The 71,587-nt window shown below is 46.0% G+C and overlaps 2 protein-coding genes and 1 pseudogene across 4 annotated transcripts; all 3 read left to right on the top strand.

The window, feature by feature from the left end:
• The first annotated feature begins 21,680 nt into the window (after nucleotides 1–21,680).
• On the top strand, nucleotides 21,681–21,861 carry LOC138787675 (U2 spliceosomal RNA; annotated as a pseudogene).
• A 248-nt stretch (nucleotides 21,862–22,109) lies between these two features.
• AP1B1 (adaptor related protein complex 1 subunit beta 1) lies at nucleotides 22,110–49,308 on the top strand. Of its 2 annotated transcripts, none has more exons than XM_069961447.1 (22): nucleotides 22,110–22,359; nucleotides 26,306–26,367; nucleotides 26,457–26,562; nucleotides 27,102–27,237; nucleotides 30,418–30,663; nucleotides 31,241–31,431; nucleotides 31,518–31,739; nucleotides 31,824–31,944; nucleotides 32,717–32,812; nucleotides 32,908–33,023; nucleotides 33,290–33,455; nucleotides 34,305–34,403; nucleotides 34,590–34,849; nucleotides 36,045–36,249; nucleotides 37,744–37,773; nucleotides 37,879–38,013; nucleotides 39,455–39,600; nucleotides 39,687–39,816; nucleotides 39,955–40,039; nucleotides 40,188–40,274; nucleotides 47,231–47,385; nucleotides 48,859–49,308. In XM_069961447.1, exons 2-22 carry the CDS (start codon nucleotides 26,331–26,333, stop codon nucleotides 48,931–48,933), a joined length of 2,844 nt encoding a protein of 947 aa, XP_069817548.1. In that variant the 5' UTR covers nucleotides 22,110–22,359; nucleotides 26,306–26,330; the 3' UTR covers nucleotides 48,934–49,308. The 2 variants fall into 2 exon arrangements, with proteins under 2 accessions (XP_069817548.1, XP_069817547.1); XM_069961446.1 differs by having other exon boundaries at nucleotides 22,111–22,266.
• A 9,452-nt stretch (nucleotides 49,309–58,760) lies between these two features.
• Nucleotides 58,761–68,318, top strand: RASL10A (RAS like family 10 member A). Of its 2 annotated transcripts, none has more exons than XM_069964127.1 (4): nucleotides 58,761–58,906; nucleotides 60,265–60,595; nucleotides 65,712–65,833; nucleotides 67,866–68,318. In XM_069964127.1, the coding sequence occupies exons 2-4, from the start codon at nucleotides 60,380–60,382 to the stop codon at nucleotides 68,125–68,127; spliced, it is 600 nt and encodes a 199-aa protein (XP_069820228.1). In that variant the 5' UTR covers nucleotides 58,761–58,906; nucleotides 60,265–60,379; the 3' UTR covers nucleotides 68,128–68,318. The 2 variants fall into 2 exon arrangements, with proteins under 2 accessions (XP_069820228.1, XP_069820229.1); XM_069964128.1 differs by lacking the exon at nucleotides 58,761–58,906 and adding an exon at nucleotides 60,109–60,174.
• Nucleotides 68,319–71,587: the final 3,269 nt, after the last annotated feature.

Here is a 71,587-nt window from a genome sequence, read left to right as displayed (position 1 = left end):
GGGCGGGGCTGTAAGCAGGGGAGGCACTGAGGACTCCAGCCAGCTGTCAGCAGCCATGCGGCCCTGACAACTGGGGGAAGACCGGCCCGGGGGGCATATGCCCCCCTGCCCCCCGGCCCAGCCCGCCCCTGCCTGACGTATATAGATCCTCAGCAGCAACAGGATTGGATAAGAGAAGTTGGATATCTGGAAGAATCTCAACATTATAGATTTTTCTTTGCTATCCAGAGATCTACAGAGTAAGGGCCCTATTCCACAGGGCGATTATCGTTTGCATAATCGTTAACGGTAACCGATCTCAAACGACCGCTATTGCAAACGGACTAAAATCGGTCACCCATTGACACGGAACGATGATCGTTATCTATGATCGTTCTTGCGGTCGTCATGTCGTCACTATTGCGTTCATCGCTACTGCGATCGACCGAACGACATCTTATTCCATGCGAACAATTTGCGAACGATCAACGATAAAAATAGGTCCAGGTCTTATTAAGCGATCAACGATTTCTCGTTTGTCTATTCAACCGAACAATTATAGCTTAGTTCCAAACGATTTAACGATTATCTGAATGAAAATTGTCCCATGGAATAAGGCCCTAACTGAGAAATTGATATAAAGTGATATAACGCTAAGACATCAAATCTAGCAGAGCACATTTCAGTCACTCATTTGTGGGTTCTGTTGCAAATTCTCTAATATTGCATAGTAAGAACGCAGCACAATTCTTTCTGCCATAACGACTGACGCTATGGATCCTATATTACGTGAATGGGGTCTGACAGGTGCCTGTGGTGTCTATCATGCACCTGTTCATACAATCCATCATTTTTATTTTTCTGTTTCTATGTCAGATCAGAAAAACCTAATTTAAAATGCAGATGTGAACTATGCTTATACTGTGCAAACCCCCCTCACTCCCCTACGCACAACACAAAGCACTGTATAGTGATGTGGCCAAAAAATTAAATCACAAAAGTGACTGGCAGAGCAGAGAGCCAATGGGTGCTTGCTTTGTCAGTCCACTGTATTTAACTGTAAGGGCCCATTAGGAGTCCTTATGGTTATATACAAAGGTGCAGGAGCAGACTACCTTCTACTTAACCCCTTATGTACTGCAGTGTGAAATGACACAAACCTCACTTTTTAAAAAAAAAACTCGTTTTATTGTAGTTTGTATATCAAATGTATAAACAAAAGCATTGTATCAGGATATGCAACATGATAATAAAGATATACAAACAGCAAGCAAAAACAGTCTGCTGGTTTCAGTGAAAAATCAATGTAAACATTTACAATGTATATGGTGTACATAGTAAGAACACATCAAACTTCAATTTTGTTGGTTGGGTACAGGGTGTCCCTTAACATAAAGCTTCACAAGAATAAAGTTTAAGTACATATTAAGCAAATTGTCTCAGTTCTTCTCTTGTTCGGATATACTGATTTGGAGTATTGTCAGTGGCGTAGCTACAGGGGTCGCAACGGTCGCAGTTGCGACCCGGCCCGCCAGCCAGGGGGGCCCCCGAAGCTGCTTGCAGTGGCGTAGCTACCACGGTCGCGGCGGTCGCCGCCGCGACCGGGCCGCTACCAAGGGGGGGCCCGCGAGGCCCCCCCTTGCCACTGCACTGCTCCCCTCCCACTCCCTCTTGTGACCGCAAGCAATGTTTTGCCTGCGATCACAAGAGGCGGCTGGGACGGAGCAGGCTGACGTGCGGGGCTGGGAGCATCAGGTAGGCAAAAAGACAGGTCCCGCGAAGCTCCGCCCCCTCCGCGGGAAGCCCCGCCCCCGCCGCGAGAAGCCCGCCAGCGCGCGTGACTAGAAGACTAGAGGAACCATTCAGGTGAGTAAAGATTTTTTTGTTTTAAAGGACATGATGAGGGGTGTAGTGGTATGATGATGAAGGAACAAGAGGATGATGGGGGTGTAGTGGTATGATGATGATGGAACAAGAGGATGATGAGGGTGTAGTGGTATGATGATGAAGGAACAAGAGGATGATGGGGGTGTAGTGGTATGATGATGAAGGAACAAGAGGATGATGGGGGTGTAGTGGTATGATGATGAAGGAACAAGAGGATGATGGGGGTGTAGTGGTATGGTGATGAAGGAACAAGAGGATGATGGGGGGTGTAGTGGTATGATGATGATGGAACAAGAGGATGATGGGGGTGTAGTGGTATGAGGATGGAACAAGAGGATGATGGGGGTGTAGTGGTATGAGGATGGAACAAGAGGATGATGGGGGGTGTAGTGGTATGATGATGGAACAAGAGGATGATGAGGGGTGTAGTGGTATGATGAAGGAACAAGAGGATGATGAGGGGTGTAGTGGTATGATGATGATGGAACAAGAGGATGATGAGGGGTGTAGTGGTATGATGATGATGGAACAAGAGGATGATGGGGGTGTAGTGGTATGATGAGGATGGAACAAGAGGATGATGGGGGGTGTAGTGGTATGATGATGGAGGGCAGGAGGATGATGGGGGGTGTAGTGGTATGATGATGATGGAACAAGAGGATGATGAGGGGTGTAGTGGTATGATGATGGAACAAGAGGATGATGGGGGGTGTACTGGTATGATGATTATGGAACAAGAGGATGATGGGGGTGTAGTGGTATGATGAAGGAACAAGAGGATGATGGGGGTGTAGTGGTATGATGATGGAACAAGAGGATGATGGGGGTGTAGTGGTATGAGGATGGAACAAGAGGATGATGGGGTGTAGTGGTATGATGATGATGATGAAGGAACAAGAGGATGATGAGGGGTGTAGTGGTATGATGATGAAGGAACAAGAGGATGATGAGGGGTGAAGTGGTATGATGAAGGAACAAGAGGATGATGGGGGTGTAGTGGTATGATGAAGGAACAAGAGGATGATGGGGGGTATAGTGGTATGATGAAGGAACAAGAGGATGATGGGGGGTGTAGTGGTATGATGATGAGGATGGAACAAGAGGATGATGAGGATGTAGTGGTATGATGAGGATGGAACAAGAGGATGATGGGGGGTGTAGTGGTATGATGAGGATGGAACAAGAGGATGATGGGGGTGTAGTGGTATGAGGATGGAACAAAAGGAGGATGGGGGGTGTAGTGGTATGATGATGAAGGAAGAGGATGATGGGGGTGTAGTTGTATGATGATGAAACAAGAGGATGATGGGGGGTGTAGTGGTATGATGATGGAACAAGAGGATGATGGAGGGTGTAGTGGTATGATGATGATGGAACAAGAGGATGATGGGGGGTGTAGTGGTATGATGCTGAAGGAACAAGAGGATGATGGAGGGTGTAGTGGTATGATGATGATGGAACAAGAGGATGATGGGGGGTGTAGTGGTATGATGATGATGGAACAAGAGGATGATGGGGGGTGTAGTGGTATGATGATGAAGGAACAAGAGGATGATGAAGGGTATAGTGGTATGATGATGGAGGGCAGGAGGATGAAAGGGGTAGTAGTATGGTGATGAAGGGGCAGGAGGAGGGGACAACATGGGGGGCATCTGTAAGGGTGATAAAATGGGGGGCCATCTATATGGGGGATAACATGGGGGGCATCTATATGGGGGATAACATGGGGGGGGGCATCTATAAGGGGGAAACATTGGGGGGCCATCTATAAGGTGGACTACATGGGGGGTGTATACAATAGGGCATGCACAGAGGGGGATATGTACTATAAGGGGATCACATAGTGTCAGGGCTAGCTACTAAATGAGGGTGTAAAGGGGACAATACAGATGTGCAGTGTGTATAGAGATGAGGATGGTGTCAGTGTGAGGAGACTAATATGTCTGTCTGGCAGATTCTGTGGATTCGTGGCTCAGACGTTCTCATAATGGCCCAGGACGGATGGAGAAGAAGATGAAAAGGGAAGAACTCCGATCAGAGAAGACGTCCCCTGTGAGTCACTTGATATAACTGCACTGTAATGTATATGGTGTATAGAGCCTGTGTGGAGCTGCATCCACCTCTATATAGTTACAGTTACATAGTTACATAGTTACATAGTTAATACGGTTGAAAAAAGACACATGTCCATCAAGTTCAACCAAGGAGGGGATGGATACAGGGAAGGGATGAGGTGATATTGAGGATGATATGACTGGATGAGGTGATATTGGTCTATGTACAGAGGATTATATTCAGTAGCAGTGGTGGTGTTAGTCAGTATGTGGTGGCATTAGTCAGTAGCAGCAGTGGTGTTAGTCAGTATGTGGTGGTATTAGTCAGTAGCAGCAGTGGTGTTAGTCAGTATGTGGTGGTATTATTTGTTGTTATCTGGTACTGTGTTTTATTGGATTTAGTATACTGGATTTGGTCAGTAACAATATGGTGGTGATGTTTGTGGTGTGGCAGTAATATTTCCCCTTGTGTACTGGTAATATTGGTCTCAGTAAACAGGATTTGTTTAGTAACAGTATGGCGGTAATATGTACGGTGATAATATTTCCTGTATACTGGTATTATTGGTAATATCAGTCTTGAGATATATATCTACCAATAGCATCGAGAAAGGGGGGGGGGGGGCCCAAGTTGACCTCTTGCACCAGGGCCCAAGAGACATTAGCTACGCCCCTGAGTATAGTTATGGGTGAAGCACACCGCTGGCCCCATACTTTATCAAATTTCCTAACACACCCTCTATTCATGCAAGTAATATATTCATATGGTAGCATTGCATTAACCAGAGCTTTCCATTTTCTTAGTGTGGGTGGGCAGCTATCCATCCATCTGATAGCTATAGTCTTTCTAGCCATAAATAGAACCTCCTTGAGAAAATATCCTCAGATGATGCGACCATATAGATGACAGTACATCTAGTACCTCACTCCAGAAGTCTTAAACCGGACGGCATCCCCAAATCATGTGCCAAAAATCTGACACCGCTATGCTACACCAATATCATTCAGTATTAGAGAGTCTGCCCATTCTATGTTAACGTACCGGAGTTAGGTAACTCTGGTAATGTTAGGAACTCACCTGCCAGCGCTCCTGCGGCGTCCTCCTCGGTCCCGGCTGCTTCTGTCGGCGCTAGGATCCTGCGCCGAGGCAGCCGGCCGAGCCGGGTGACGTCACGGAGACCCGACGGCGTCCCTGGTAACCAGGGACGCTGCGGCTCCGCGTCACTCCTGCCGGCCGTCCAGCCTCTGCAGCTGAACTGCATCAGGCTCAGGCTGAGGGGCGGATTGCTCCGCCACTCGGTCTGGAGCAGACCAGCTGCTAAGTATCAGGAATCAGGGGGTCGGACCAATGGTGTACTGGTCCGGCCTCCTGACCCAGTATAAAGTGTCATCACTACCAGCTCTCTTTGCTGGTTATTAGTTGTCCTGATCCCAGCTCTCCAGTTCCCTGTTCCCTGCGTTGTTCTACTATTCTGTCTTGCCTGGATTCTGACCTTTTGCCTGTTCCCTGACTATCCTCTTCTCCCTGATTTTGGTACTGCGTTTGCTCGTCTGGTTCTGACTCGGCTAGTTGACTTTTCTGCATTGTGTTTGTCTGTCTGTCTGCGTTTGATGTTTTGCACGTATTTAGCGTAGGGATTGTCTTCGTGGTTGTCCGCGACCGCCTAGGGTCGGCCGAGGCAAGTAGGCAGGTGACAGCGGGTGGGGTCTAATTCAGGGCCCACTGTCTTGTGTCTGCTGTCTCAACCATAGCCCGTGACAGAATAACCAGCCCTAAAAATTATATATATACATCTCCCGAGAGTTGTCATGGATCCCATTAAGGCGTTAGTTGAGCAGATGCAAAGCCTGAACACGTTGGTCCAAGGACTTGCGGAACGTGTTCAGGAACAGGAGGCTGCTCCCCGTCAAGTGACTATGACGACTCCTTCCCCGCCCGAACCACCTGTACAGCTCCCGGAGAAGTTTAAAGGGGATAGAAAGGAGTTTCGGACCTTCAGGGAGGGATGTAAATTATTTTTTCGGTTACGTCCACGCTCCTCTGGGGACGAGAATCAAAGGGTGGGAATTATCATGTCCCTTCTGCAAGGACCACCACAGGAATGGGCTTTTTCTCTACCTCCCAACGCCATTGAGCTAAGTTCTGTTGATTATTTTTTTTCAGCTCTTGGCTTGCTATATGACGACCCTGACAGGACCGCAGTGGCCGAGCGCTAATTAACCTCACTACAACAGGGAAAAAGACCAGTGGAGGACTATTGTGCAGAATTTTGCCAGTGGTGTATTCCCTCCGGTTGGAATGACTCTGCACTACGGTACCAATTTCGTGTAGGTCTCTCTGACCAATTAAAAGATTTATTAGTGGCTTATCCGCCTCCTGAGTCTTTAGAAGAGACCATGACCTTAGCTATAAGGGTAGATAGGCGCATGCGAGAGAGACGTAGAGAGAAATTAACCACTGGTCCCTGTAAATCCTCTTCCTCTGTCTTTTCTCCCCCTAAACCTACTCCTTCTCTGTCCTTGTCCCAAGAAGAACCCATGCAGATTGGAGCCACGGATGCTAGAACAAGGCGAGCCTATCGTTTACAGCACAATCTGTGCCTATACTGTGGCAAAGCTGGACACCGTGTTCGGGAGTGTACCACCGCCGGAAAACTCCAGCGCCTGAATGACTATCGAGGGGGTCATTCAGGCGCACAGGTACCGCTCGATAGTAAAAATAAGTTGATGGTGCTTATTACTCTTTCCTTAGGGGAAAAGAGTATTTCAGGATCGGCTCATATCGATTCTGGGGCATCTGCTAATTTTATTAATTCTGGTTTTTGGTCCAGTCTGGGGGTATGTCCTCTTCAGCTTAAGTGCCCGCTGAGTATTACTGGAGCAGATTTTACACCACTGGCGCAGGGTAAGGTGAGATATATCACCCCCCATCTGGAGGTAAAAGTAGGGTCTATCCATTCGGAGTTCCTTGATTTTTTGGTTATGGATAATTTGTCCTCAGATATTATTTTGGGGTTACCCTGGTTGAGCATAACCCGGTGTTTGACTGGTCAAGCCGGGAACTCATTCAATGGGGTCCGGGATGTGCTTCCCATTGTATTTCTTTGCATCAAACGGAATGTTCTTTGTTGGAAGGGGAGATCCCCGAATTCTTATCTGATTTTGTTGATGTGTTTGATGAAAAATCAGTGGACGAATTGCCGCCGCACCGTCCATATGATTGTGCCATTGATCTGATTCCTGAGTCTAGATATCCTAAAGGTCGAATGTTTAATTTATCTAGGACAGAAAGGGAGGCTATGCGTGAATATATCAAGGATAGTTTACGCAAAGGTCACATCCGTCCTTCCTGCTCTCCACTAGGAGCAGGATTTTTCTTTGTTGGTAAAAAAGATGGCGGTCTACGTCCCTGCATTGATTATAGGGAACTGAATAAAATTACCATTAAAAACCAACATCCTCTTCCATTGATTCCAGAGTTGTTCAATCAGATTGTAGGGGCTCAATGGTTTTCTAAGATTGATCTGTGTGGAGCCTATAATCTGATTAGGATAAAGGAAGGGGATGAGTGGAAAACCGCATTTAATACCCCTGAGGGCCACTTCGAATATCTAGTGATGCTCTTTGGGTTATGCAATGCCCCGGCCGTGTTCCAACACTTTGTAAATGACGTGTTTCGTGAGTACTTAGGTCGTTTCTTGGTGGTGTATTTAGACGATATACTTATTTACTCTCCTGATTGGTCGTCCCACATATATCATGTGCGTAAAGTTATGGAGCTACTGAGACTAAACAATTTGTTCGCTAAGTTGTCGAAGTGCCAATTCGGTGTTCAGGAGATATCATTTTTGGGATATAAAATCAACCCCAGTTCTTTTGAAATGGACCCCCTTAAAATAGATGCTATCAAGAGGTGGGAGCGTCCCAACAGTCTCAAGGCGTTACAGAGATTTTTGGGGTTCGCTAACTATTATAGGAAATTCATCCAGGATTTTTCCATAATTGCTAAACCTTTAACTGATATGACTAGGAAGGGAGCGGATTTGGAAAACTGGACTCCTGAAGCTGTTTTGGCATTCGACAAACTTAAAGAGTGTTTTTCTGTGGCTCCAGTATTGATTCAACCAGACTTCGAGCAACCCTTCATTGTTGAAGTAGATGCCTCAGAGGTAGGGGTGGGAGCTGTGCTCTCACAAGGTTCTCACACGCTCACCAATCTCAAACCCATAGCGTATTTCTCTAGAAAGTTCTCTAGCGCAGAAACCAATTATGATATAGGCAATAGAGAACTTCTTGCCATAAAATGGGCCTTCGAGGAATGGAGGCATTTTTTAGAAGGGGCTAAACATAAGATTAAGGTATTGACTGATCACAAGAATCTTGTTTATTTAGATAAAGCCAAACGTCTTACCCCTCGACAGGCCAGATGGGCACTTTTTTTCACACAATTTGATTTTGAGGTAACTTTCAGACCCGGCTCCAAAAATGTAAAGGCTGACGCCTTATCACGTAGTTTTGAGATCAGTAATGCTCCCACAGAGAATCCGGCAACTATTTTGTCTCCTGGAGTGGTAGTGGCCATTTTACAGCCCGATCTGGCTGCCCAAGTGATAGACTCACAAGCCATGGCCCCTAGGAACACTCCAGAAGATAAACTTTTCGTTCCCCCTAATCTCCGTCTCAGAGTCCTTGAAGAGATTCACTGCTCTGTACTAGCAGGTCATCCAGGCATTGCCGGAACGAAATATCTCTTAGCTCGTCATTATTGGTGGCCATCTTGGGCCAGAGATACGAAATTGTTTGTAGAGGCATGTGAGATCTGTGCTAGGTCAAAAGTATCTCGTAGGTTGCCAGAGGGACTTCTTCAACCTTTACCTGTACCTACCAAACCCTGGACACACATCTCTATGGACTTCATAACTGATCTACCAATCTCCAAGGGTAAAACGGTGATTTGGGTGGTCATTGATAGATTTTCGAAGATGTGTCATCTCATTCCTCTTAGTAAACTCCCTACTGCTCGTAGTTTGGCCTCTCTATTTATTAATCATATTCTCCGCCTACATGGGGTTCCCGAAAACATTGTCTCGGATAGGGGGGTACAATTTGTATCCAAGTTCTGGAGAGAGTTCTGTGGGCGTCTGGGTATATCCTTGTCCTTTTCCTCAGCGTTCCATCCTCAATCTAATGGTCAAACGGAGAGAGTAAACCAGTCATTAGAGCAGTTTTTAAGATGTTTTGTTGCTAGTTCTCAGGACAAATGGAAGGAATACTTACCCTTGGCTGAGTTTGCACTAAATAACCGTGAAAATCAGTCTCTCAAAATGTCACCTTTCTTTTGCAATTTTGGGTTTAATCCCAGGTACTCTTCCGTTCATGCTGCTGAGTCGGTCAACCCATCCGCTGAAAAGATCTATAAAAGACTGTGCACAGTCTGGGCCCAGGCTCTGCAGAACCTGGTTAAAGCCCAAGAAAGTTCTAAAAGACAATCTGATAAAAGACGCATATCTGGTCCAGAGTACAAGGTGGGAGATAAGGTATGGCTCTCGACCAGAAATTTGAAATTAAGAACGCCATCCAGTAAACTATCACCCAAATTTATCGGTCCCTATGTTATTCTTAAGGTCATCAATCCTGTTTCTTTTAAGCTGCAATTGCCTAAAAGTATGAAGATCTATGATGTATTCCACAAATCACTGTTGAAGAAATATGTTAACCCGGTGTTGCCTTCGGTCCTCCCTGCTCCCTTGGTTGTTCAAGGAGAGCTGGAATACGAAGTAGAGAGAATTCTGGATTCTCGTTGGGTCCAGAGTTCTTTGCAGTACCTGGTTCATTGGAGGGGATTTGGTCCTGAAGAGCGCACTTGGGTCGCAAGTAGGGACATGCATGCGCCGCGTCTGGTTCGACAATTTCATTTATGTAACCCTCTCAAGCCTGGTCCTTTGATTAAGGGTCCTGAGGCCCCTCATAAAAGGGGGGGTAATGTTAGGAACTCACCTGCCAGCGCTCCTACGGCGTCCTCCTCGGTCCCGGCTGCTTCTGTCGGCGCTAGGATCCTGCGCCGAGGCAGCCGGCCGAGCCGGGTGACGTCACGGAGACCCGACGGCGTCCCTGGTAACCAGGGACGCTGCGGCTCCGCGTCACTCCTGCCGGCCGTCCAGCCTCTGCAGCTGAACTGCATCAGGCTCAGGCTGAGGGGCGGATTGCTCCGCCACTCGGTCTGGAGCAGACCAGCTGCTAAGTATCAGGAATCAGGGGGTCGGACCAATGGTGTACTGGTCCGGCCTCCTGACCCAGTATAAAGTGTCATCACTACCAGCTCTCTTTGCTGGTTATTAGTTGTCCTTATCCCAGCTCTCCAGTTCCCTGTTCCCTGCGTTGTTCTACTATTCTGTCTTGCCTGGATTCTGACCTTTTGCCTGTTCCCTGACTATCCTCTTCTCCCTGATTTTGGTACTGCGTTTGCTCGTCTGGTTCTGACTCGGCTAGTTGACTTTTCTGCATTGTGTTTGTCTGTCTGTCTGCGTTTGATGTTTTGCACGTATTTAGCGTAGGGATTGTCTTCGTGGTTGTCCGCGACCGCCTAGGGTCGGCCGAGGCAAGTAGGCAGGTGACAGCGGGTGGGGTCTAATTCAGGGCCCACTGTCTTGTGTCTCCTGTCTCAACCATAGCCCGTGACAGGTAAGTAATGTATAATTGTCTCATCATTAGCTGCCGGTGATACATTTATATGAGAGGATAACATGTCTTGCCATATCTCTTATCAGTTATTCCAGGTATGGTAGCTTCCAATTTTGCCCTGACTGGAAGGGATTCTAAATCTAGTTTAGATCAGAGGAGGTAGGAATAAATAGCAGATATGAGGCCTCTTGGACCCTAAGACCTGATAATCCCTATCGGGGGGTATTTGGAAAGAGGTGAGCCAGTAGTAGGGAACTGGCATTGAAAAGCGTGCCTTAGTTGCAAGTATCTATAAAAGGAGACCCTGGAGAGACCAAACTTGGTTTGGAAGTGTTTAAAATTGTGAAAGCAGTTATCTCCATACACATCCTTAATGAAACTAACGCCACTATTAATCCAAAAAGTAGGCTCTAGGTTATCTGACAAGTAAATAAGTTGTGGATTATACCACAGAAGCATGTCTACCATAATATCTGAAAAACAAAGACGTTTTTTAGTTTCAGTCCATACTTGTGCTGCTAATTTATGCATGGGTAGTAGTTTTCTATCCCTGGGCATGCACCCCCCCCCCCTCCAGCTCAGGCCACAATTGTCGGAGCCCTAATACATGTGCAAGGTGATGTTCACGGTTGGGAAGTGTGCCCGCCTCTACCTATTTAGCAAGGTATCTCAACTGCCCAGCTAAGTAATATATGAAAATATCGGGAAGGGCCATATCTCCCAAGTCCTTGGGACATTGTAAGGTAGTTTTTTTTATTTAGATCTATTGGATTCCCACACGAAAGGATGAAACAGAGAGTGAAGTTGTTTAAAGAAATATGATAAGATAGGGACAGCTGCATGTTCTACAATATATAGACACTTAGGCATTATAATTATTTTGATTAATTTCACCCGTCGGGTAACGGCCAGTGGCAATGTTGCCCAGTTGTGGAACTTGCTCTTTAGTCCAGAAGAGGCAGTATATCAGTTTTCATATCCTCAGAGTGATCTTTGTTGATTATCATGCCCAAGTATTTAAAGCTGGTAACCACTTTTAAATCACAGGCCTGGGTACCCCCCACCCCCCTGCAGTGGCATAAAAAGGATTTAGTCCAGTTTATTTGTAATCCAGAAAAGGAGCTAAATTGTTCTATAAATTGTATGGTTATTAGCAAGGTGTCTTTCGGTTCTGACATAAAAAGAACCATGTTATCAGCATAGAGGCCTATGAGATCTTCTCGTATTCCATTAATCACTTCTTTATATAGCCGTGACTGATGAATTAGAAGAGCTAATGGTTCTTATGCCACCGCAAACAAGAGAGTCAAGAGGGGGCACCGTGACAACCCAAAAAACAGAGAAAGAATCCCATTCACTAGTATATTTGCCCGAGGGGAATGGTATAAAATAGAAATCCATTTCATAAATATGGGACCAAACCTAAATCTTTTTAGGACCTCTAATAAGTACGTCCATTCGACTGAGTCGAATGCTTTAGCGGTGTCAAGGGATGCCTTTCTCTCACAACTTTATTAAGTCTGTTAGCCAGTACTTTGGTCAGTATTTTGTAATCTAAATTTAAGAGTTGGGACGATATGAGGAGCATTCTTCGGGGTTCTTAGTTTTTAGGTTTTAGTAATACTACAGTCATGGCCAAAAGTTTTGAGAATGATACAAATATTAATTTTTACAAAGTCTACTGCTTCAGTTTTTAAAATGGCAATTTGCATATACTGCAGAATGTTATAAAGAGTGATTAGCTTAAGAGCAATTACTTGCAAAGTCAATATTTGCCTAGAAAATGAACTTTATCCCCCAAAACACATTTCAACATCATTGCCGCCCTGCCTTAAAAGGACCAGCTAACATCGTTTCAGTGATTGCTTCATTAACACAGGTGTGGGTGTTGATGAGGACAGGGCTGGAGATTAAGATTGGATTAAGTAAAAATTACACCACTGGACACTTTAAAAGGAGGCTGGTGCTTGGCATCATTGTTTCTCCAATGTTAACCATGGTTATCTCTAAAGAAACACGTGCAGTCATCATTGCACTGCACAAAAATGGCCTAACAGGGAAGAGTATCGCAGCTAGAAAGATTGCACCTCAGTCAACAATCTATCGCATTATCAAGAACTTCAAGGAGAGAGGTTCCATTGTTGCCAAAAAGGCTCCAGGGCGCCCAAGAAAGACCAGCAAGCGCCAGGACCGTCTCTTCAAAGTGTTTCAGCTGCGGGATCGGTCTACCAGCAGTGCAGAGCTTGCTCAAGAATGGCAGCAGGCAGGTGTGAGTGCATCTGCACGCACTGTGAGGCGGAGACTCTTGGAGCAAGGCCTGGTCTCAAGGAGGGCAGCAATGAAGCCACTTCTCTCCAGAAAAAAACATTAGGGACAGACTGATATTCTGCAAAAGGTATAGGGAGTGGACTGCTGAGGACTGGGGTAAAGTAATTTTCTCTGATGAATCCCCTTTCCGATTGTTTGGGACGTCTGGAAAACAGACGAGGTGAGCATATGTATGTGTGTATGTATGTATGTGATAAAAACATCTGACAAACACACATAAAAACCAGAGGGCAGCAGGTTATGTGAAAATATATATATTTGTGTCATTCTCAAAACTTTTGGCCATGACTGTACATTAGTGGCAACACATACCTCAATTACAGGCTGCAACACAAAAAAGGTTAAAATGTAGAAGACAAGGAGATTTCTGCTTCACTGCTGTGCACTGATAACCCCTGACCAAGCTTGCAGCCAGAGGTCAGAGGTTATCAGCACAGTAAAGCAGCAAACATTGGGTCACTTCCACACTGCAGTACATAAGCGGTTAAGCAGAAGGATACATGATGGCTCTTACCTTCCCTGTACATCCCTGGGTCCCCCTGCAGCACGGGCCCATAGCAGCTGCTTGACCTGCCTCTATTGTAGCTACGCCACTGTCATCTACCATTTAAAATAATGATGTCTGCTTATATGGCACAGGGGGGTGACTGCCACCCCAACTTTCCCTATAGTTATACCACTGTTATACACCCTTTTCTTGAACCAGTTTTATATAATGAGTACAACCCCAATTATCCAATTTTCTGTGTACTGTTTAATCACTTTTGCCCAGTTTTATATATTGCAGGCCCTGCTAATGGGCTGGAGGTGCAGCAAGGTGGAAATATAGCTGGAGGTGCTGCAAGTTCACAGCTTCACTGTCACTTATAGATTGGGGCCCAAAATGCACTACAAATTATTGTATGAGATCAGAAATCTTTTTCCACAGCAGAAGGGAAGGGGGGTTTTGTTCTGCCTGGCGATGACACCTTTCACATAAGTCAGCTTTGTGTCCCCAAAAGTAGACTGTGAAAAATAGTTGCAACAATATTATGGGACTGACAATAAAACTGCATTACGTAATATGAGAAATTCTTTCATACACTCAGTGCCAATACTGTGGATACAGAAATCCATAATGCAAGTGATAGTTTGATGGATTTACTTAGAGATAGATGATAAAGCATTATATCTGAAATCCTCTCCGCATGTTATCATTTGTCCATTCTTCTTTATAAATTCTAGTCTGGTGGTTTTTGATAGATGTGCGGAAAGAGGTGAACAATGATATCTCCATCCCTTATTCCGCAGTTGTGTAATCTGGGTTGCCTTTGCTGACTTTAATTTACCTTCTACATGTTGATTCTGAGAGTACAAGTATTGAATGTGATTCGTTAAACCAGATTGTATTGCCCTAATGGATGTGGAACTACTGTGTCACTTAAAAGCCAGAATAAGACTATAAACAGAGATCAGGTCATAAAGGAAAGCCTGAGATTTTTCCTCTTTTCGAATCCATTCCTGGCTTTGGCTTCAAATCTTTGGCAGATAATCTTTCTGTGTAAATGGATCCTATTGCTGGGTTTACACGGAACGATTATCGTTCGAATTTGCACGATAACGATCGAATTCGAACGATAATCGTACGTGTAAACGCAGCGAACGATCGAACGACGAGCGAGAAATCATTCATTTTGATCTTATATCTTGTTCTTAAATCGTCGTTCGTCGTTCGCTAAAAAATTAGCCGATCGTTCCGTGTAAACAGTCGTTGCGCGAAAGTCCGGCCGCCCGGAGCCCGGCCCCCCGCTCGCAGCTCGGCCCCCCGCTCATCCACAGCCCCCTGCGCCTGGTCGAGCGCCACCCCCGCCGCCCCGATCACCACCCCTGCCGCCGCCCCGATCGCCACCCCCGCCGCCCCAATCGCCACCCCCGCCGCCGCCCCGATCGCCACCCCCGTTCTGATCGCCACCCCTGCCGCCGCCTCTCCGATCGCCCCGACCACGAGCATACGTTACCTGCTCCGCGTAGCAGGTCTTCGAAATCCCCGGCTCCCCACTTCAGCGCATTGATTGGCTGAAGAGGTAAGCCAAGAATTTCAAACGGCTCCTCTTCAGCCAATCAGTGCTGCTGTGCATTGATTGGCTGAGGAGGGGAGTCGGGAATTTCAAACGGCTCCTCTTCAGCAATTGGAGTGGCGGCGGCGGGGGGGGGGGGGGGGCGATGGGGGCGGCGGCGGGGGGGGGGGGGGGGGGGGCGGCGGCGGGGGGGGCGATCAGGGCGGTGGCAGGGGGGCGATCGGAGCTGCAGCGGGGGGCGATCGGAGCGGCGGGGGTGGCGATCGGAGCGGCGGTGGTGCCGATCGGAGCGGTGGGGGTGGCGATCGGAGCGGCGGGGGTGTCGGTCGGGGCGGCGCAGGGGGCTGCGAGCGGGTAGCCGGGCTGTGGCCGGGCCGGGCTGCTGGCGCGCGATCGAAAAACAATCGCAAAACTATTTTTCCGTACGATATATCGTATCGTCTAAACGCTGATCGTTATGAAAAAAAAAAAACGGTACTCCGACACCGTTAATCGTACAATCGGGCCCATTATCGTTTCGTGTAAACCCAGCATTAAACAACACAATATAAGTCCAAGTCAATTGCACCTTTATGAAATCAGCATGTCCAGTTATGAAGCAACACTGATGGGGAATCAATTTCTCCTGCTTTTGTGCAAATGGAACAATTTACAGGTAGAAATAATAGGCAAATAGCAGGACAACCTCTATAAAGGAGAGATTCTGCAGCTGGTGACCACAGGCCATTTCTCTGTTCTCATCCCTTCTGGCTGTTTTTTTTTTTGGTCACTTTTGCATTTTGTCATTGCTCTCACCCATAGAGGTCACATGAGACAGGCTCTACAATCCACAGAAGGTGCTCAGGTAGTGCAGCTCATCCAGGATGGCACATCAATACAAGCTATGGCAAGGTTTTCTGTGTTTCCCAGCAGTGTCCACAGCATGGAGCAGATACCAGGAGACAAGCCAGTACACCAGGAGACATTGAGGGGGCTGTAGGAAGGCAAAAACCCAGCAGCGGGACCGCTACCTCCTCCGCAAAGAGAAGTGCCAGAACCCTGTAAAATGACCTCCAGTGGGCCACTGATATCCATGTGTCTGCTCAAACTATCAGAAACCGACTCCATGAGGGTGGAATGAGTGCCCAACTTTCCCAAGTTGGTGTTGTGCCTACAGCCAGAGAACACAAGGATTTGCAAATTTGCCACTGGCGCCCCTTGTTCTTCACAGATGAAAGCAGGTTTACTCTGAGCACATTTGACAGACATAACAGTTTGGAGACGGGGTGAAGAAGGTTCTGCTACCTGCAATCCTTCAGCATGACCGGTTTGGCAGTGGGTCAGTAATAGTGTGGGGTGGCATTTCTTTGGAGGGCCGCAAAGCCCTCCATGTGCTCGCCAGGGGTACCCTGACTACCATTGGGTACTGAGATAAGATCCTCAGACTTCTTGTGAGACCATATGCTGGTGCGGTTGGCCCTGGGTTCCTACTAATGCTGGACAATGCTAGACCTCTTGTGGCTGGAGTGTGTCTGCAAGATGAAGGCATTGAAGCTTTGGACTGGCCTGCCCGTTCCCCAGTTCTGAATCCGATTAAGCACATCTGGGACATGATGTCTTGCTCCATCCACCGTCATGTTGCACCACAGACTGTCCAGGAGTTGGCGGATGCTTTAGTCCAGGTCTGGGAGGAGATCCCTCAGGAGACCATCCGCCACCTCATCAGGAGCAGGTCCAGGCATTGTAGGGAGGTCATACAGGCACGTGGATGCCACACACACAATACTGAGCCTCATTTTGACTTGTTTTAAGGACATTACATCCAAGTTGGATCAGCCTGTAGTGTGTTTTTCCACTGTAATTTTGTGTGTGACTCCAAATCCAGGCCTCCATTGGTTAATAAATTTGATTTCCATTGATTTTGTTGTCAGCACTTTTAACCTTGTACAGAACAAAGTATTTCATGAGAATATTTTATTCATTCAGATCTAGGATGTGTTATTTAAGTGCTCCCTTTTATCCTTGATACTGCTCCAGGATATGGATGCTGGGCTTCTGCTGCTAGAGGACACCAGGTCATTGCCCCAGAAATGGGCTTGGGATAGGTAACGGCTGGCCAAGCAGGCCAGAAAGTCTGAATGCCAGCACTGGAGATACAGGCCGAGGTGGGACTAGTACAACAGGGCAGCAGCCTGGTGGCAATAGCAGAAGCCACAGCACAGTTTAGTCACAGTGTGGGTTAAAGTGAATCTGTCAGCTGCAATTCATGTTCCAAACTGCTGACACTATTACATACCTGTTAGATATTCATATAGCCATCTTTGAAGCCAGAGCAGAGCATCCTTAAAGGGGTACTCAAGAGCTAAAAAGTAGATTCCAAAAAAACTATTACAGAAAGTTATAGTTATACAGGAGAGTGCCCACATCAGATAGTTCAGAGCAGACAGAGGTGGGGTGGAGTAGAGAACGCGGCTCAGTGGCAGAGTGAATGGACAAGTTGTGCGCTGCCAAGTGCCAACGGCCGGCATTACAGTATCCTGCCCCCTCTTCTTGGATCTGAAACATGAGAAGAATTTCAAATGGGCAGGAGCATTTATATTGTCCTCTGGTTCCTATAATCTTTCTTCAGGACAATAGTTTTTCCAGTCCACTAGTAAATTACTCTTACCTCCAAATCTTTTGTAATCGTGGACTATTCAGACTATCATACACTGCCTTATGATCCCATGTACTGCTATTTGCAGTCAGCACTTTAATGTTTACTATCAATTTAAGTGCAATATATGTATTTATAAATGAATTTTAAATTATATTGACACTCCCCTCCTGCTATATCTGAGTAATTGGCCTCCTCATCTCCATGTGTGTACTATTCTTATAATCATGTATATGTATTTTTATCAGGATTTTCTCATCTGAATCAGCGTAGCCCCCCCTGGAATCTACAGGGATACTCTGGTACGTCCAGTAGGGGTGGATGCTAAACATTGGGGATGTGTTTGCAGGTTCAGGGGTGGGGGACGCTCATCCAGTAGCGGTCTTTGGCACCAAGCACCCCAAGCAATCGCTTAGGGCCCGCAACATCCAGGGGGCCCCCACGCCCCGCTCTTCTCTTGTGCTCAAGACCGCTAGACAGGGCCACTGCCCCGCTCGCTGCTGTGATCTGAACTGTAACTATGAGCACTGGTAATGAGCGCTCACAGTTACATGCAGCAGCAGCACTGACAGGGCGGGAGCCACTGGCTCCCTTCCTGTCAATCACTCTTGTGGCCACAGGAAGTGTGGCCGCTCTGTCCTTGTGGTGTCGGTGCTCCAGTGACATCACTGGAGCATCGGCGCCAGGACAAGGGGAGCGCGGCCACAACAGTGAAGAGGAGACGCCCAGACCCAGGTGAGTATAAGTGTTTGTTTTATTGTGTTATATACTATATGGGAGGGGGAGCACACAGGGGCCTGTGTAACTGGGGGAGCGCACAGCGGGGGTCTGTATAAATGGGGGGAGCACACAGTGGGGCTATATAACGGGGAAGACACAGGGGGGCTATATATAACTGGGGGAGCACACAGGGGGGCTATAGACTACTGGGGCTTTACAAAGGGGTCTATATACTACTTGGGTCAGCACACAGGGGGTCTATATACTACTTGGGGCAGCAGAATGGGGTCTATATACAACTGGGGGAGCACACAGGAGGTCTATATCCAAGTGGGGGAGCACACGGGGGGGGCTATATACTACTGGGGGAGCACACAGGGGGTCTATATACTACTGGGGTAGCACACAGGGGGTCTATATACTACTGGGGTAGCACACAGGGGTCTATATACTACTGGTGGGGCACACAGGGGGTCTATATACTACTGGGAGAACACACAGGGGTCTATATACTACTGGTGGAGCACACAGGGGGTCTATATACTACTGGGGGAACACACAGGAGTCTATATACTACTGGTGGGGCACACAGTGGGTCTATATACTGCTGAGGCAGCACACAGGGGGTCTATATATAACTAGGGCAGCACACAGGGGGTCTATATACTACTGGAGGAGCACACAGAGGTCTATATACTACTGGCGGGGCACACAGGGGGTCTATATACTACTGGGGGAAAACACAGAGGGTCTATATACTACTGGTGGGGCACACAGGGGGTCTATATACTACTGGGGGCAGTACACAGGGGGTCTATATATAACGGGGAGCACACAGGGGGTCTATATATAACTGGGGGAGCACACAGGGTGTCTATATATAACTGGGGCAGCACACAAGGGGTCTATATACTGCTGGAGGAGCACACAGTGGTCTATATACTACTGGGGGAGCACACAGGGATCTATATAATATTGGTGGAGCACACAGGGGGTCTATATACTACTGGGGGAACCACACAGGGGGTTTATATACTACTGGAGGAGCACACATGGGTCTATATCAAAGTGGGGAGCACACAGGAGGTCTATATCCAAGTGGGGGAGCACACAGGGGGGCTATATACCACTGAGAGAGCACACAGGGGAGCTATATACAAGTGAAGGAGCACACAGGGGGCCTATATACTAGTGGGGGAGCACACAGGGGGTATATGCAACTGGGGGCAGCACACGGGGTATATACGACTGGGGGCAGCACACAGGGGGTTTATATACAACTGGGACAGCACACAGGGGATCTATATACTTTTGGGGGAGCACACGGGGGGGCTATATATAACTAGGGGAACACACAGGCGTCTATACACTACTGGGGGAAGCACACAAAGGGTATATACTACTGAGGGGAAGCACACAAGGGGTATAGACTACTGGCGGTTGCGCACAAGGGGTATATACTACTGGGGGCAGCCCACAGCGGTCTATTGTTGTGGAGTGCGTGTCGAGGGGGGGGGGGGCCAGACATAACTTCGCTTGGGGCCCCAGAAATGCCAAGACCGCCCCTGCGCTCATCTATGGGTATGCTTTGGCAGGTTGGGTGGGGGGGCATCTGTGGGGATGGAGGTGACAGCTCGCAAGTGAAATGACAGATCTGGCAGGCCTCTTTTTCACAGATTCCACTGATGTGGCATTCGTGGAAAAACATGGATCCTACTGGGCAGTCCTTTCCGCAATCTGCCTCCTGTTCAGGTGTGGTTTGCAATTAAAGAGGATGTACCATCAGGTACACCCTATTTAATATGACCCACCGATAGAACGGCACCGTCACGGGGAAGCCAATGCCGTGGTTTGTTTCCGATGCCGTACACGGGAACCGGGCCACGGAACGAAAAATGGACCGCAGCACCGGCTTCCCCGTGATGGCGCCGTTCTATCGTACCTGAAGGTACATCCTCTTTCAGCGCCATTCACTTCAATGGACTGAATTACAAAGCCCCACCCAAACTGGAGACAAAAGTGGTGTAGTCTCTGGAAGAAAGTGCTCATGTTTTTTGTAGCTTGGATAACCCCTTTAACTTGTGATATTTAGCCTTTAACCTCTGCTTAGAGCTGCATCTGAGTACACAGGTCCTGTGAAGTAACAGGATACACGCAGAGCTGGAAAATAGAGGGGGGGGATATATTAATAATGAAAACTGCAGCACAAAAGAGATGAAATGGGAAGCAAGTAGTAACTGTGTGTACTGTGTAGTAGTAGGTAATAGTTCAGAGAGAACACCCACTAAAGCACATTGCATGGAGAAAACTAAAGGTGTTTTTTGAATTTTTACAGTATTATTAGCACATAATATGCCATCTAGACAATCTATTGTACATTTACAAACCATCGGTGTGTAGGGGAAAAAATCAAACAAATCAAAATCAAAACATAAAAATATACTTCCCATAATAAAAATAATGGGGGAGATTTATCAAACATGGTGTAAAGTAAAACTCTCAGTTGCCCCTAGCAACCAATCAGATTCCACCTTTTATCCCTCACAGACTCTTAAGGGGACAAACACACTTGCAGGATCCGCAGCGAGTCCTCTCACTGCGTATTTGCAGCGAGACTCGCTTTGGATCCCGGTCCTATTCTTTGAATGTTAGACAAAATCCCCTGCTGCGAGTTTGTCCCCAGCCCACCCCGTTAACCCCCCGGCCGCCGGAGCATATACTTTACCTGATCCCGGCTCCGGCTTGCTTCGGCGGTTCCCGGACTCTTCAGCAAGCCGGAGCCGGGATCAGGTACAGTATATGCTTGCTCCAGTGCCCGCCCGCAGCCACGGCCGTCTGATCACCCCCCCGGCCTTCTGATCACCCCCCCCCCCCCCCCCCGCAGCCCCGATCGCTCCCCTGCAGACCCGGCCACCTGCAGAGGGGGGGGCGTCCGGGGCTGCGGGGGGGGGTGGTCAGGCGGCCGGGGCTGCGGGTGGGCACTGGAGCGAGCATATACTTTACCTGATCCCAGCTCCGGCTTGCTGAAGACTCCGGGAACCGCCGAAGCAAGCCGGAGCCAGCGGCCGGGGGGTTAACGGGGCGGGCTGGGGACAAACTCGCAGCAGGGATGTACATCCCTGCTGCGATTTTGTCTAACATTTAAAGAATAGGGCTGGGATCCACAGTGAGTGTCATTGCAAATACGCAGCGAGAGGACTCGCTGCGGATCCAGCAAGTGTGTTTGTCCCCTTAAAATGAAAGGCGGAATCTGATTGGTTGCCGGGGGCAACTGAGTTTCACTTTACATCATGTTTGATAAATCTCCCTCATTGTTTTTATTATGGGAAGTATATTTTGATATTTTGATAGATCTATATCTCATCATTTGCTGTATCTGTTCTCATCAGAGTAATATCTGATACGTCCCCTATCTGGGGACCATATATTAAATGGATTTTTAGAACATGGAGATGGAAAAAGAGCTTGCTCTGTCCTCTCCAGGCATTGACCTGGTATTACAAGATTCAGTGAAGAACCCCTTCAATATAGAGCCATACACTTTGCCTTGCTGTCCTATAGACACTTTCAGAGTCTGTATGACTATAATGGCGTATGCTGCGCCAGATGAGGTAATACAGAGACATTTGTACCGCGTCTCCATCACTCTACACACACACATCCTCAGTAGTATACACGGCCATAGTATACCACCGGCAGCCACGCACTCCCCTCATTCATCTCCTCCCCCTCCTCCTTCGTTTCCAGGTTGCCATAGGAACTGCAGCTCCTAGACGTGGATACCGGATGTCCCAGTAGTCGTCACTTCCGGGATCAGGTGACAGCCATATTTGCAGAGATCAGCCGGGAGGAGGAGGAAGATCCGCAGACGTCTGACATCTGATCAGCCCGCAGCCCAGGACCGGTCCCCGCGTCCTTCATCCAGGTCAGACGCTCCGCATCCTCCTCGTTCCCCGATCAGGGCGGCGGGGCCGGAAGTGGGCGAGCAGCTGGTGACCGGGTGTGATTACAGCTTCCGGTGGGTGAGGAGAGTGACAGCTCAGTGCGGGGGCTGCGGGCGGCCTGGCTCCATTCATTCCTTATACACATATGTCAGCTGCTGCATGCTGGGAGTTGTAGTGCCAAAAGAGTGGATTCCTCTGTCGCTCTTCAGGTTGATCAGTGGATTTAGGTCAGGATTCTGGTAGAAATACATTGTAAGTTCCAGTATTCAGTAATGGAGCTCCTGGGACACGGCTCTATGACTAATAAAGTGGAGGCAGATGAGGCTACTATCCTATAGCTGCCCCCTGTGGGGGACTGGCCCAGGCTGCTTGTGGAGAAGCAAGGCCCTGTAATACTATGGATGTCATGTGACCTTCTAGATTGGGGCACGTCATGTGACCTAACCCCTGTGTCCCTCATTCACTAAGGTCTATGGGAAGACATGGGGGAACCCACATAACCTGGGAAGAGCGTTCAGACAGATGATAGGTATCTGATTGATGGAGTCCGAACTCGGATTCCCACCAATCATGAGAACACGCGTCCCCTGGTGTACAGATCAGCAATGCCATGCTCTACTCTCACTTCATTCATACACTATGAGGCTGATGAGCGCTGTAGTGAGGTCTCAGCTTTTAAAGGGGGGACATCAAAGGGGTTATGTGGCGCTTGCAAACTTTAACTTTAAACATAAACGCTTTGTTAGCGCTCCACGCTCCCCTGGTGTTTCGATGCTGTCGCGGGTGTCCTCTGCCATCTGTAGCCGCTGTTACTTCCAAGGCGAACTCTTCTTGGGAGTGACAGCCCGCTCAGCCAATCACTGGTTGCGGCACTGTCCTGTGTCAGTCAGCGATTGGCTGAGCAGGCTGTCACTCCCGAGACAATCTCATCTCGGATGAAACTGCGGCTACAGACGGAGGGGGCACCTGGGGAGCGTGGAGAGGTAAGCATAAAGTGTTTATGTTTTCTTATATGGCAGCAAGATGTAAAAGTGCAAGCGCTGGATAACCCCTTTAACAGTGTACCCCAAACCAGTGTCCAGCCATAGTGGGAGTTGTAGCTTTGGAACAGCTGGAAAAGCGCAGGTTGGGGACCACTGGTTTAGACTTCTGGACACAATAACGGATTTTGAGCTGGATCAGTGACTTACTGTATGCCATCTGGATAATCTGACGCAAATTCTGTTGCTCGTGGCCGCGTGCATTTCCGCCAGTGCCATAGACTCCATTCTATGCACAGGTGGATTTCGGCAAAAGAATTGACCTGTCAGTTCTTTTGACAGACGGCAGAATTCACCTGACCTTAGAATGGAGTCTGTGGGACGGGCAGAAATGCGTGTGGGTGACTTATCCGCCCTTATCCCATAGTTTAAACCCATCCTTAGGGTACAGGATCTGCTTCAGATCTGATGCTATGTTCCATCATTTAGTTACACTGGTATCTGCAGCAGATCTTATATGTGAATGTAATTTCTTATCTTATATTATATGTGTAATGTAATTTAAAAACACAAAAAAAACACACTGGTGTACCATTGCATGTGATGGCTGCAGCTAATTTCAGTTGTCCAGCAGAATTACAAATGCAGCTGTGAAGTATAATACCAGCTTTAATGAATGGTTGCAATGTATTTTCATAATTACTTAGTCTTTAAAGTGACTGTACCACCAGGCCCAGGCTGAAGCACTGGAGGCAGGCCGACCCACCCTTAGTGGGAGGAAACCCTAGCCCCTCTATCATAGGGTTCCATTGATTCTAATGGAGTCACGTCATGGAGGGGCTGGAGTTTCCTCCCACTAAGGGTGGGTCGGCCCGCCTCCAGTGCTTCAGCCTGGGCCTGGTGGTACAGCCACTTTAAAGATGAATTCACACATACAGCATCTGCAGAAGATTCGATGCTGCAGATATCAATGTAACTAAATGATTAAATACAGAGTGAAATCTGCTGCAGATCCTATGTATGTGAATGGACACAAAATGAGTTTTTGAGCTAATATGGCAGCTGCTTTTGTTGGATAAGAAATAGGTGAATCCTCACAGTTCCAGTGCTGGTGGTCTCATGGCTCCCCTGTAGTCTTTGTATTGATGTGCTGGCCCCAGGGAGCACGTGTAACACTGGTGATGTAGACTCAGGATTGTTGTAATCCATGCAGTCCTGTAAGGAGAGACTAGTGATAAGACCACTGCTCTGTCAGTGGGGGGATTTAGAAGCGTGACTATGGGTGAATTTCTCATTTTCTCAGAAACTGCTTTTAAATGTTGTTTTTAAAGCCACTCTGTACCCACAATCTGATCCCACCCAACTGCTTGTATCGTCGAATAGCTGATTTTAATCCCAGATCTGTCCTGGGGACCATTCAGCAGGTGATACAGCTATTGTCATAAAAAGCAACTTTTAGGCCGCATTCACACGTTCCGTGTTCATATCTGTACAGTTCCCATGTTCCCAGCAGCATATCAGAGATGCTGCCTTCCATGTCCACGTGTGATTGCGGCCTTAAATTTGCAGCCCTCAAATTGACACTGCCTTGAGTGTCTGTGCCCTTGCAGAGGCGGTGCGGGCCTAGGACATGGGTACTCTAGGCCACACCAATTTGACAAAGGGCTGCAAGTTTAAAAGTTGTTTTTTAGGACCATAACTGCATCACCTGCCGAACGGACCCCAGGACAGACCTTGGATTAAAAGCAGCTATCCGAAGGTACAAGTTGTTTGGGGGGGGGGGGGGCAGATTGTGGTACAGAGTCACTTTAAACTGAAAAATTCCTGTAAGCTGACCAGCCGGTTTGCTGCCTGTTGTGTAAATCCCATTTCTGTCAGGCCTTGATAACTATACTCCATGTATTGTTCCGAAGCCAGTGAGATTGGTGTCATGTGACAGATGTCTGAACTGTTGCAAGTAACTGGGAGGAAAACCTGTAAGACAGGTCTGGTCACTATGTAGGCACTTACTAGGGTGAGTTATGGGGTCAGTCCTAAGCCACCTTATGCTTTGTCATCACTAAATATCTGGGGTCTCTATGTCTGATGCATGCTGTATTTCTCATTTTATACCTGTGTACTGAAGTGTGAGCATTGGAGAATTAGCCACAGAGTAAAGAAGACCGCAAGGAACAGTACCCAAATATATGTCCATTGTAAGCTGTAACAAGTCACTGTAGTGCTATGAGACTGACGGGCACTGTTTTAGCTCATGGAAATCTACAGCAGGTTACAGTACCAGTCTTTGGATTTTAGATATACGTTTTGCCTATCCTGTTAATGGGTGTTCTTACCTCTTCACACTCCTCCAGTCTCCTATGTCATCCTTGGTCCCTCGCTGAACGATCTCGCTACCACTTCCGAGATGGAATTGTATGGCGTTGACAGTCTTCTCAGCCAATCACTAGCCTCAGCACTTTCCTGTCACAGTCAGTGATTGGCTGAGCAGGCTGTCACTGCCAGACAAGTCTGTTTCTGACCGGGGACCGAAGGTGACGTAGGACGACACCGGGGAAAGTTATATGTATGTTATGTTTTGGATCTGGGTAGCAACATATCTAAAGTTAATTCTAAGTGGAAATGCTCTTTAATATGCTCTTGTGTACAGCGATCATGCTAAAGGCACTGTTCCTTCCACCTATTGCTAGAAATATAGGGATTTTAATATGACTTCTAACATTTGAATTGACCATATAACTTATTTTCCATGTGTACTATATTCAACGGCTCTATAGTCATTATTTGTCCCTAGTGGGGCTCCCAATCTGATATCAGCATACATATTATATTGTGTCAGCTTGTTTGGTAAGGACATACATATTCTCCAACCTGGAATTCAAGTGTGATCCCTTTGGCGTTGCTTCATTCCTCCCCTCTGACCTTCTCCTTGTTTTCTTTCCTGTTGGAGGGGGGGTGGTGCGGCTCTGTTCCTTCCTGCCGATAGCTCTCTAGAAGGGCTCCCTACTTGTGCTCTGACCTACTCTATCTCTTCTCTTCACAGCTAAGAGTGAAATCCCTCTGCAAATATGACAGACTCAAAGTATTTCACCACCACCAAGAAAGGTATGGCGTGGAGATCCGGGCGACCTGTAAGTAACAGCTGCCTTGGAAGTCATCAGTGCTGGAGCTATTCTTGTGTTTCCCACCTACAGGTGAGATCTTTGAGCTAAAAGCAGAGCTGAACAGCGACAAGAAGGAGAAGAAGAAGGAAGCTGTGAAGAAAGTCATTGCATCCATGACCGTAGGGAAGGATGTCAGGTGAGCGGGGGGATTCCATGATATCTGATGGGGTGTGTTATTCTGAGGGAAAGTATAGTAAAGTATAGACTGGATGAGTGGAAAACTGGAAGTCTATCATACAACAAATGATCAGTCAACTCGCTAATTTAGTGTTTTCTGACAACCCCAGTAATCCTCAGGTCTCATATTTTGCTCAATTTTATTAATTCCATTAAAGGCGAACTATCAGTAGGTAAGATGGATCTAACCTGCTGATAGACCCCTATTGCGCACGGGGTGCTGAGGATGAAGGTATGTCTCTTACCTTCATCCTCGGCTCCATTCCCATGCAGTTTTAAAACAATCGTGTGTCCGGTAAGGGTGTTTGGAGCACTGCCCTGCCCCCAGAGCGCCAGTGCTCCAAACAATCTTACCAGACACAGGATTGCATTAACAACTGCACAGAAATGTCAGTACCAGTAATAGAAGGCAAGCTTGTGTAATACTGGACTTAGAGTCTGTGTGTATGTAGAGGATTCTATGTCACTGTGTAATTGTATCTCTCCTATTTGTTACAGTGCCCTGTTCCCCGATGTGGTGAACTGTATGCAGACTGATAACCTGGAACTGAAGAAACTTGTGTATTTGTACCTGATGAACTATGCCAAGAGCCAGCCAGATATGGCCATCATGGCTGTAAACACCTTTGTTAAGGTGGGTGATCATGAACAAGCAACTCCAAACATGGATGTATGAAATGGGATGGATAAAAGAAGCTTTCACCTGCTACATATCAGCACGCCGGTATTTAGTAAAAAGTAGAGATGAGTGAACTTTGAGCACATTCAGGGTCGCCCGAACCCAAACTCGCAGCATATGATTACTGGTGGCTCAAGAAGTTAAATGCAGTCCTAAGGCTGTCTGGAAAACATAGATACAGCCATAGGCTGGGTGCATGTTTTTCAGGACTCTCTAGGGCTGCATCCAGCTTCTTCATTCATGGGTAATCAAAGCAGTGTGTTCCGGTTCGGATGAACCCAAACCTGCTCGCAAACCTGCTCGAAGTTCTTTCATCACTACTAAAAAGCATTTGTCCTCATGCTTTTTTCTTGATTTGACCCGATTTCTGGCTTAAAAAGGGCTTTGTCAAAATGAGAAAAACATACCACCTATCTTCCAAAAACAGCACCACAGCTGTCTTCAGGTTGTGTTTGGTATTACAACTCTGCATTGAGCTGAACTGCAATACCAGACACAAATTGAGGACAAGAGTGGCAGTGTTTTTGGGGGAAAAAAAGCTGCTATGTTTTTCTAACCCTGTAAGACCCCTTTATTTGTGGTTACGGGGCTTAGCACTAAAGTACATAGTGTTGTGCTCGGCGTTTTTCTTCCTTACAGTCCAGATCCACAGGATCTGCTTCAGATTTGTTGCTGCAGATCTGCTGCAGATCCTGTACATGTGAATAGACTTTTATAAATATTCTGTATGTCTGCTTTCTTACACCACCACTATAGCAACAGTGAACAATAAGCCTCAGCAATGGCGATCTCTTTGAGAAATTGCCATGCTGATAATTTCTTTTAATAGAGTTATTCTAACACCCCCCTCCCCACTACATATTTTACCAGCACAGGTAAAAGATTTGTTGCTGGTGTGTGTAAGTGGTGCATAGGTTTCAATGTTCACAGTGGTTTCATGTCACAGATTTCCAGGCTGTGTTCATTAGTCTACTTCACCTACTGGTGTGTACTGTGTTGGGGATGTATGGTGTGTAGTACTGGAGTTTTATATCACAGTATGCAATTCATATTAAAAGGCCAGTATCCCAGCTTAGCTCAGCAGCAGTGAACAAGCAGCCTCGGTAGTTGGGTCTGTAATGTACACATAGTTTTACAAGAGGGCATTACATACTAAGGCTATGTTCACATGCTGTGAACGAACGGCCGTTCCCTGACCCCGTCCGGGTCACGGAACGGCTGGTCTCTGGCCGCATCATCCCAGCCGGCACTTAATTACAGGCCGGATAATCTTTCCGGCCGCAGGGCTCGCCCGCATCAGAACCGGAGCCGTTCGCTTCATTGTGTGAACTGACAGGGTTTCCTACGGCCTCAATTCATTGAATTGCGGCTGCAGAAAACTGATATGTCAGTTCTTTGCGGCGCCGCACGGGATCCCGTCCGGAGTGTAAACAATGTGTATACGCTCTGGCCGGGATACCATTGAAGTAGAGGCATTGTTCCACCCCGCACAAAGTATGGCCGTTGTTGCCGATGAGAACAACGACCGTACTTTTACGTAGTGTGAACATAGCCTAAAAATGTTAGGTTAACTACTAGAATCATTATATTTTCTTTTTTTAATTTTAAGGTAATTAAATAGCGTTTTCTTTCCATATGGAAAAAAGTGAAAGCAATGTCCCTTTCAAAAAGAATAAAATTTTATTAAATTTTTTAATAAATGTACATATGTAGTATATGCCAAATGGGGAAAGCACGGCCTGAGGACTGCCAAGTTAGAAATAGTAACTGTTCCCAGTGTGGTTGTTCTCTGTCGTCATGTAAGATGCCAGTTTGTGATAGGACAAGAGTCGTGGCATCTGCTTCATATCATCTCACATCTGCTTCTTTTTTGCCGCATGTAAAGCTAATCGATATAAAACACACCATATCACTATGAAACATGGCATAAAGACTACATATATTGGCACTATATTGCACAGACCCTGAAATACTGATAACAATTGCCCCTTTAGACCTAATGGATGTTTTAGATATCACTGTGGTTATATTACACTTGTATATTAAACTGCAACCACTTCACAGGCTCAGCTCTTTGCTACCGAAGAACACACAGAAGAATTATAAAAAGTAGATCTGTGTCTAAGTTACTTTTAAAGTGTCAGTGTAATTTTTTAGTTTTTTGCCGAAATCAATTCTTTGTAATTTGGTTTATTGGGCAAATATGCCATTATCTGCATTCAAAAAGACTTTCCCTAGGTGCCCCCCCCCCCCCCCCCCCCCCTCCTCTCTCTCATCCACTGCTCATTATCACGAAATTTCGACTCTTTTACATCATTTGAGTCCTGTCTAACCTATTGAGAGGGGAGTAGGGAGATTAGTCGCGAGCAGAGAACAAAGGATTACACGGTGGGAGCTGTATAAAAGCCAGTATTCAGAGGTCAAAGAGGTCAGTGCTGACTTCAGAGGAGAGAGCCCGGTGATGTAGCTGTAAATTAACTCTTTGTTGTCCTGTTTTGGCGCCTCATCTCCCTCCACCCCTCCCCTCTCCATAGAGAACAATGAAGACAGGGGGGAGAGCTTCAAACTGCTTTTTCATGATAAAAATGCATTTTTTGGCTATTAAAGCCAATTACAAAAGTTTCTTAACATCGCTTGTACTATTGATTTCTGCAAAAACATCCCTGCTGAATACAGCATGCTTGCCACAGCTCCATTCATGTTCTGCCTAATGCAGTCATCAAAATGAGCCCACGTGTTAGCACAGTGCATGACTGTCACATTATAGACAGTGAAATTATTTATATAGAACCCACAGCAATTGATATATTTGTATTTTATAGAATCTTCCAATTCTTCTGTTTAGAAGTAAATAGAACTATTTGAAGTCCCCTTAGTCACCACTATAGGGAGGTATCTGAATACAGATTTATACAGGTCTTGTTAAACGTATCCTCTCATTCATGTGCGCAGGGTATTCAGGCCTCTTATACCAGGTATTCCAACGTATTCTGGTTTATGAACTGAAATAATAAAATATAGGCTTTTTATTCAGCGGTCATGTTATACTACCTAGTATGCTCAATACCTGTAACTCTGTATTCTGTAGTCATTGCTGATGGATATACTTTTTGACTTATCCTTCTTGCCCTTCAGGACTGTGAAGACCCAAACCCGCTGATCCGTGCCCTCGCTGTGCGCACCATGGGCTGTATCCGCGTAGACAAAATCACAGAATATCTTTGTGAGCCGCTGCGCAAGTGCCTGAAGGATGAGGACCCTTATGTGCGCAAGACGGCGGCTGTGTGTGTAGCCAAACTGCATGACATTAATGCTCAGTTAGTTGAAGATCAGGGATTCCTTGATACCTTGAAAGATCTTATATCTGACTCCAATCCTATGGTAAGGAAACCACCACTGTAAGGTGTGTTTTTTTTATTTTTTTTGGTGGCTGCTGATGATGGGTAGTGTAAAACTTGCAGCATGTTAAGTTCATCACATTCAGGTGATAGCAATATTGTAAGCTGGCCCTTTAACACACACCAATATCATGAACAGTACCCTTTAATTGGCCTATGTAAAAGGGCCATAAAGGGGTTATCCAGACGTAGACCACTTTCTTGCAGAAATCGCACCACTCCTGTTCTCAGTCTGGACGTGGTTTTGCAGCTTAGTTTTACTGAAATGAGTGAAGCTGAAATGCTTTTTCTAATCCTGGATAACCCCTTTAATTCCATGAGTGAAAGGAATACCTGGGGGAATGGGTTTACAGAATTGTTACTGAGTTTCAGATTCTCTTATCACCTATAATATTCAAAGCATTTTTGATCCTTTCCATGTTCCTTACTATGTACTATTATTGTAAAGGAACATTTTATGGTAAAATGAGTAAAAACAATGCGAATCGTGGATACTGTGTTGTCGTAGCAAGTAACATACTTACCTCATTGTGACTGTGCATTCTGACTTCTCATTCTAGGTTGTGGCTAATGCTGTAGCCGCTCTGTCAGAGATCGCTGAGTCCCATCCGAGTAGTAACCTCCTGGATCTGAACCCACAGTCAATCAATAAACTACTAACTGCTCTCAATGAGTGCACAGAGTGGGGTCAGATCTTCATCCTGGACTGTTTGGCCAATTATGTTCCCAAAGATGACCGGGAAGCTCAGAGGTAAGTATGAAATTACGTAGATGGACATAAGTTATGAGTACACACACACACGCACACACTTAATTTGATACATTTGTTCTTCGCAGTGTATGTGAACGTGTTACGCCTCGTCTTTCACATGCTAATTCAGCAGTGGTCCTCTCTGCGGTGAAGGTTCTCATGAAACTCATGGAACTCCTATCAAAAGACTTGGATTATTATGGCACTTTGTTAAAGAAGCTGGCACCCCCTCTTGTCACTTTGCTCTCGGCTGAGCCTGAACTGCAGTATGTGGCACTGCGCAACATCAACTTAATAGTGCAGAAAAGGTTAGCTCTCCATACTGAGAACTGTCACCAATACTCTACTCATAGTAGGAGTATATTGCTTAGTCTACATGTCTTGTCTTCCAGGCCAGAGATCTTGAAGCATGAGATGAAAGTATTCTTTGTTAAGTATAATGACCCAATCTATGTTAAACTTGAAAAACTTGACATCATGATCAGACTGGCATCACCTGCAAATATTGCCCAGGTTAGTGGCTTTATTATACATGCTACATGTATTAAGTTAAAGGGGTTATCCAGTGCTACAAAAACATGGCCCCTTTTCCCCCACTTTTGTCTCCAAATTGGGTGTAGTTTGAAACTCAGCTCCATTGAAGTAAATGGAGCTTAATTGCAAACCACACCTGACCTGGAGACAAGAGTGGGGGAGAAGGGGCCATGTTTTTGTAGCGCTGGATAACCCCTTTAAAGTGTTACTGTTATTTGAATAAACTTTTGACATGTCACATACATGTTAAAAGTTTATATCTGTTTCAGTCCCAGTGCTGAGACCTTCTAATCATTAGATATAGCTGGGTGAAGTGCAACGCAACGTGCTTCACTCCCTGGCTCAGCCCTTAATTCGACTAACTGCAGGACGCTGGTTCCACTGTAAGTCTATAGCCAGGGAGATGGCTGTATGTAATGATTGGAGAAGGTCTCAATACCGAGTCTGTGCAACATTTATTTAAATGACACAAGTGCTTTAAAGGGGTTACCCAGCATTAGAAAAATATGGCCACTTTCTTCCAGAGACAGCACTACTGTTGTCTCCAGTTTGGGTGGTGTTTTGCAACTCAGTTCCATTGAAGTGAATGGAGCTTAATTGCAAACCATACCTGAACTAGAGACAAGAGCGGTGCTGTCTCTGGAAGAAAGTGGCCATCCACGCTGGACTAACCCTTAAAGGAAAAACACCTTCTAGTCAATATACCACTACTTGGCTAATTTTTTTTATTTTTTTTTTGGTGTGAATTTAGGTTCTGGCTGAACTTAAAGAATATGCTACAGAGGTGGATGTAGATTTTGTACGGAAAGCTGTTAGAGCCATTGGACGTTGCGCCATTAAAGTGGAGGTATAACCTTACCTTTTTGTTAAGCACATTGACAGGCTTAGTATTGTGAAGACAATGATTCTGAATTGTAATTTTATAATTTGCCTCCCTTTCAGCAATCTGCAGAGCGCTGTGTCAGCACCCTACTGGATCTTATTCAGACAAAGGTGAATTACGTGGTCCAAGAAGCTATCGTGGTGATAAAGGACATTTTCAGAAAGTACCCAAACAAGTAGGTTTCACTGGTCCCCCAAAACTATAGTTTGTGTGTCCCAGGGTGTCTTTTATTGGTGGAAGCGCTTATTATCATATGGGGGATACTTCCATAGAGAAGTGTATTGTTTGCTGGTGATGAGTAATGGCTTTGAAGGAAAGGCAGATTATAGTCAGTATTAATCCATGTGTAATAGATTTGATGCATGTATAATAACCTTCCACTGTTTCACAGTCTGGCAGCAGAAACAATGTGACGCTTTATATTCACCAATCTTTCATTAGATATGAGAGCGTCATCTCCACACTTTGTGAGAACCTGGACTCTCTTGATGAACCAGAGGCAAGGGCGGCCATGATTTGGATAGTTGGAGAGTATGCTGAGCGCATTGACAATGCTGATGAGCTGCTGGAAAGCTTCTTAGAGGGATTCCATGATGAGAGTACACAGGTCAGTTGTGAAACATCATCTCTGCTTTGCCTTTGTTGGTCACAGGACATGTCATTCATGCTTCGAGCATTGTTACTCATGGTGTCTCTGTGGACCATTTATTGGTTAAAAGTAGTGAAACACAACAAGAACTTCATATGATTAGTATCCCTGTAATTATGCTGACCTGTACAGTTAAAGGGCCTTTTATAGGGGCCAATTATTGGCTAGGAGCCTGTGTAAAAGTGACAGCAATCAGCTGAGGACAGGAAAATGCAGGCTTTGTTATCAGCCACACATCTTCCTATGTGAACAGGAGACGTGTGGCCGATAGCAAAGGGAAAATGACAGCATGGATATGTAGTTTCCAGATCACAAGCCGTTCATACTTATTGAGCAGCTTGTGATTCGGCATTTGGCTCTCCTGCTCTCCCGTCCTCTGCGGCTGCTGTGTCGTCAGTTTGCCAGATCCTCCAGAATGATTGACAGCAGGGGGAGGTGGGGCCTGAAGATACAGGAGTCAGTAGAGCAGGGATGCGGGATCACAAGTAGTGCAGAAGGTGATTACACACTGCTTGGATGTATACATATCCGTACATCAGTTTTCTTGGCTGCATGAACAATACAAGGATTGTCCGTGCAGCCCGGCCACTCGATTTGTTGTACCATGTAAAGGCACTGCAATCGAGCGCAAGTCTCACTGATCTGCACTTGTTTGTGTCATTGCACGGCTCCAAGGACCCTAACTTATCACAGAGTAAGTGTTAAAAGGTACCATTAAATACTACAAGTGATCTGAAAAAGACCAGCTAGATTTGGGTTGAACGTCTGTAATAGCTATCTGTGTTAAACTATCTACTTTTGTTTTAGGTCCAACTTCAGCTTCTTACAGCTATTGTGAAGCTGTTCTTAAAGAAGCCTACAGAGACGCAGGAGCTGGTGCAGCAGGTGCTTAGCTTGGCAACTCAGGTGAGTGTAACACAGAATGTATGAGAAGTCCATATGGTGCACTCATAACACCTGTAAACAGACATTTTATATCCGCTCATAATTATTACATAGATGGAGCTATATGGAGAGTCCGTCTCTGTTATGCACCGCTATTTACTATTTCTGCACAGGTTTCTTATATCTTATTCATACACTTTATCATAGGATTCAGATAACCCAGATCTCAGAGATCGTGGCTATATATACTGGCGACTGCTTTCCACGGATCCTGTTGCTGCCAAAGAAGTGGTGCTGGCAGAAAAACCTTTGATCTCAGAAGAAACTGACCTCATTGAGCCCACTTTGCTGGAAGAACTGATCTGTTACATTGGTACACTAGCCTCCGTCTACCACAAGCCTCCAAATGCTTTTGTAGAGGGAAGTCGTGGAGTTGTTCCTAAAAGGTTACCACCTCGGGCTGGCTCGTGAGTATTGGATGACGGGTTGTTTTATGGGTTTCATGTATGATGCAGAGAATGGCTTGTGTGTTGGACTCGCTTTGTCCCGCTAAATAGAAATGGGATATAAAAACTTATTTAAAGGAGAAGTGCCTTGAAAAAAAAAATCCAAGATGGGGGTGAGGGAACATAAAGAAAGTATACTTACCTGTCCCAGTGCCCCTGTTACGCCATTCTCACTGCTTTCGGACAGCCACCTCATGAAATTTTTGTTTGCCTTCCTGGTACATCATAATCCAGGCTCTTGCTGCGCAACATCACAGCCCCGCTAATGGATTGACCAGTTAGCCAGTCAGTAAGTGCAGTGGTGCCCTGCCCCAGTCATTGATAGGCTGAGTGGGAAATCCATCTGCCAGGTACGTGACTTTGCTGGAGGAGGCCGGCGGTTATCAGAGATCAGTAAGGCAGCACTGCGAGGGCATGGGGATATGGGGATGGGTAAGTATACTTCCTTTATACACTTAGCTAAGGGGAGACTGCACAACCCACCAGGGTGCTGCTTAGGGCATACTAAATGTAAAACCACAACTACAAAACCCAGAAAAGGAGTAAGCCCATAACAATGCAAGCGCACACCCGGATAGAAAAAATAAACAAATCTTTATTAGAAATACATAATCAATTATTACACAACAGCAATTAGACTAGGATCCCTATACATGATTAAAAACAATTAAAATCAGAAACAACATGGGAGAACCAGACAATATAAGGAAACCCCCAGGTCTACAACCCAATTAAATGTATACAACAACCTTCCCTAATAAATAGACACACATATACACAAAGTATTACCAATAAATATAATATAAAGTGCTGTGTCTGAAAGTGCTAATCAAAAATATTTTTCCCTATAATGTACAGAAGCACAAATCCAAATACTACATAGTGTGAAAAAAACTAATCCACAAAATTAAATATATGAGCTATATAAACAAACAAGTCATATCACCATGTGCATGGGAAGCGGAAGCAAATTGGGGTGACCCATGATGCCCTACGCGTTACGTCCACCAGGAATCCCCCCCCCCTCCCCCCGCCTGCCTGTGATTGATTGAATTTTTTACATTTTTTATGGGACTTTTTCTTTTAAGCCTATAGTGGTTGTAGAACTAGATTTCAGGCAGACTAATACTAGTTTACTTACTTTTTTTGCTTACAGCAGTGAGAGTGCAGAGAGCCCCGATGCAGTTACCGCAGTGCAACCCCAAGTGGAAACACTCCCTTCAGTCATCCCATCTCAGGGTGATCTGTTGGGTGACCTCCTAAACCTTGACTTAGCCCCACCAGTCAGTGGACCTCCACTGACTACCAGCACTGTACCATTGGGCGGAGTGGATCTCCTGAGTGGTGGACTCGACACTCTGGTATGTAAACAACATTTAGCCCCTCTATTCCCTGCATAAAATACTTGAATTTGTGTAATTAGTATACATATATATATATATATATATATATATATATATATATATATGGAAATGTTTCCTTTTATATTTTTTTGAAAGATATTCCTATTAAAGGACAGAATGTACACAGTATGATGATGTGTTTATGGTCTGGACTGTGCATCGCTACGTGTAATAGTGATGCCTAGCCAATGGCTGATGACAGTGTAAAGTAAAATAATAAACATTATACTTTTTGACTCTCCCTTGGTGTCCTTCTGCCTGTTCGCTGCTTACCGTAGTCGCCCTTTAAGCTTCTTAAGTGACAGGCCGCTCAGCCAATCACTGGTCGTGGCCCTGTCCCGTTTCACCCAGTGTTTGGCTCAGCAGCCTGTCACTGCTCAGAACTTCAACAGTGGCTGCGGGGAACAGGGAGCAGGAAACCAGGGAGCTTGGACAGGTAAGTATCATTTTTATTACGAGGTATGTGAAACAAGGGCTGCACGGACATCGCTAACAATGCCCATGCAGGCCTTACTGCAGGATTATCAAGCAATTTACTAGGCTCTATAAGCGAGCGTCGATCTCGCTCCTTTACTGTGTTAATTGGTCCGTGTATTACGGCCTTGAGCAACAGGCTGCACTGTGGAAGTGGAATGAATCCATGGCCTAAAACACTGACTGTCATAGAGCTGGTCTGAAATGGGGAAACATCCTGTACTGAGCACATACTACACGGAGTGTATCCAGGGACCTGATTTGTAGCTTGATTTTCAGGGACTGAAGTGGGGCACATTATGTAATGAGCACATACTATAGTAAATAGCGTGTATCCTGGGAGCAAGCTGTTGACTATCACAGAGCAGGGAGTGAAGTGGGACACATCATATATTGAGCACATACTATGGTTAATCTATAATATAGAGTATATCCAGGGAATAAATCACTGACAACACAGGACATACCATGTACTGAGCACATACACATAAAAGTGTCAGTAGTCCCTTTATATCTCTCATGCTTTGCTTGGTGGTTAAAATGTAAAAAAAAAAAAATCATCTCTTCCATAGTGTATTGGGCTGATCTTGTATTTCATTTTTTTTTCTCTTTCTGTCAATGTTCTTTCCTGTGCTGCTCCCGCCTGCTGTTCTCCGGCTTTTGTGTGTGTCTCCCTGCCTCTTTCTGGTTGCCTGTGCTCTGCCTCCCCTCCCATCTGCTTCAACTCCAAAGATTGTGGAAGACACAGAAGGGGTATGCTAGGGAGCTCTATACTGCATGGATTGTTGGGGGTTGCTTCGATCCCCATAGGGTTTCATCAAAATTATCACCCACTGGTACAGAATTACATTCATGGGGACACACTCGCTAGGAATCGCCATCACATCCTAGGGACTCTAGGGTAGTTCTGTGGACACCATTTAAATACAACCTCCTTATGGGAATTCTTCTTATAAACTGTTGTGTTTTATTTTACAGCTGGGTGGTGACACTGGTCCAAATCTCACTGTAAGTGCAATTCCTGGTTTCTTTTAATATATATTTTTTTCTATAATAATTTCTATATAATTATAACCCGTTGACCCTATATGTTCCTTTGCCTCCTTCTTGTAGTTGCCTACTGGCTTCATGGCTCCTCCAGTGGCTCCAGCACCTCTTGGTCCTCCACTCTCTGGAGGACTTAGTGACCTGTTTGATTTGGGTGGTGGAACAGGTGCAATTATTGGGTCTTATGTGGCTCCAAAGACAGTAAGTAATATTTTTTTATACATCATGGCATAGCATTCATCGGTATATGCAATCAGAGCATTGCATATATAAGTCCCCTAAGGGAATAAAGATTTATATTACCCCCTTTCCCATTATACAAATAAAAATATTTTTAAAATATTTTTTAAAAATTACATATCAAAGAGTGCGAAATTGTCCAATCTCTAAAAATAAGTAACAATATTGGTTACTGGTTACGCGGTAAACTGCGTAAATGAAAATGTAAAAAAAAAAAAGATTGCAAAAAAATCAGCAATCAAAATTTTTCTGTTACACCAATATGATACCAATTAAAAACTAGAGATCATGGCGCAAAAAATTACACCCCCAGGCACCAATGACCTTGGTTATGAAGGGGTTAAAGGCCAAAATTTCAATTCAAAATCATTGGACAAACTACCTAAATATCATCATGTTCAGCCTGACTCCCATTGGGTGGGGGTTATCGTTATTAGTGCAGCTTTCTCACATATAGGGGGAGATTTATCAAACGTGGTGTAAAGTGAAACTGGCTCAGTTGCCCCTAGCAACCAATCAGATTCCACCTTTCATTTTCCAAAGAGTCTGTGAGGAATGAAAGGTGGAATCTGATTGGTTTCTAGGGGCGACTGAGCCAGTTTCACTTTACACCATGTTTGATAAATTTCCTCAATAGTTTCTATGGATGTTACATTACGCAAGTCTGCTTACTAAATAAACAGCACATTTTTGTACTTGTAGGCAATCTTACTGTAATAAGCACCCCTGTGGGTTACCTCCTCTGTAATAAACCCCCCTTTAGGTAAGCCCCCATCCCCTGTAGGTAATTCCCCCTGTACATAACAGAGATGCACGGCTCCATCATCACAGCGGCGCAAGCATTCAAACAGTTTCCCCGCTCCCGGCATGATATTAATACATCATGCTGTGCAGGGAACACTCCAGAACAGGGAATCACCATCTGTTCATGTTTAAAACCACAGGCACAGTCCCCAGCAGCCGAGTGCCCCCTCCATCTTTAACCCTTTCTGTGCAGCAGGGTTAATAGCAGAAAACTATTTGCATTGGCTCTTGCTGGTGACTCCTGCCCTCCTTGCTCACGAGAGCAGGAGGAAATGAGGTGGGGTGGTTTTCTGCTGTTAACCCTTTAAATCATCAGCCCCCCGCCCGGCCAAATTAATAAAATTAATTTGATCGCCCAGCCTTAGGGTCCATTTACACAGAAAGATTATCTGACAGATTACCTGCCAAAAATTTTAATCCAAAACCAGGAATGGGTTTGAAAAGAGGAGAAATCTCTAGTCTTTCCTTTATGACTTTGGCTTTAAATGTTTGGCAGATAATCTGTCAGATAATCTTTCTGTGTAAATGGAAATATTTTGATGCTCCCCCATGCAGTCTTTGTAGCTTTTAAGCTATTTATTATTATTTCTTCCTACAGGTATGGTTACACGCAATGAAAGGCAAAGGCCTGGAAATTAGTGGCACCTTTGCCAGAAGGTCCGGTGCAGTATTCATGGATTTGCAGTTTACCAACAGAGCCCTTCAGGTCATGAGTGACTTTGCAATACAGTTCAATCGCAACAGGTATACAACATGATCAGTGAAGGCCTCTAGGAGATTTGTTATTAATATATATGGCTAAATCATTCCTTTTTAAACTTACTTTACAGCTTTGGGTTGGCACCAGCAGCTCCCCTACAGATTCTTACCCCCTTGGCCCCCAACCAATCTACAGAAGTCTCTCTCCCTTTAAATACAATCGGATCTGTCATGAAAATGGAACCTCTCAATAACTTGCAGGTAAATTGACTGTATTTTTACCCATAGTGTGTGTAGGGGTAAAAAATTGCTACTTACTACTTTTTTTTTTTTTTTTGCTAGCAATTTTGATATGAGTATAACATCCACGTTTCATGCAGTATTTGTGTTTTCCTGCAGGTGGCAGTAAAGAACAACATTGACGTCTTCTACTTTAGTGTGGTGTATCCACTTCACATTTTATTTGTAGAAGATGGAAAGATGGGTGAGTGTGCTTCGGGTTCTCTAGCAGTTTTTCAGAAATAATACTATTTTTTTTTTTTCCTTTTTCCACCAGCATAGGTGTGTTATTATGTAGAGGTTATTTTGTAGGGGATAATGCTCAGGAGTTTCCTTTCACTTTTTATAAACAGAGCGACAGATGTTTTTGGCTACATGGAAAGACATCCCCAATGAGAATGAGGCCCAGTTTCAGATCAGAGATTGTCCTCCCAGTCCAGGTAAGTGTTGCATGGATATGGAAAAAATACAAAGATGTGAGTTTTCATCGTGTTGCAAAGAACTATTTTTCTGACTCCTCTACTGTATGATGTGATGGGGAGCAGCCCAGTCTTCAGTAACTCCTGCACTCTGTGTCTGTAATCCTAAGGGCTGTCCCTGTAATGATAGGGCACTGGGGCTGGCACTGTGCACATAAACCAAGAATAGGAAATGTACAGTAAAAAGGAGGAGTTTTTACTCACCGTAAACTCTCTTTCTCGTAGTCTTCATTGGGGGACACAGACACCGTGGGTATAGGCTGCTGCCACTAGGAGGCTGACACTAAGAAAAAACAAAACAAGTCGGCCCCTCCCAGCAGGCTATACCCGCCCACTGGCACTGAGCTAATTCAGTAGTGAAAAAGCAGTAGGAGGAGCCGAAACAACCATAAAGAAAAAACAGTCCACACTCAAAATCTGAAAAAAACACCGGCCAACAGGCAACCTTAATCAGACAACAGAGGGTGGGTGCTGTGTCCCCCAATGAAGACTACGAGAAAGAGAGTTTACGGTGAGTAAAAACTCCTCCTTTCTCGTGCGTCTTATTGGGGGACACAGACACCGTGGGACGTCCAAAAGCAGTCCCTTGGGTGGGAAGAGACAGAGTGGAGCTAAGAAGAGGAAGAAGCCACTGCTGCCTGCAAGACCATGCGGCCCAGACTCGCATCGGCCGATGCAAACGTGTCCACACGGTAAAACCTAGAAAAGGTGTGCAGCGAGGACCACGTGGCGGCCTTACAGAGTTGAAGAGCTGAGGCCCCATGACGAATGGCCCAGGAAGCCCCAACCGAACGAGTCAAGTGAGCTGCAATCCGGAACGGGGGCGACTTACCCTTACTCCGGTAAGCCTGCGCGATGGCGGAGCGGACCCAGCGAGCCAGGGTCGCCTTAGACGCTGCTGACCCCTTTCGAGGACCCTCAGGGATGACAAAGAGTGAGTCCGAGTGTCGAAGAGACTTTGTCCTGGAGAGATAGATGCGCAGGGCGCGAACCACATCCAGCTTGTGGAGCGCGCTCTCCCTTGGATGAGAGGGGGCCGGGCAGAAAGAGGGAAGAACAATATCTTCGTTGAGGTGGAAAGGCGAAACCACCTTGGGCTGAAAAGAAGCCACGGGCCTAAGTACCGCCTTGTCCTGGTGCAACACCAGCAGGGGAGGACGGCAAGAAAGGGCTGCCAATTCCGAAATCCTCCGGACAGACGTAACCGCCACCAGGAAAGCCACCTTAAAGGACAAGATGGCCAAAGGCACTTCCTGGAGGGGCTCAAACGGAGGAGACTGCATAGCATCCAGGACGAGATTCAGATCCCACGGGGGAACTGGGTGCCGATAAGGAGGTGCAATGCGCGCCACTCCTTGGAGAAAAGTCCTGACTTGAGGAACTGACGCCAATGGTCTCTGGAAAAAAACTGAAAGGGCAGACACCTGGCCCTTAAGAGAGCTCAGAGCTAAGCCTGCGTCCAGACCTGCCTGGAGGAAGGCCAGGAGTTGCGCCAGAGAAAAGGGAAGTGGAGGCGCAGAACAGGCCTCACAGTGACGGAGGAAGGCCTTCCAACAACGATAATAAATCCTTGCCGATGCAGGCTTCCTGGCCCTGATCATGGTTCTAATGACCGCATCAGAGAAACCGCGTGATTTCAGAATCCAGGTTTCAACAGCCACGCCGTCAAACGTAGCGTGGCTAAACGCGGGTGGCAGAGCGGACCTTGAGTGAGAAGATCCGGTCGGTCTGGTAGACGCCAGGGGACGTCGGCGGCGAGGTTCACGAGATCCGTGTACCAGGCGCGCCGTGGCCAGTCCGGGGCCACGAGGATTACCGGAAGTCCTTCCGACTTTATCTTTCTCACCACCCGCGGCAGAAGCGGGAGAGGAGGAAAGATGTAAGGGAGGCTGAACCGACGCCAGGGAATCACCAAGGCGTCCGAGGCCAGAGCCAGCGGGTCCCTCGTCCGGCAGACGAACTTCGGCAGTCTGTGGTTGAAGCGAGACGCCATCAGATCCACATCCGGTGTCCCCCACCTGCGACAGATCTGGGAGAACACCTCGGGATGCAGGGTCCATTCCCCTGGATCCACCCGTGCACGACTCAGATAGTCGGCCATCCAGTTGTCCACACCCGGAATGTGAACAGCGGACAAGGCAAGCACGGTTTCCTCCGCCCAGGAGAGGATCAGCGCCACTTCCATCATGGCGGCCTTGCTGCGGGTCCCGCCCTGATGATTCACATAAGCCACTGCAGTGGCGTTGTCTGTCTGCACCCGAACGGGGAGACCGTGGAGCTGTGTCTGCCAGTGCAGAAGGGAGAGACGGATCGCCCGCAGCTCGAGGATGTTGATGGGGAGGCAAGCTTCCTTGGCCGACCAGGTTCCCTGAACCGTCAGATCGTTCCAAACTCCTCCCCAGCCCCGCAGGCTGGCATCGGTGGTCACAATCTGCCAATGAACGGGGAGGAAGGAGCGACCCAGAGAGAGGCTCGGAGACCGCAACCACCACTGAAGGTCTTGGCGTAGGCGAGCCGGTAGTTTCACCCTCCGATCTAGAGAGGGGAGTGACCTGTCCCACCGTGACAGCAGGAAGAGCTGCAGGGGGCGGGAATGAAACTGGGCAAAAGGGATCGCCTCCATAGACGCCACCATCTTCCCCAGAACCCTCATACAGGAGCGTATGGACACAGGGCGGTGGCTGCAAAGAGCTCTGATATTGGCCTGCAGGGACTGCAACTTGTCCTCTGGAAGGAAAACGCGGGCCTGTACTGAATCCAAACGCATCCCCAGAAAAACGATGGACTGGGCAGGGACCAGGGAGGACTTGGAACGGTTGAGCAGCCAACCGAAGCGAGAGAGCGTATCCAGAGTGATATGGAGGCTCTCTAAATTCTGGTCCCTGGATGGAGCTTTGACGAGTATGTCGTCCAAGTAAGGGGTTACTGAGACACCTCGAGCCCGAAGGAGAGCCATGACAGCCGCCATGGTTTTCGTGAAAACCCGCGGCGCCGAAGCCAGGCCGAACGGGAGAGCCACGAACTGATAATGCTCTTCCCCTACTGCAAAACGCAGGAAACGTTGGTGAGGAGGATAAATCGGCACGTGAAGATACGCGTCCTGAATATCCACCGAAGAAAGGAACTCGCCTGGCTCCAGAGATGCGATCACAGAACGCAGGGACTCCATCCGGAAGTGAGATAGTCGGACGTAACGATTCAGACGCTTGAGATCTAGAATCGGACGTACCGAACCGTCCTTCTTCGGAACCACGAATAGGTTCGAATAGAACCCGCGGAACCGTTGAAGAGGAGGGACGCGAACAATCACTCCCTTCGAGAGGAGTGAAGGGATGGCCTGGAAAAAACCGGCCGCCAGGGCAGGGGACCTGGGGGGACGAGAAAGGAAAAAACGATCGCGGGGAACGGAAACGAACTCGATCTTGTAACCCTGTGAGATCAGTTCTCGCACCCAGGCATCCTGAACATGAGCAAGCCAGACCTCCTGGAACAACAGGAGGCGGCCGCCCACCTGAGGAGATCCGGGTGGGGAAAAACCTTCAGGAGGAGGAGGGCTTGGAGGTGCCAGGCTTAAAGGGGGGACGGGAGGCGGCAGATCGCGCCTGCCAGGAAGAACGGTTTTTGGAGAACCCGGACCTCTTGTTCTGGGGGGCCGCAGTCTTCCCGGAGCGAGTCGGCGGGAGCGACCGAAAGGAACGAAAGGAGCCTGGTTTGCGACGGGAATCCTGACGCTTGGGGCGCTGCTGTGGAAGATTGGTACTCTTCCCCCCTGTGGCATCAGAAATTATGTCATCCAGGCGTTTCCCAAAGAGACGAGAGCCCGCAAAAGGGAGGCTGGTGAGAGACCGCTTGGAAGCGTTGTCAGCCCGCCACTCACGAAGCCACAAGGACCGGCGAATAGCAACAATATTGGCCGACGCAAAAGCCGAACAAGCTGCAGCGTCCAGGGAAGCCGAGCAGAGGTACTGAGCTGCGTCTTGAATCTGTTGGGCGAGGTCGGTCAAGTCCTCGGCCGATACGCCAGAAGTAATGCCGTCCCTCAGTTGCTTAGCCCACACTGAAATGGACTTGGACACCCAAGTGGAGGCAAGAGTGGGAAGGAGAGATGAGCCAGAGGCCTCAAAAGCCGACTTAGCCAAGGACTCGGTGCGTCTGTCAGTGGAATCCTTAAGAGACGACGCATTGTCCAGCGGAAGAGTCGTGACCTTGGTCAACCGAGAGATCGGGGGATCCACAGCAGGTGGACCTGACCAGCGAGAGACGAGGTCCTCGGGGAAAGGATAAAGGACCGACAAGTGTTTAGGCTTTGAGAAACGCTTGTCTGGGGTCTTCCAAAATTTGGAAAACAGGTCCTCAAATTCCTTGTGACTGGGGAAAGTGCTGCGGACACGGTGGCCGCTTTTATGGAAAAAAACCTCATCAGCAGGCGAGGGGTCCGGAGAATCCTTCAATTGGAAGGTATCGCGGACTGCGGCCACAAGGCTGTCAACAGTGGAAGCCGCGGGGGAAACATCCTCAGGATCAGAGTTGGAAGCCGACTCCGAATCCGACAGATCTCCAGGCGAATGGGATCGCCTGTTAGGAGAGATATGAGTAGGGGCCAGGCTAGTTCCAGGGGAGCCAGAGGAAGAACGAGAAGAGGCACGGCGAGGACGCTTGTGAGAGCGACTCCTGCCGGGTCGTACGCAACTGGCTGCCGGGCGGGATTGGGCAGGCGCTGAAGAAGAAGCAGACAGGCGATCAAGGGCGGCCGCCACAGACTGGGACAACTGAGCCATCTGCGACACTGACTGGCAGAGAGAGCGCGCCCAGGCCGGAGCAGACTCCTCAGACTCCGGTGGGGGGTCCTGAGTAGGGGACATAGACGAACAGGACTGCATGGAACAAGCAGCGCAGATAGGCTGAGAGTGGCCAGAAGCAGATTTAGTGTTACAAGACGTACAGAAATAGTAGGTAACAGAGGAAGAGGGAGGATGCTGGCGGCGTGTGGATTCAGATCTTGAGTCAGACATAATGAAAAACTAAATATATATATATATCTATTAGTAGAAAAAAACCACAGCCAGCTAGTGTATTCCTACAGGCAGATAACTGATGGAGCAGAGAAGAAACCTGTAGAATGACAGAATACACACAATGAGAAAACTCAGAAAGGACAGAAAAAATATGGAATAAAGTCCCAAAGAGACCTTACCAGGCATGAATCTGTGGAAGGAAGCAAAGGTCCGGGCAGGGCACAGGACGGCTGCTGACAGAAGAAGCAGAAGAAGCAGACTGGCCAGGGAGAACAGGCTGGGGGTTGTAGTCCCACGGCTAAGGACTCCTAACGACCGCGGAGCTGCGCAGTCTGCCGAACCGACCGGGCTGTACAGAAGACCGCGTCACGTGCGTAGTGACGCGTCACGTACGGCGTGACGTCAGACGTCGGACCGCGCGGGAAGAAGAGGCCCGAGAACCGGAAGTCACGGCCGGACCCGGAAGACGCGGTCCATAGGAGAGAGGAGGGGGGCCCCGCAGCCGGCCCCTAAAGCGGCATCCCAGTTCCCGACCCCCCCGCGTGCGGAGACGGTATGAGGACCGGAACGCAGCGGGGGAGGGAAAAAGGTGCAGGGAACGGAGCAGGTGCCCGGAGGGACGGACGGGGACTTGGGCTCTCTACCCCCCCAGATAGCAGAGCGGACTAGAGACAGACCGCGGGAGGGAACGGGGGACCCCAGGGGGAGGGAGAGGAGTAGGGGATCTATTACTTACCCCTGTGAATGACCCCTTGATCTTCTGCCGGCACTATGCCGCGCTGCCGCGCGCAACTTTGGGAGGCTGGGCGGGCAGGGGCTGGCGGAGCAAGTCCGCATTAAGGAGCAAGCAGACAGCAGGGCTAGTCTGTGTCCTGGGCGCTGGGTCCGGCCGGTGGCAACCTAGGGTAAACAGCCCCTTTCCAGTTAGGTTCTGTGCCCTGGTTGCATAAGGGGGGATCAGGGCGAGTCTTTAGTGACCCACCGTGCCCCAGACCTGTAAAAAGGAAAAAAATTAAGCATTTTAAAAAACACAAGCAGAAACTGGTCTGGAGTAACCAGACCTGCGTCTGCCTCCTACTGACACTAAGCTAAACTGAATTAGCTCAGTGCCAGTGGGCGGGTATAGCCTGCTGGGAGGGGCCGACTTGTTTTGTTTTTTCTTAGTGTCAGCCTCCTAGTGGCAGCAGCCTATACCCACGGTGTCTGTGTCCCCCAATAAGACGCACGAGAAATCTTTCTTCCTTTATGCGACAAATTATTGGTGTACTCTATACTCTGAAAAAATATGGTACTTTATAATACTTTTCAATCTCTTTTCACAGGGAATTTTTAGACTGCATATGCCACAGCTTAGAGGGGTAGTTCACCAATTTTCCAAATCTCCAGTCCTTCAGTACTTACCAGCGGCGGTATGTCCTGCAGGTAGTGGTGTATTCTCTCCAGTCTGAAGAGCAGGAGAGGTTTCCTATGGGGATTTGCTACTGTCCTAGACAGTTCCTGACATGGACAGAGGTGGCAGCAGAGAGCACTGTGTCAGACTGTAAAGAAAACACCACTTACTGCAGAACATACAGCAGCTGATAAGTAGTGGAAGACTGGAGATTTTTAAGATAGAAGTAAATTACAAATCTCTGACACCAGTTGATTTGAAAGAAAAAACATTTTGGTGAACAACCCCCTTTAATCTTGCAAATATAGGGGGAGATTTATCAAACATGCTGTAAAGTGAAAGGAGTATGTGTAGCTGACAAATGATGGAAGTGTAAGGTAACAATCCAGTGATTGTGCCGCCTGATCTGTACATGAATGTGCACATTGAGCCATCAGAGGTGTGTCACTTTTTACATAGCAGTGCCCATTTTCTAGCCTTTCATGTTGAGCCATTTTGCATTGATTTCACAGACACTGTCAGCAACAAGCTGCAGGCCAGCAATGTCTTCACCGTGGCCCGGCGTACAGTTGAAGGCCAGGACATGTTGTACCAGTCTATAAAGCTCACAAACGGCATTTGGGTACTAGCAGAACTGAGGATGCAGCCTGGAAGTTCAAGCTGTGCAGTAAGTATCCGGTTATTACATTGTTACATTGTTCAGCATCGTGTTACATCAGCCTTAGCTTTTATATGAATAAATCTTTGTTTTTAGCGGCTTCTTTATTACTGCTTTATATATATACAGAGTGTTGGTGGAAGCTGTTTTCTTATAGAGGCAGGAAACAGTTTTCATTAGTCATCACTCTGAGTAACTACTAAAGACCAGTGGTTTCATCATAGATTTATTTTAGTAATAAGTACAGCCAACAAATATGGTTGAGATCGTCCTGTGTTAGGGTCCTTTCACACTACGGAATTAGTGCCGAAATTCCATGCTGAACCCCCGCCGAATCCTGCCTGCTATCTGTTTCCATGGATGGCCTTGCGCGCCTTTCCGCATGTCAATTCTTTGAGCGGAGAGGCGCAAAGAGCAGAGGCACGCAAGGCCTCCCAATAAAACACATAGCAGGCAGGATTCGGTGGGGGGTTCCGCATGGAATTTCGGCACCGATTTCATAGTGTGAACTAGCCCTTAGGTTTAAAAAGGGAAACTGCATTCCATTCAACTTCATATATGTCTAATATCAAAAATCTAGGTTTCTAAGCAAGCTGAGGTGAGAATGTAAAATCAGAAAGTTGCATCACTTTTTTTTATATACAGTGTATACATTAAGTAACTTGAACTTGAAGTTGATTTGTTTAGGTTAAGTGTAGGCATTACACTAGTCAGGCAGGAGATCAGTTCTTGCTGTTGAAAACTAGAATTTGTTTAGACCTCTGTTTGAAAATTTTGGGGTGTTCAGATGCCCACTGATTATTAGATATAGCTGGGAGAAGTGTACAGCTGAGCGCTTCATTCACCAGCTTACTACCTTTTCCGTCTTGCTGCAAGAGGCGTTCTCTATGGTATGTCTATGGAGCTGGTCTCCTGCAGCAAAACAAAGATCTCAACTAGCCAGGGAGAGAAGCGCCTAACTGCACTCTTCTCCTAGCGAGGACTATAACTACTATATATCCTGCAGTACTATATATTCGCAGTAGTAGTAGTATCAGGGTGGGGAGGGCCTGTGAGAGCTAGAAGTGATCTCATAGGTAATGAGGTCATCATGTAGTTCACAGGAAGTCAGCTGACCCTGAACAGACTTTTTCGTCTGACACATTAAACACTGTGATTTTCTGTGGGTCAGGCTTGGGGATCACATAGCTCAGTTGCAGTCATGATAAATATATCTGCAGCTGTGCTTGAAAAAGCAGATGGTGCTGTAGGTCTAGTGATAGGGAGTGAATCATGTAGGCAAAAAAAAAAAAAAACAACATGGGGTGATTCTCTAACTGTATAGGAACGTAACTTCTATTTTATCGCTTGTATTGATCCCTAGCTTTCAGAATAACATCTTCCATCATTCTTGGCTGTCTCAACCTCTGGACAGAGCGCTCAGAATGCTGTACAGTAATCTATATGTCCTAAATGCATGAGAATTATATTTTCTATTAACAGGTATCTCTGAAGTGCCGGGCACCTGAGGTGTCACCATTCATCTTCCAAGCCATCGAAATAGTGCTGAAGAACTAAGCCTCCTTTGCACCAGCTGTATGACGATCACCGACCTTCCCGTATGAAGGCTGGGCATATGGGAAAGATGCCTTGTGCGCATGTGTCTGCTACTTTTCTAATCGGGATAAATGAACATGGACCAAATAAATGAATAGTGTTGATTTTATTCTCTTACTCCCAGAGTTTCTCCTTATCCTGCCTTCATTTTAAACCCTTTGCTACCACATGGACGGCACAGGGGTTAAACTGTTCACTACTCTCCAGAGGATGTGAGTAGATCGCACCCCTTTTTATGGTAGATGCTGTAATGGTTCTGCTGGATCCTGTTAATTTAAACAATAAAGAACTTGGATAAAATGTACATAATAAAATCTTTGATATGTGTGATCCTCATCCTTCATTAATGATTCATTCTCATGTTAAGTGTGTTCACCTTCCTATCGATGTCCTGGATAGGTTAAAGGGGTTATTCAGGTATACTTCCAGAAGCAGCACCTCTTCTGTCTTAAGTCTGGGTAGGGTTTTGCAGTTAAGCTCTATTCAATTTAATGGGACTGAACTGCAGTAACACCCCCAAAGTTGAGACAGGAGAAGTGCTGTTTTTGGAAGAAAGCGGCCATGTTTTTCTAAGCCTTTAAGAAGGGTTACAGTATAGAATTGCCTTGTACTGTAAATATCTATTATCTAGTTTAGTTTCTTTACAATGTGGAAAAATCTGATACTGTAGAAGAAAAAGGAAAGGAAAGAAAAAAAACTTAAATTCTGCTAGCCAGTCAAGTCTATGGAATGGGGAGGGGCGAAGAGGGAGTGAATGGAGAGAGCCAATAGCAAACGGCTATGGTTTAAAAATCCAGACAATCTTTATTTTTATTTTGTTTCCTCCTTCTTGCGTTCTAATAGGTTTAACACTTATTTTTTGCAAGACCATTTGTACTTTCAAATAGCACCTTTCACCTAAACCCACCAAAAATTATTTGTGGGGTATAATTAGAGAAAAATACAGGAATTCTCAATTTTTTTTTTTTAAATAGCCCCTATTTTAAGATTCTTTACCATGTGTTAAAAATGACACGATAAAGTGAATCTGTCAATTCCAAAAGATATTCCTGTTAGGGCAAGGAGACGCTTTGTACCTCTTTTCGTGTTTCCATAATATTGAAAAATGCTTGTATTGTATGATGTAAAGTGTCGGAGGTGTTCCCGAGCTCCTGAAGTTCTGTGGGCTGTAATGCCTCCTTGCGTCCACTCCCATCCCTGTCCCTGCTTCATTGACAGCCGTGGCTCAGTATTCGATCTCACCCCAGGGCTTGCATTGCAGATTATACTGCTTAGTACTGCTCTGTAACACCCCCCCCCCCCCCAATTATACTGCTGATGCTGCTTAATAGGATGTATTATAAAGAGAGAGAACAGCAGGACCCTCAGTTCTGTATGTGCAGTGTTTGGGAATCATATTCTGGGCTCCACACACTGATTATTGGAGAGATTGAGCCTGCAAAATCGAAATCTGATGAAAAATATGAAATACAAGCTCTATAATGGCTAGAAACAGTGCTACTTCTCATATACACAAAGGACAGCTTATCCTCTTATCACAAGATCCAGCCATACCTCCTGTGACATCGGGATGATGCATTGTCTCGGGAAAGAGGGAGGAAATAGAGACAATACACATTTTGGAGTTGTGCTATTTTCTATTTCCTGTCAGGGCTGAATCACACAGAAGCTGCTGAAGCGAGCACTATTAGTGATAACTAGAGATGAGCGAACCTCGAGCATGCTGGAGTCCATCCGAACCCGATCGTTTGGCATTTGATTAGCTGTGGCTGCTGAACTTGGATAAAGCCCTAAGGCTATGTGGGAAACATGGATATAGTCATTGGCTGTATCCATGTTTTCCAGACAACCTTACAGCTTTATCCAAGTTCAGCAGCCACCGGTAATCAAATACCGAACGTTCGGGTTCGGATGGACTCAAGCATGCTCGATGTTCGCTCATCTCTAGTGATAACACTATATTAATAAGTTATATGTCTTGGGGTGCTAGTTTTATTTACATACAACTTTCTTATATCAGATAACCCCTTTAAATTTTATCCTGTACTGGGGGGGGTCACAATTAAAAAAATTAGGGGCTTATTCCATGGAGCGATAATGGGACGATCGTTTATTTAGGTTCAAACCTAAAATCATCAGGCACCGACCGCGCATCGATGCGTGGAATAGCAATGCGCGGCGAGCGACCTACAATTTCACAAGCACTATACATTACCTACACATGTTGCAGGTCTTCTCCTGCGCTCCTTCCTCCCGATCCCACGTGCAGCAGCTTCTGTGCGGCCTGTCTTTGCTGACAGACCGCTTAGCCAATCACTGGCCAGGAGCGCCGCAGCCAGTGATTGGCTGAGCGGTCTGTCAGCTCAGACAGACTGCACCGAAGCTGGTGCTGGGCGCGGGATCGGGAGGAAGAAGGAGCGCAGGAGAAGACCTGCAACATGTGTAGGTAATGTATGGTGTTTTAAAGGGGTTATCCAACGCTACAAAAACATGGCCATTTTCCTCCTACTGTTGTCTCCAGATTGGGGGGGAGGTTGAAACTCAGTTCCATTGAAGTAAATGGAGCTTCCCTTACGTCCCATTGGCATCACAACATATGGGGGTAAATTCGCCCCTGCGAGCCCCTGGGACGAAGGAATATTTAATGAAAAAATAACAATTAAATTTTAATCCCCTCCTCCATGAGGTATAAATAGGCTCCACCTCCCCCTAGACCTCAGTCTTTTTTTACTTCGTTGCTGTTAGCCCTAGGGGACTTTCTCCCTCCTCCGTTTTTATGCTTTGTTAACCTGTTGCATTCAGGTTTTCTCTCCAGGTAATGATTGCTGGGATGCCGCTGGAGCCGGTGTCCAGGTAGTATCCTGATATTTGCTTCTGCAGGTCTTAGCTTTTAAGTTTTTCTTACCTAGTGCGTCTTGGAACGCACTCTGCGTGTCACCCGAGCCGCTGGCTTTTCTTCCAGTCGCATTCGACTGTGGAACGCATCGGCGCTGCGTGCGTCTCAGCACTGCGGCATCAGCGTCATGTCACTTCCGGGGGCCGGCAGCGGCGCACGCTCTCTGCATGCCGGATTAGCTGTGTGTTCAAGGCAGAAGGTAAGCTGTTGCTACCTCTAGGTCTGGCTGTCTTCCTCTGGAAGGATTTTCTGTGGCTCATTTGGATCTAATAGAAAACATCTGAGTGCAAAGTGCTGTGATCTCTCTTCTATATACTTAAAAGTAAGTGTTGCTGCCACCTAGTGTCTCTTTCCGATATCACTCTAGCCAGGCTAGTGGTTTATATGTATTGTAATACATTGATTATTTGCAGATGTCTAAAATGGAGACCAGTCCTGCTGCCGGTAAAAGACCTTCTAAGGAAGCACTTCATGTGCCGAGTGTGAGACTCCTCTACCTGTCGGCTATGGATACCGTAGGAGGATCATTTTTTCCAGATAAGATTCATCCTTTCTTTCATAAAAATATTTATAAATGCCTAAAAATATTTATAATGCCTAGGTACGCTGTCCTTCATGCAGACCTAAACCTATGAGGAGCCTGATGTTCAGGATGTAGTTGTATGGGTCAAGTACTATGTGCAAAAGACTTTAGCGGCTAATGAGAATCGCCGCCCGTGTCCTAAGTTAAAGACCAAACAGAGTATTTCTCTCTCTACTCCCAGCCTTTGAGTATATTACTTTATGGCTGTAGGATTATGGTCATTTTCAGTTTTACTGTGATTGATGAAGTTAACTCATCATCTTCTTCTGAAACCTCTTCTACTTCTGAAGATGAGAAAGAATTATTCAGGGGGTATTTCACAGCTGATAGAATTCACAAGCTCTGCTAAGCTGTGCAAGCTGAAATACACCCTGAGGAAATAGAAGAGGATAAGGATTGGTCCTCCTCAAAAAAGCCTAGGGCTTTTTCTGTGGGTAAGACTTCATTGTCTATGTTACAGGCGGCATGGAAGGAACCGGAAAAGGCTCCGGGTTTGAGCAAGAGGTTTAAGACCTTATATGTTCTCAAGGAAGAACAATGTAAGGACTGGATTGAGCCTCCAAAGGTGGACCTGGCCATAGCCAAACTGTCAAAATGTACTGTGCTGCCTGTGGAGGACGGATCCAATCTTAAGGATCCGATGGATAGAAGGGTGGAGGTAGCCCTCAAGAGATCATATACGGCAGCGGCAGCCCAAGGGGCAGTCTCCATTTCTTCTTTTGAGGTTTCTAGAAGCCTAAGAAGATGGCTGACCAAGGTCCAGGAAAATTTGGAAGGTAGAGCTAGCAGGGACAAGGTCCTTCGCTCCTTAAAAAAGGTCATTATGGCCATTGACTTCCTCTGCGATGATGCATCTCAGGGAACCAGGTTAGCGTAAAAAACTAGTACGCTCTCGACCGCTGCCGAAGGGCGCTATGGTTAAAACCCTGGGTTGGAGATGCTAACTCCAAAATTCAGCTCTGTAATATGGAGTTCCAGCCAGGTAGGCTGTTTGGCTCTGAGCTGGATAAATTAATGGAGGAATTGTCTGACAAGGAGGGGAAGTCCCTACCATTGTCCTATAAGAGCGGTGATTCCTTTCGCAGAGCAAAATCTCCTCAGCGAGGCAAAGGGAGATACCAGTACAGAGGTCGAGGAAGAAACTATTCCAGAAGAGGTTCTGGGAAGCAGCAGAATAAGGACACCAACAAGAAACCAGACTTCTGACGCAGAAGCTGTCCAGTGGGAACACGTCTGAGTTTGTTTCTCCCTGCCTGGGAAGAATTAAGAAAAGATCACTGGGTGTTAAATATTATTCAAAATGGTTATGTCCTTCATTTATCATCTCTTCCTCCTCCAAGATTTCTTCTGTCAAGAAATCTTAAGCCAGAAAGACACTTAGTCCTAGAGACAGAAATTCTTTACCTCCTTTCCATTGAGGCTCTAGAGGATGTTCCTCTATCAGAGATCGGTCAGGGAGTTTACTCCCCAGTGTTACTAGTGCTGAAGCCATCCGGAAATTGGAGGCTTATTATAGATTTGCGATATCTCAACAGGTGCATCGTAAAGAAGACGTTCCACATGGAGAACATAAGATCGGTAAAATCTATCCTCCAGGAGGGAGATTTTATGGTCACCATAGATCTACCGGATGCATATCTTCATGTACCGATTCTGAAGGCTCACAGGAAAGCCTTCGCCATCCAAATCCAGGGGAAGGTAAGACACTTACAATTCAAAGTCCTTCCATCCGGAATACCTCCGCACCCTTTGTTTTCACAAAGGTAGTGTCACCATGATGGTTCGCTTCCGTTTACAGGGGATAAAGTTATCCCTTACCTGGATGATTGGTTGATTATGACTCAGACTCAGGATCTTCTGAGAGTTCAGTTGAACTATGTCCAGGACATACTTCAACAATTAGGTTGGCTTATCAACATAGAGAAATCAGACTTAATTCCTAATTCCTCCTCATCAGGTATCCATAAGAACATAAATGCGCTTTCTAGGGCTCCTTGCCTCAGCTGCGGACGCGGTGCCATGGGCGTTATGGCACATGAGATTTCTTCAGAGAGAAGCACTAACAGTATGGAACCGAGGACTGAAGGACTTGGATGCGATGCATGTTCTATCGACTCAAACAAGACATTCTCTAATGTGGTGGAGACAAGTCAAACATGGAGTTTTATTTTCAGAACCACACTGGATAACCATCACGACAGATGCTTCAGGAACAGGTTGGGGAGCTCATCTGACAGTCATCACGACTGCATGATCTTGGAGTCAACAGGAATCCGCTCTGCCCTCCAACGTGAGGGAGCTTAGAGCGATTTACCTAGCTCTTCTTCATTTTTCTCCTCCTATTTTACAGAGAGCAGTCAGAATCCGGATGAACGACATGACCTGTGTGGCGTACCTAAACAGGGAGGTACCAGATCCCCTTCTCTCCTCAGGGAAGTAGAGAAGATATTCTGTTGGGCAGAAACCAGAATAACCAGACTCTCTGCGATTCATATCAGGGGTGTCGACAATATATTGGCGGATTGACTGAGTCGAGGCCTGACATTACCGGGGGAATGGTCTCTCTCAAGGAGAGTGTTCATTCAGTTAACCCAGAGGTGGGGGCTTCCTCAGAGAGACCTCATGGCATCAGCAAGCAATGCCAAACTGAGGAATTTCTGTTCCCTTTACAGGGCAGACAATCCCACGGTAGTGGACTCAATGACAATACCATGGACATACCAGCTGGCGTATATCTTTCCTCTTATAGCCATGATTCCCACAGTTTCACGAAGATCAGTCTAGATCAGTCGTCAGTAATAATAATAACTCCCTTCTGGCCGAAGGGGTCATGGTTCACCCTGCCCATGAATATGAGCAGAGGGGAATTTTGGAGATTACCTCTGCATCCGGATCTAATATTCCAGGGTCAACATCTGTGCAGGAATCTTTCCAGCCTCAGCTTGACAGCTCGGAGACTGAGAGGACCATATTGGACTCTAGTTTTTCTGAGAAGGTATAGTATACTCTTTCTCACGCTCGTAGTTGCACTACAAATAAATCTTATGCACGGATTTGGAAGATTTTCAAGATTGGTGTGCAAGCAGGAGTATTGATGGACTTAAACCTTCTACTCCACAGTCATTGGAGTTTTTACAGGAAGGCTTCTATAAAGGATTAAAACCTAGTTCCATCAAGGTGCAGATAGCAGCCCTCTCTGCACACCTAAACTCACGTTTCTTTCAGATCTTGGAGGTAAAGAATTTTGTTAAGGCTAGACTAGGCCTTACCTGGTAAAGCAGGTAGACCCATGGGACTTATCCTTTGTGTTGAGACGCCTGTGTCTTCCTCCCTTTAAGCCTTGGGAGGAAGTAGACTTCAAGTTAACATTGAAAGTTTCTCTTTTACTAGCCATTACCTCTGCTAAGAGAGTTGGAGAACTTCAAGCCCTTGGCTCTGCACCTCCATACGTGATTTTTTCCCAAGACAAAGTTATCCTTAGGTTCCTTCCAGGATTCCTGCCTATGGTGGCTTCATTTGCCAACATCAACCAGCCAATAGTATTGCCTGTATTTTCTCCTACTGGATCATCTAAAGAAGACTTGGATCTTTCTTTATTGGACGTATCCAGAGCTATCAAGATCTATCTACATAGAGTAGGTGATTTTCGTAAAGACGAGAATTTCTTTATCCCTTTCACAGGAAAGAACAAGGGGAGAAAGGCTTCAAAACCTTCAATATTCAGATGGATCTGTGACTCCATTGCCTTATGTTACTCTTCTGCTGATCTGGATCCACCAGAATTTACCAGGGCTCACTCTACTAGAGCTGTGGCCTCCACTTGGGCAGAGCGTGCCGCTGTGCCACTTGAGGACATATGCCAGGCAGCTACCTGGTCTTCTTTGACTACCTTTGTGAGATATTTCAGGCTGGATACTTCTTTCTTGTCAAGAACAACCTTTGCAAGATCTGTTCTTAATGCGGACGTAATAAATAACCCGCCCATTGGGGATAATGCTTGCTAATTCCCCATATGTTGTGATGCCAATGGGACGTAAGGGAAGCTAAAATTATTATGTTAATTTGTTTTCCCTAAGACCCATTGGCATCACAAGACTCCCTCCCTGTGTTTTATGTTTCTTTATAATTAGACTGAGGTCTAGGGGGAGGTGGAGCCTATTTATACCTCATGGAGGAGGGGATTAAAATTTAATTGTTATTTTTTCATTAAATATTCCTTCGTCCCAGGGGCTCGCAGGGGCGAATTTACCCCCATATGTTGTGATGCCAATGGGTCTTAGGGAAAACAAATTAACATAATAATTTTAGCTTAATTGCAAACCGCACCTGAACTGGAGACAACAGTAGGGGAAAAAGTGGCCATGTTTTTGTAGCCCTGGATAACCCCTTTAAACAAGGGCTGCAAGGACATTGGTAAAAATGTCCCTGCAGCCCTCGCTAAACGATTATCGGGCCGTGTAATAGGCCCAGTAAACGAGCGCCAATCTAGCAGATCGGTGCTTGTTTACATTATTGGTCGGGCCCCCATTGGCCCGTGGAATAAGACCCTTAGGATAGGTAGATTTTTTTTTAACACAAGTTAAAAGTGATATCTTATAAAGTATATCAGCATTTGTACATGTCAAGTATCATTTCATTAAAATTACTGATTACTTTTGTGCCCGATATGCTTCTAGCACTCGGCAGCACTGACATGTACAGGCAGTTGGCGACCCGCCTCTAGCCCACAGCTATATAGTGTTGGGATTGTCATCAGCGACCCATCCTGTAATCGTCATGGCTGTAATTATGAGGGATGTATTACCTGAGTCTGCCCCTACGTGTTTTTTTGCACAAACAGATTAGGTCAGCCATGTTCATGGTGTGTTTTTTCTTCTTTTTTTTTTTTGCATTTTTGTTTACGAAAAAAGGATGATTACGAATTTCTATACACAAGCCTGAAAAAAACACCTTTATCTTACATGGCTTCAATCTTTAAACTGTAGTGCTTGACAAATATTTCCTAAGGTGTTCTTGCTATATACTAAAGCTGGCCATGTATATTAAAGGAGTACTCTAAGAAAAAAAAAATTCAAATCAACTGGTGCCAGAAAGTGCTGCTGTATATCCTGCAGGAAGTGGTCTATTCTTTCCAGTCTGGAGAGCAAGAGAGGTTTTCCCTTCTTCCACTGTTTTAATGACGATTGTTTTGTTGTCTCTTTGTATAAGGAGCCGTACAGGGAATCCCCACCTGTACATGATGTTATTCTCTCTAAGTGTAGTGGTAATTGGTGATAGCTGTTTACGAAGTTGCAAAGTCGCTGCGGATAAGTCTGCGTAAATGGTGATCTTCTTGAATTTATCCGGTAGTTTTGGGTTGCTTCTCATTGCTAGCATTACTGCTTCCTTAATATGAAAAAAGTGAATTTTTGCCAATATATCCCTAGGGATGTCAGATGGTAAGAAGCTAGGCTTGGGGATTCTGTGAGCTCTATCGCAAGAGAGGTTTTCTATGGGGATTTGCTACTGCTCTGGAGAGTTATTGTCACAGACAAAGGTGGCAGCAGAGAGCACCGTGTCAGACTGGAAAGAAAACACTATTTCCTGCTGGACATGCAGCAGCTGAAAAGTACTGGAAGTAATAGAAGTAAATTACACATCTTTGGCACTTTCTGACACCAGTTGATTTGAAAGAATTGAGCTGTTTTTATTCCAGGCTGAAATGTCACGGAGATAGCAGCTTTTCCCCTACCTCCTTGACACTTCAGCCCTAAATAAAAATATGACTATTGCAAAGGTTGCATCGTGTTTCCATAAGGGAATAAAATACACATTTAATTTACCCCGTATTCTAGAGTGCTCCGACCTCTGGATACCTAAACATTGATATCCAGAAGCTGGATTCAGGTAGGAGTCAGCTGGCACCCCTTCACATCTTGAGTGCCGCATCTACCTCCACATTTAGGCCGTGTTCACACACAGTCTTTTTTTATTTAAATAACAGCCATTATTTGATACTCAATAGTCTATGGAAACAACGGCTGTTAGTTCACACAATGCATAGAATAATGCCAGTGTTTCACAGCAGCCGTCAAATTAATGTTCAGGACATTTATTTAGCGAACAATGTTATTATTTTAATTTGTTCACACAGATTTTTTTTTGGCTGTCCTTTCACCAATCTTTTCATCAAAATTTAATTCCTGTCACGGTCAGAGGTGGCAGCAGAGAGCACAGTGTCAGACTGGAAAGAAAACACTACTTTCTGCAGAACATACAGCAAGTATGAGTACTGGAAGACTTGAGATTTTTTTAATAGAAGTAAATTACAAATCTCTGACACTTTCTGGTTTGAAATTTTGTTTTTGGTGAGCTACCCCTTTTAGTAATAGGTGTTGAAAGCGGCCATCAATCAACCTGAACCTGTGCTTTTTTTGCCTGGCATGGATCACGGCCCCGTACACACATACGGACAGGTCTGTTGAAATACATTGGTCCTATGTTCTGTCTGTAATTTCTGTGGACAGAACTACAGTCATGTGAATAAGGCCTTAGATGATATAGAGAGATAAACTGGGGCAGATTAACTTCACCATAGGCCTCGGGCTGTTAATCAAGCTTGGGCCCCCTAACTCTACTGTAACTATGGCAACACTAGCGTCATGTTCATAGTACAGGATAGGTAATCTCATGATGCCCTGATTTGTGCAAAACTGTGGTAAAAAAGCAGCGATTTTTGCAAATCATGGCAGAACTGTAGCCAGGAGACAATATACTACTGAAAGTATAAGTCTTTTCTGGTGGCCATGGGGCCCCCAGGAGCTCAGGGCCACGGGTTACTGTCCGAAAAGGACCTATTATATTCCGCTACTGGAGATGAAGGATACTGGTTGTAACCATCAGTACAATTATCCAATGATGCCATAAAGAAACAATAAACCTTTGTGGACTGGATGAGTTTTTGGAATCTAGATGCTTGTGCCTATAAGACTGGAAAGTGATGGCGGCTTGGAGGAAGTTGAGGGTGCTGTAGCCTGTAAGTTTGGCAGAGCACTAATGGACTAACACTAATGGAGTCCTGTATATGGAGACCCCTCCAGTGATATGAGACACAATGCCGCAGTTTAGAATAAAGGGGGAGGGGGTCTTATTTGTATTCTGCAGCACATGCCGGAATCCTGCTGCTCTCAGCAGTACTGGGGGAGGGGGGGGAGAGGTGCAGAGCGCAGAGCACACGGGCTGGATGCGCCGCCAGTGTCCATGGTGCTGAAGGTTAATGCTTGCGTCTGAGCTTCTGCTGCAGGTGGACGCAGAGGGTAAGACCATGGCTTCTCCCTGTGATGTACAGCATGTACTCATGTCAGGAAGGGGTGAAAGGGCTTTGGGGGTATAGTGCATGTGCTGCCATTGATCTCATATCATATATGAAACCTGCAGCATCACCTGAAGGTGACCTTGACAAGTGACGCTGTAATCTGCTTACCTGTCTGAGGCTATGGAGCGTCACCTCTAGGACATGAAGCTTTAATGTCACCCTGGAGGGAAGAACTATTCCCCTTAACAGGGCGCTGATGTCTGGGCAGTGTATTGTGTTCTACATGTGCAGGCTTTCTACAATGTGTATGAGATAAAGTAGTGATGATGGGGGTAGTGACTGTCAGTAACCTCTATGGGCAATGCTACAGTACACCTCGCCAGCCTCACATTGAACAATAGACGGTGTAGAATAGCACCCCAATACAAGGTTGGTGTACCGCTAATATTATTGTAATGTGCTGCATTGTATTTTACTATTTTCTTTTCTATTATAACATCTGTATATTTGTATTCACAGATCTCAGAATGAGAATGCCATTCATCTTCATGATGCTAAGGTAATAGCGGCACGGCTCATGGCTGAGTGAATATTTCATGGACATGTATGAGTAACCAAGAGATCAGATGTGACCATGGTGCAGACCATGCAGGTGGCAGTACTGGGGGCCCCTGGAGTTGGGAAGACCTCCATTATCCGGCAGTTTGTTGCCCAGGAATTCCGGGAGGAATACACTCCAACAGAGAGTAGGCAATTGTACCGAGCCTCTGCTGTTCTAAGTGAGAGGATGTATGAGCTCCTAATCCTGGATTTACCCAACCTGCTAAGATACCCGGGCTCTGCTGGACAGGTGAGAAATGCCATACTAGGAATATGTTTCCATGATCTGGTCACAAACATTACACTTATGCTGCCGTGACTTATACTATTGTATGCTCAGAATTCTGAGCAGTGCTTGGGGCCAATGACCTCACAATACCTTTGAGGCTTCACCAAGGTCAAGTTGTGTCAAGGTTATTGTTGGCTCTAGCCCAGGGGTAGGGAGCCTTGGCTCTCCAGCTGTTGCAAAACTACAACTCCCATCATGCCTGGACAGCCAAAGGTAAAGCTGATGGGAGTTGTAGTTTTGAAACAGCTGGAGAGCCAAGGTTCCCTACTCCTGCTCTAGCCCATCATGTGCTGCTGCAGGTCACTGGGAGGCTATCCCCCCTTCACAGCTTTTACCTACTATGGGTATGTTCACACAGCAAAGTTTCTGACACATAGACAATGTTGACTTCTGCATTAAGAACCCTGTGGTGTTTCTTTAGAAAATCCTGTTCCCATTGACTTTATAGGGTGGCAGGGAACGTGGCAAAAAAGCCTGTTAGGCTGGGTTCACACTTTAGTTCTAGATCTAGGGAGATCTGTCGTAAGTAATTATTTCTTATATATTATTTATTTTGGAGGACCAAAAATACTAAAAAGCAGCAATATTTGGTCCATTCAAGTTCTAAAGACAATGAGGGGCTTCTCATGAATTCATCTGGATCCATTAGTGTCCGTTCTTGAACGGACTGTTCAGCTTCATTTTGAGGTGCTAAATGAGGCTCAGAAAGGACTTCAAATGGAATTACAAACCTATGCCTAAAGTAAAAACTAATATGCTGCTGAGTTGAAGGGGGAGGGGGGCACCTTTTTTTTTCTTCTTGAGCCCCAGCAGCAATTTATTTTTACCAGCTTTTACAGACAAAGAACTACTAGCACTGCTTCATCAGCATCCTGTCAAAGTGAGATACCGCTGTATCTGTGCAGAGACTGGCACAGGCCCCATAGACTTAGAGCTAGTTCACCCTGAGTAAATTCGGTGGAATTCCGTGGTGGAATTGACATGTAAATTTTTTGAGTGGAGAGCGGAGGCACGCGAGCCCTGCCAGAAAGTCTCTGTTTGACACTGAGGCAGGCGGGATTTCTCCAAATTTACTCAGTGTGAATTGGCCCTTAAAGCATAACTGTAATTTAAATGTCCTTTTTCAGAAAGCAGTAAATATAATAAATATATAGTACAAGCGCTTTAAAGAAACTCTGTTAGGGTGCCTTCACAACTACCGTATCGCAGTAGAAAATCCGCTGCGGATCCGCAGCAGATTTGTAAGTGCGGATTTAGTGTGAAGGCACCCTTAGGGTACAAACCCACTTGACGTATTTGCTGCGTGAATCAGTCTTAAAAATAAGCAGGCAAAATGCAGGTTGGCTTTATACAATTGTTCTGCGTTAAAATACGCAATTGCGTATTTTTGAAGCGTGAAGCTACATGCGTCTTTCGCACAGGTTGTTAACAACTGATGCTTTGCTAACAACAAGCTTCATGCTTCAAAAATACGCAATTGCGTATTTTAACGCAGAACAATTGTATAAGCCAACCTGCGTTTTGCCTGCTTATTTTTAAGACTGATTCACGCAGCAAAAACGTCAAGTGGGTTTGTACCCTTATAGGTTTTATTAAGCAAAAAAGTTTCCTTCTGTATGCAAAAAGCTGTTTTCCTACCTCCTCCCTCACTTCAGAAGAAGTAAGATTTCTGTGTCTATTATGCTGTATGGAGAGGAGAGGTGTCCAGGGGGATGAATGAGAACAGAGAGGAGAAAAGGCAGCCCTGAAAAACACAATATCCTGCAATCTTATCTCATCAAGATCCTACACCAGCAGTGACCTTTTTGACCTCTGAATTCAGCATTTTATGTGCCAAGACAGTCTCCAAACTGCTGGGCTGCTTCTCTGCTCACTCATCCCCCTCGACCCTTCCTCCCTTCATTGGTTATAATCGACTGATAATTGTACTATTAATTTCTGCAAAAAAATCTAAATGACAAGTGTTTACTAGAGATCAGCCACACGCTTGGGTTTAGATGGATCTGCGTGTGCTTGAGCTTCACTCATCTCTATTGTTTACCAGTAATTGCCACTTTTATTGATCAGCCGGGCCCATTTAGCCATTCACATGTGTCACTGATTTAGACTTTTTGTAGCATTAGTATATAGTATGTTGAGTCTGGTCTCAAGTTATAATGGTCCTAGAAATATCATTGTATGTTGAAAAAATTGTAACATGAGACCAATGTAACTTGAGGGATCACTGATCCACTCTAATATGTCCTGAATACAGAGGCGTTTTAAGGGCTGATAAAACTTACATGTGCGCCCTATGATACCTTTGTATTGCGACCTAAGATGCAATACCCATGGGCCTTATGTACATGGCTGTAAGATTGGTAATCTGTAAGGGGTAACCATAACAACAATTCCCAATAGCAAGTTTGAGTTCAGGTTGTCCTGCTGATGGTTTCCAATTTGTTCTTGATATTAGGTATACAACTGTCAATAATACAGTAGTCTGGAATACAGGTCTAATGAGGTGTCAAGGCATTATTACACTGTATGAAAAAAAAATGGACACTATTACATGGTTAGGGGCCATGAAGGTGGGCATTATTAGAATGTGGGACATAATAGAACTATTATTGTGTGATGACCAATGGTGCACTACAGATTGGTGGCACTGAGCTCACTATCAGTGGCGGCCACTTTCAGGACCTGGCCGCCGAGCGGGTCTCCCGGGTGTTGCAGCAGGTGCCCTACCAAACGTCTGGATCTTGGACTTTGACTGCGCTCACAGTGAAAGTCCAGGATCCGGACGCTCTGTTGGGACGCTCCGGACAATCACTCTTGTGACCCCACTGACGGGGGAGCGGTTGGTGGGGTCACAAGAGGGGCCCCCCTCCCGCACAGTGACCCCAGAGGTGCCCACCCCCACGCCCCGCCGCACGTTCTACACCCGCCGCCGCCGCACAGTGTGCCCAGCTGCACATGCCCCACCCCCCACACAGTGTCCCCAGAGGCACGTTCCCCTCCACCAGCCACCAACCCTGCACCTCGTCGCTTGAGGTGTCCGCCCCCCTTTTCACAGTGCAGTGTCCTAGAGCCAGGCCCTCCCCCATGGTGTCCCAGGGCCTCCCCCCCTCCCCCATGGTGTCCCAGGGCCAATAAAACCCCCCCTCGATAACTTCAATAAAGAACTAGTCTTTTATGGATTTTCGCGCTGGACACCTTTCTTCCATTTTCCAGGATAAATGTTTATCCAGCCGATACTTTATTATGGGCCAGTTGAATGCGTCAGACATCGTCTGTTCTTTGACACGGCCATGTCAAACAACGGCCTATGTTTTCACATTGTGTGAACAAGGCCTTAAGGCCCTTTTACATGGGCCGATTTTTGCCCAGGAGCGTTGCTAGAAATTCTGCCTTAGCCTATAATCGGCCCTTGTAAAAGTCAGAGTTAGTAAAAACACCTGATGCTCTGCTGATTGCATCTTTTGAGCTGGCTTTAAAATTTATCGCTATTGGTCGCACATCTTACTGTGTAAGCAAGAGATGTGTGGCCAATGGAAAAGAGAAACTGACAGCACAAATATGCATACATCCTTGGTGTGAGTTTCCAGATCACAAAAGCAGTGCATACTTACTTACCTTCTTACCTAAAGGTGATCCAGCATCCCCCTCTCTGACCGCCACCTCCTCCAGAATTCTGGAAAGCTGGAGGAGGAGGTGGCCTGAGGACACAGCAGTGTCAGAAAGCAGGATGCCGGATCACACAGCAGCACAGAAGGTATGTATGCACTGCTTGTGTGATCTAGAAACTGACAGCATGGATATATGCATGTCGTGTCTCACCATGGGTGCTGCTAGTCTGAACACCCCTTGCAAAAGCCTGGAGCTCTAAGTGAAGGGGTGATGAAGTCATGCACAAGTTTTGCCACTAGATGTCAGTAGTACGCGTATTCATGTATGTATATCACACAGCTGTAGTTACTAATGGGTTACTGTTATTACTGTTCCACATGATCTGCACACCAATGAGAGCTGCTCTTCTCTTCCACCTATCTCTATCCTTCTTTCTTCTTGCACTCTCTTCTCCACCACTCACAGGAGCTGTTGCATACCCTGTAGGAAGTTGTCACATGGGGAGAGGAAGTGTAGACTCACACTTAGCCAGTCCAGTGTAGTCTAGCCTGGAGTTTGGTAGTGGACAGACGTATGGGAGACACTGAGACTTTTTATTTTTTTAAAGCAACACTTCTACCTCTAATGCAGTGCTAAACACCAATAGAGAGGACAAGTCAGGGATCACCCCAGCCTGCCTCATGAACAACTTAAACACAGTGCAGAACAGTATCCTACAAGCTAGAGGAACTGATCCGGATAGAGCAAAGCAGCCAAGAGCCTACGTACTCTATTTCGCAGGGCAGATGAAACCAGGTAATCTTGGACACCTTGCTCCACTCAGGTAACCAGGACTGGGGCTTGTGTCACCTTAATAGGACGGGTCACCCGACACTGTAGGGCAACAGGTGGTTACAGCGACAAAGGTCGAAACACAGGCACAAGTATTCTTCTTTTTTCAAGTATTCTCAAGTATCCAAAGTGATTGTCTACTTGTATGCCAACGTATAAATCATGTAAAGGCACTGCAAATGAGCATCAATATTGAAACTGTAACATGTAAAATGACCCTTATTCTAGGGGGTATACAGTGTTGTACAGAGCTCGATATGGAGGCATGCAGAATGCCATTGGGTCTGTAATACAGACCCATTAGGACTGTGTGAGCTACTATACAGTTTTTCAGTGTGCATGAGGCTTAAGAAAACAAAAAAAAAATCCTGCACAACAGGATAGAAAATGTTTTATTATCAGTCATATGATGCGTATACAATGTGAAAGCATCATGTCGGACAATATTGTATTGAAGTGACTGCACACCTATGTACATAATAGTATTTTAAGAAATAACAACCTGTCAGTAAGAACTGGAGCGGCTGTGTGTAAATATCTGTAAATGCATTTGAATGGAGCATGGAAATATAAATAACAGGCTGTCACTACAACTTATCCTGAAAGAACAGAAAGTCTTATTATTTCTTTTTCCCAGGAGTGGTTGGATCCGCGATTTCGGGGTCTCCGGAACAGCAGGGTCTTTATACTGGTCTTTGATATCTGCAGCCCTGAGAGTTTCCACCATGTGAAGCAGTTACGGCAGCAAATCATAGACAGGTCAGAATCTGACTACATATGACAATACAGTTATTATAGGAGATTTACGATACATTATGCAAATGAAAAGTATACGTATGAATGAGGAAATTGTACAGTGATAATAATAAGGGACTGCTGGAAAGTGATCTGTACAACATCACAGTGTAATGTGACACCAGTAGATAGAGAAAACAATAGCAGCTCTGCCTCCCCCTCCCTGTAGAATGAACTTTCCACAGATGTTACTGAGTATGCTTACGAGTGTGTCCCATAGAAAGAATAGGGTCTGGAGATGTTTCTTTTGTCTATGTCTATGAGTAGAGACGAGTGAATCTACAGTAGGAATAAAGTGAAGTGATTCGTTCCTGTCTGCATTCTCCTCATCAGGCTGCGGCCTCCGTGCCTCTACTCCCGCGGTGCAGGGGAGAAAAAGGATCCAGCCTTAGGAAACTGGGAGAAACTGCTATTACACGCGCGATCGACATAGGAGACAGCGGCAGCAGACTATTACATGGGGCGATGGCAGCAGATCGTTGCCAGGCTAATCGTTGGTGTTTGAGCCTATTGAAAGCCGACATCATGCATGACGGCTGATTGTTGTCTTCTATTACACTAAACGATTAAGGTCGATAATCACTTCGTGTAATAGGGCCGTAACTAAGGGTAGTATTACATGAGCCAATGAAGGCCCAATAACTGTAAACAAGCGCCAATCTGCTTGTTTACTGGGCCTATTAGACGGCCCGATTATCGTTTAACAAGGGCTGCATGGACATCGTTGGCGATGTCCTTGCAGCCCTTGCTTTTACTTTATACATTTCCTGTCCAGGCTGCAGGACTCCTTTTGCGCTCTTCTCCCCGGGTCCCGCGCGCTCCAGCTTCATAAAGGCCTGTCTCAGCTGACAGGCGGCTCAGCCAATCACAGGCCACAGCAATTCCGGCTGACAGGCCGCTCTGAAACTGGACACGCAGGATCTGGGGAGAAGAAGACCGCAAGAGGAGCCCTGCAGCCTGGATAGGTAATGTATATCGTCAGTGATGGCCGTGCACCGCTATTACACGTAGCGATGCGCGGTCGTCGCCCGACAATTATAGGTTCAAACCTATATCATCGATAAGCCGATCATCGTTGTCATCGGCTGATCGTTGTACTTATTACACAGAGCGATAATCGGCCGACTATCGTTCCGTGTAACAGCACCCTAAGGCTGCTACTGCGATAATTTGCCCTCCGATAATCTGGCACATATCACACAATGCATTGCGAAGGTCGGACACCCAAAAATCAAGAGTAAATTCCCCCAGAATGTTCTGATGAATTTCTAGTAACAGAAAACTCTGAGATTTTTCTCTCTTCACAGTCTTTTCCTTCTACATACAGTATTCATTGTTACTAGAGATCCCAGTTTTTTGACTGGGTTTCTCGTTTAGGCTATGTTCACACTGCGTATGAATCCGTCCGTAGATCGTACGCCGCCGTACATGTGCGGCTGAAACTACGGGCGTGGGAAAAATAGACATGCGGCCGGATGCGTACGAACCGCGAACATACACCCGCAGTACAGTTATGCTTCCCTAGCTTGTTTCGAAGCGATCTGAGGCAGGTCATTTACTTGGAAATCTTCGCCCAGCCCTGTAAACCACACAGAACCTTTTGGATTGAAAAATCAAGTTCAATTTGGCTGAAATAAGTACTTCATACGGGACCGCATGGAAATCCACGGCCGTGAGTTTCAACATTTGCGTCCTCAAACAATGGTCTTGTTCATTTTTCACGGCGCCGTATACGATCCGGCCGTAAGCTTATAGGTAGCGTGCACTGTGCGGGCGTATATCGTATACTCTCAAGCGAACTCATCAACCTCAAAACTACGTGCGTATATTCGAGGTTCGCACTACGGACGGATTCATACGCAGTGTGAACATAGCCTTAAGATGCAAATAATGTATTTAGTATGCTTGAATAGGGTTGTTTTATGTTCTGCCTCGGATGGTGTTTGTGTATGACGGATGAATTGACACAGATGTTTCACTGATTGACTTTCCACAGCACCAGCAAACCCCCACTTATTGTGGTGGTGGGAAACAAGCGGGACCAGCAGAAGCATCGCTTTGCACCACGCCATGTTCTGTCTATTCTGGTAAAAAAGAGCTGGAAATGTGGCTACCTGGAGTGTTCAGCCCGAAACAACTGGCACATCCTGTTGCTTTTCAAGGAACTTCTTATCAGCACCACAACAAGAAGCAGGAGCCACGCACCCAGCATCTGCCTGCAGGGGGCACTACACAGGGAGCGATGCAGTGTAATGTAATAAAGGAGGGAGTCACCATTTGTAAAGTGGGGTCTTTCAAATCAATGATGCAAAGAAGGTCTCATATACTGACACTGTCTAAGGAAAGTGCAAAAGCAATCACACTTCATGACAATGTAGAGTAAATAAGGATTTTTCAGGATATCTTTAGGATAGGGCATCAAAGTATGACTTATAGGGTTCCCAAAGCAATGACCGTATGAGAGGAGGGCTGTGCCTGTACTCGCGCCCCTCCAAAAGCTGCCCTTGGATCAGGCATATCCACACATGTTGGATGGACATTGCTGCATCAGATAGCATGTTGTGGATGCCGTGCCCCTTTGGCTTATCGTTAAAGGTATTTTAAAGGGGTTATCCAGCATTTGAAAAACATGGCCACTTTCTTCGAGAAACAGCACCACTCTAGTCACCAGTTTGGGTGTAGGTTTTGCAACTCAGTTCCATTAAAGTAAATAGAGCTTAATTGCAAACCAGACCTGAAGAGGAGACAAGAGTGGTGCTGTCTCTGTAAGAAAGTGGCCATGTTTTTCTAACACCAGATAACCCCTTTCATACTATCAATGCAAAAGCTTTAATCACCCTGTAAACCATAGGCTAAGTACATTAAAGATTTCACCATAGCTTAGGCCTTATTCATATCACATTTTCTGGGCTCCATCGGGCCCTGTGAGTTGGCATCATGTCAAAAAGGGGACACCGAAGTGCAGCTTGACGTGTGTTGCCTATAGACTTCAATGCACTGAGCAAAGTTAAAATTACACCATGTTCAGTCCATTTCCCAAATGTATATGCTGTGTGTGCTGAGCACAAAACACCACCTCATGGAGCCATGAAAATGTAATGTGAATGTAGCCTTACCCTGGCCATGTTCATTGCATTTGCTGAAGTTGGCTCTAGGCTAAATGCTTGTTTAGCTGACAGCTAACTAAACACATAGGGTCATAATATAGGGCCCAATCACTAATGTAAGCGAACACCAGTCTGAGGTACGTTCACACGTACCTTATCCGTAGCGGATTTTATGCTGCGAGCTTGTAGCGAAATACACTGTGGATACCTGCCCATTCAATTCAATGGGATGACTTAGTCGCAGCAGGAGTATGTCAAACTCGGTGCCATTAACCCCTGTGGCTTGGGAACATACTGTACCAGGTCCCCGCTCCGGCTTACTTTGTGGGCTCCCGGTGTCTTCTGGTCATGCAATTAGTGCACTGCCCCACCGGGAAACGATAGGAGCCCCAGAAGCAAGCCGGAGCGGGGACCCGGTACAGTATGTTCCCAGGCCGCGGGGGTAAATGAGTTTGACACAATCGCTGCGGGATAATAATCCTGCTGTGACTATGTCATCTCATTGAAATGAATGGGAAGGTATCCGCAGCGGATTTTGCTGTGAACCCGCAGTGCATACGGTACATGTGAACGCACCCTTACACTGAGCGATGATCTGCTAAATCGGCCATAGGCTACAGGGCCTGATCAATCTTCTGTGGAATCATACGGACCAGCATGCCAGTCTAATCTGGCTGATCAGGGAGGTTTAAAAATAATCATAGTGAGCAAATTGGCAAATAATCAGTCACATTTGGCTACAAAAAAAAAATCCATCCTAGATGACGACATACAATAGACTGTCACTTACAAACAAACAATGGTTGGCTGGCATTGGAAATTTCAGACAACTGTCTAATGTGTTTGTTCAGTTTTAGCTCTTTCTTTGAAAATTTTTAATCTATTTAGCCAATAAGAGGTGTCAATGATCTCTACCATGTCACGTCTAAACCCCATAATCATTGCTGGCACTGGCTAACAAGGCCATATTCTCTGAGACAGCTTGGATACATGAGAGCTAAAGTTGACACAATAGTCCTAAATCCTCCACTCAGCCTTATGTTGTATAGTATGTCAAACACAAATACTTTCCTATCGTAGCCTATGATAACGGTAGACCTTTGTACACCCAAAGCAAAAAAAAAAAAAAATTCCACCTTTCATGTCAGACAGCAATAAAAGGGCTCCTCCATTATCAGGTCCATTTTTTATTAGTATTTCTAGTGCACATTAGGCATTATAAAACTCTTGTATAAAAGGTCTAGTTTACATATATTTACTCTAAGGCTACGTTCACACAGAGCAAAAGGGGCGGATTACGCGAGGAAATATTTCCGCCTGAAATCAACTGACGCTGAATTCCGAGCAGAATATAAGCATAATGTAAGCAGAATCCCTGCGTATTCCGCTAGGAAAGTGTTCAGCTCGTAATCAGCTCTTGACAAATTCAGCGCGGAATAGTCGAGGAATCCGCGCTGAGTCTGCATGCATTCAGCGCTGAAATTCAGCGAGTATTTGGCGAGTAAACTAGACTATACCAGAATATATACTAGAATCCTCCTCCCCCCTTTTTTTCCCCATTTCCGCGCTGATTCAGCGAGTAATTTCCGCTTGTATTCCGCTTGTATTCCGCGCTGAATACGCGCGTATTCCGCGCTGAAACAGAAAATCAGAGCCCCATTGATTTGTATAGGCTTCCGCTAGCGGAAGAATGAACATGTTCATTCTTCTGGCGGAAAGCGGATTATTTCAGTGTGGAAATTCCACCGTGTGAACTGCAGAGCATAATTTCCATTCAACACAATGGAAATTAGCTCTGCACCTATTTTAACGGCTGAAATTTCAGCACTGATTCAGCGCAGAAATTCAGCTGCTTTTGCTCTGTGTGAACGAGCCCTAAATATGACAGCGTATTTTATCCGGTGCATATCCCCGGGATGGATGTGGGGTGGGGGAGGTAAATACTATATATGCAGAGGGATTTGTTATCTTACACTGCACTGTTCCACTGAAATTCTTAATAACAACATTTGAAGTAATAAATATATAATATATAATAAAAAATACTTCTTTTTTTTTTTATAGAGATGTGTTTTTCATCATAGGTGGAGAACCATGAAAAAAGGTAAATCGTTGCGCTTTAAAAAAAAAAAAAAAAGAAAAAAAATTGATCTTTTTTTTATGTAAGGGGCACTAGATAATATTTCTCAAGTGGAAATCATTTTAAAAAGTCCGTTACCAATAGCAACTACATAAATTCTATTCTGTAAAGAGAAATGATTACTGAAATTATAGTGGTTGCTGGGAGTAGTTACCATACTTTGTCTTCACTAAATTATTCACATAAGACTCAATGCACAAGTGGATAGCCATAGCAATCTTCTGTTATAGTGTGAATACTAGCTTATTAGGTGTTAATGTTAAGCAGTGTGGTTTAGAGTCTTGCGGACAGGCATGAACAAGTTTCAGTACAGCTTCCCCCTGAAGACATGTTAATGTTATCAAGAGTCAAACATTCTGAATAATATCACTGACGAAATGAAATAATGATGGTATTCCCATGGTAAAGTGCAGACTGAAGCATCAGGAGGCATGAATACTAATAGGAAGCCATTATCAAGAGAGAGAGAGA

Source organism: Dendropsophus ebraccatus, chromosome 3, assembly GCF_027789765.1.
Source record: "Dendropsophus ebraccatus isolate aDenEbr1 chromosome 3, aDenEbr1.pat, whole genome shotgun sequence".
NCBI lineage: Eukaryota > Metazoa > Chordata > Amphibia > Anura > Hylidae > Dendropsophus > Dendropsophus ebraccatus.
Note: the sequence above shows the minus strand (reverse complement) of the source record. Positions and strands in the feature narration are given on the sequence as shown.

Bases quoted from the DNA above. Each gene is read 5' to 3' on its own strand.
- AP1B1 (XM_069961447.1), top strand. From the start codon at position 26,331: ATGACAGACTCAAAGTATTTCACCACCACCAAGAAAG. The intron at 31,945-32,716 runs GTTAGTGGCTTT...GTGTGAATTTAG, and splicing joins CACCTGCAAATATTGCCCAG to GTTCTGGCTGAACTTAAAGA. The intron at 40,275-47,230 runs GTAAGTGTTGCA...TTGATTTCACAG, and splicing joins AGATTGTCCTCCCAGTCCAG to ACACTGTCAGCAACAAGCTG.
- RASL10A (XM_069964127.1), top strand. From the start codon at position 60,380: ATGGTGCAGACCATGCAGGTGGCAGTACTGGGGGCCCCTGGAGTTGGG. The intron at 60,596-65,711 runs GTGAGAAATGCC...TCTTTTTCCCAG, and splicing joins ACCCGGGCTCTGCTGGACAG to GAGTGGTTGGATCCGCGATT. The intron at 65,834-67,865 runs GTCAGAATCTGA...GACTTTCCACAG, and splicing joins CGGCAGCAAATCATAGACAG to CACCAGCAAACCCCCACTTA.